At 42.4% G+C, this 72,089-nt stretch overlaps 2 protein-coding genes across 2 annotated transcripts; both read right to left on the reverse strand.

Moving 5' to 3' along the window:
• Positions 1-17,714: 17,714 nt before the first annotated feature.
• GCC2 (GRIP and coiled-coil domain containing 2) lies at positions 17,715-51,314 on the reverse strand. Its single transcript, XM_056862009.1, has 22 exons — positions 51,289-51,314; positions 49,280-49,364; positions 48,454-48,521; positions 47,348-47,452; positions 42,378-44,855; positions 39,939-39,999; positions 38,056-38,156; positions 37,192-37,290; positions 35,809-35,928; positions 34,187-34,351; positions 33,988-34,092; positions 32,954-33,116; positions 31,553-31,653; positions 31,364-31,441; positions 28,825-28,962; positions 27,404-27,519; positions 25,153-25,329; positions 24,271-24,488; positions 23,666-23,860; positions 23,169-23,308; positions 19,249-19,450; positions 17,715-17,890 (listed from the first exon to the last, which is right to left on the reverse strand). The coding sequence occupies exons 2-22, from the start codon at positions 49,314-49,316 to the stop codon at positions 17,820-17,822; spliced, it is 4,938 nt and encodes a 1,645-aa protein (XP_056717987.1). The 5' UTR covers positions 49,317-49,364; positions 51,289-51,314; the 3' UTR covers positions 17,715-17,819.
• A 10,039-nt stretch (positions 51,315-61,353) lies between these two features.
• On the reverse strand, positions 61,354-68,245 carry LOC130488124 (sulfotransferase 1C1-like). Its single transcript, XM_056861714.1, has 7 exons — positions 68,074-68,245; positions 67,264-67,392; positions 65,393-65,490; positions 64,465-64,591; positions 62,925-63,019; positions 61,747-61,927; positions 61,354-61,543 (listed from the first exon to the last, which is right to left on the reverse strand). The coding sequence occupies exons 1-7, from the start codon at positions 68,243-68,245 to the stop codon at positions 61,401-61,403; spliced, it is 945 nt and encodes a 314-aa protein (XP_056717692.1). The 3' UTR covers positions 61,354-61,400.
• Between the last annotated feature and the right edge of the window lie 3,844 nt (positions 68,246-72,089).

The following is a 72,089-nucleotide window of genomic DNA, read 5'->3' on the forward strand; positions in this document are numbered from 1 at the left end:
AATTCTGCATCACCATCCAAACATGCTACAGTATGCAGGAGTAGGACTAGGTAGACATGGTAATGGCAAAACTGGAAACTGAAGGATTCGGCAGCATAGTTAGCATTTCACATTCTCCATCCATGCATTCTGAATTCTCACACTCACCACAAACCTACAGCAGCTGTGTTTATTTTTGCAAGAACAGATGCCATGGGAAAGTGTCTTGACCACATGACATCTGCAGAAGATGACACACCGGTTAAGATCCTGGGAACGCTGGAATCCAGAACTGATTCACAAAGTACGTTATGCCTCAACTAACTTCCAAATGTGGGTACTTTGTGCGAAAAGGATGTCTGATGCCACCCCACCTACCTTCACAATGGGAAAATGTTTAAGAAACTAGGTCAAAATCTGTATTGCTCTAAAGGCCACTTCACATTTTGTGAAGCAGCTGTGTTTCCCAAGACACAACAGTTTTCTGCAGTAAATACAATGTGTGAAGAGCAGACACGTACCCTTAAAATCCTGTGCATGTGAGCCCAGAGCCAGCATGGTGTAGTGGTTAAGAGTGGTGGTTTGGAGCGGTGGACACTGATCTGGAGAACCGGGTTTGATTCCCCACTCCTCCACATGAGTGGTGGAGGCTAATCTGGTGAACTGGATTTGTTTCCCCACTCCTCCACACGAAGCCAGCTGGGTGACCTTGGGCCGGTCACGCTCTCTCAGCCTCACCTACCTCACAGGGTGTCTGTTGTGGGGAGGGGAAGGGAAGGCGATTGTAAGCCGGTTTGATTCTTCCTTATGTGGTAGAGAAAGTCGGCATATAAAAACCAACTCTTCTTCTTCAACTGAATCACGGCTTCTTGATGCGCAGACACAGGGCTTGCCATGACTACTTTCGACGTCTGCTACAGGAATCACCAAGATCGCTTCAGAGCAAGCCATGTTGGTCTACAGTAGAACAGCTGGATTCAAAATATTGTCGAAGGCTTTCACGGTCAGAGTTCATTGGTTCTTGTAGGTTATCCGGGCTGTGTAACCGTGGTCTTGGAATTTTCTTTCCTGACGTTTCGCCAGCAACTGTGGCAGGCATCTTCAGAGTAGTAACACTACAGTGTTACTACTCTGAAGATGCCTGCCACAGTTGCTGGCGAAACGTCAGGAAAGAAAATTCCAAGACCACGGTTACACAGCCCGGATAACCTACAAGAGCTGGATTCAAGTCCAGCAGCACCTTAGAGACCAACAAGATTTCCGAGGTACGAGCTTTCGTGAGTCAAAGCTCCATTCATCAGTGTAACAAGAGTATACCCAGAGCACACATGATGACATACAAAAAAATAATGATGCTCTGAATGGGAGTTTATTATCAGGTTGCCAGAAGTCCCAAGTTCGGAGGTGGGGAGGGGGAAAGGGAAGTTCTTATTTTAGTAGAGTTATTTCTGAACACATCACTGCCATAAGCTCCAACAGATCCCACTTGTTTCAGAACACTTGAGCTCTATGAGAAAGCCCTTTGTGAAGCTTTCATGTTGTTAACAGCACCACTCAGAAATCTAATGGCAAAGAAGATGCCTGCGATGAAGCCATCTTTCAAAGAAGTCACTCTCCTGGCCACCTATGATAAGACTTGCCTCCAGGCAATGGGACAAGGAATATTTACAAAAGTTAGTTATTTCCTTTTAAGCCATAAATGCCCAACGTGTGTACAACTTGCAGGAAGGCTAGTGAATGGTTTTGTGGCCTAGTAGTTTGTGTGCGCTTATTTGCAAGGCTGCTATATGTGTTTGCTTTACACCCAATACTTTTATTATGGACTCTGCATGCACCCAGTGTGTACACGTGCAGTGAACCAGAAGCATGTCACAACAGCCAATACAATACAATACAAACACATGGTGGTTAACTGGCTAAAAGTGAACAAATTAAACTAAACACTGAAAAGACAGAGGTAATGCTGGCTGGGAAGGAGGAGGTCTTGAAGGAGATTGTTTACCCCACTTTTGATGGAGTTCAACTGACCCTTGCGGACTCCGTTAAAAGCCTTGGGGTCATACTGGATCCAGCTTTATTACTGGAGAAGCAAGTTAATGAAGCTGCAAAAAAGGCTTTCTACCAACTCAGCCCAGACCGTAAAATGGCCCCGTACCTTGATACATCTGACCTGGCCACTTGGACTCATGCCACAGTAACATCGAGACTAGACTACTGTAATGCATTGTTCATTGATCCCCTCAAAGTCAACTTGGAAACTCCAATCGGCCCAGAATGCCACGGCGAGACTATTAGCAGGAGCTAGGCAGAGCCCTGACCTGGATAGCCCCAGGCTAGCCTGATCACATAAAATCTCAGAAGCCAAGCAGGGTTGGCCCCGGTTAGTATTTGGATGGGTGACCTCCAAGGAATACCAAGGTCGTGACTAAGAGGCATGACAATGGCAAACAACCTCTAAATGTTTCTTGCCTTGAAAACCATACGGGGGCGCCATGAGTCAGCTGTGACTTGACGGCAAAAAAAACAAGACACAGCATGCACATTATTCCCATTCTGCAGACGCTCTACTGGCTGCCCATCTGTAACTGTCAAGGTATTGGCTATCACACATAAAGCCCTCCATGGTCTTGGTCCTTTATGCTCCACCACAACAGCTTTTTTCATGTCAGCAGGGGCTTCTGCAGGTGTCAACTTGCAAATGGGAAAAATCAATAACTGACCATGCATGTGCTTTCTCTGTTCTGGCTCCCATTTTATGGATCAGCCTGCCCAAGGAGGTCAGTTCTCATGGCCTTTCGCAAACTATGCAAAACTGAACTATTCAAGACAGCTCTTCTGCACAGGTAATAGGGTTGCACTGTACGAAAGGATGCACAAACTTACTTGGATAAATGAGTAAGATTGTGGTCCATACTGGTGTTTACAGCTTACTGTTAAGTAGGAACCTATTATGTAATTTCTGCACAGCTTAATGTGTCATATTAATATTTATGCTCTGCTTCACTTCTTTCTGGTGGTTGTAGACTTCTAAAATCCTACTGGACTGGTTACTGAATGTTCCATTTTTTGACTGAACTGACTCATTATACATAATGCACCTTGAGTCCCTGTGAGAAAGGGGAACTATAACTAATGTAAATAAAATGAATAAGTTTATGCTTTTCACTATATGGAAGTACTATCTACCTAGCACGACAAACTGGTGTGGTGCAGTGGTTACTGTTGAACTAGGATATGGGAGCAGAAAAGAGTAGGAGTCCAGTAGCACCTTAAAAGCGAACAAAATTTCTGGCAGAGTATGAGCTTTTGTGAGCCGCAGCTCACTTCTTCAGATACAGCTAGAATGGATCTGGGAGACCCAGGTTCGAATCCCCACTCTGCCTTGGAACCTCACTTGGGCCAGTTACTCTCTCTCTCAGCCTAACCTACATCACAGGGCATAATATAATCATCAGGAGCTATCACTGGCCGCAGCTCCCTAACAAGCATACATCGGGTCATAAATCCTTGTCTGCTGGCCCATGGGTGGAACGGCCCTGTTGTCCTTTGCTCCGATTATGGCATTTGCAGTCTGCAACTACACAGAATTCAGACGGGAGAGGAAAACCCAGGAGTCACAAAGAGTCCCTTTACTTTCCAGGATACTACCACCCCTGCATGCTTCATTCATTACACACACACACCCCTCCAATGTAAAGTTTTCTCCATGCGACCAAAGTTTAGTTCCTGCCATGAAGGCAAGAACTAACCCAAGCCTCAAGTTGCCCAAAGCTGTACTATCGACATGGCTGGTGCTACCATTAGGCGAACTAGGCAGTCGCCTAGGGCGCAGACCTCAGAGGGGTGCAGAACTGGCCCGAGGGGCGCTGTTTTTAAACCGATTAGTTTCTTGAAGGAGAAAAAATACAACTGGCAATTTATATTGTTTATTTTAAGGTAAGCATCTGAACAGTGTTATAGCAGAATTATAGCATCTTCTAAAATGTTTTGTGCTTTTATTTTTTCTACAAGAAAAAATATTATATATTCATTTTTCAAAATTTTATATATATATATATATATATATATATATATATATATATATATATATATATATATATATATATATATATATATAATCGCCTAGGGCGCCAAAATGACTGGCAGCGGCCCTGACCATCAAGAAACTTCTTTGCAAAGCCTCGCCGTTCCCCGACGGCGCCCCCACTGCAGGTGCGGCTGCAAATCCCGGGGACTCCCGCCCGCCTCTGCGCAAAAGCAATCCCATGATTTCCAGATGCCTCCGTTCTGGGCCACTTCCTTCCCAAGCAGCCACTGTTTTCTTTTTATATATATATATATGTGTGTGTGTGTGTGTGTGTGTGTGTGTATGTAATTTTTTATTGATTTTTACAAAAAAGAAAACATAAGTACAAATCACATAATCAAATGACTAAAAAAAAAGAAAAACAAGAAAAAATACTAAAATACAAAAAGAAATACAAAAAGAGCACTTATACTACAATTGTAGAAAAGGGCAGGAGTCCAGCAGCACCTTCAAGACTCACAAAAATATTTTCTGGTAGGGTACGAGCTTTCGTGAGCCATCTTCAGATACTCATACCCTACCAGAAAATATTTTCGTGAGTCTTGAAGGTGCTACTGGACTCTTTTTCTACTACTGCAGACAGCTTAACACGGCGACCCACTGTGAATTAGACTACAATTGTACATCTTCTGTTGTGAAATTATTGAATAAACAGTGCCCCTATACCCACCACCCACCCTACATGTTCCCCACCAGTGAACCTCCGGGGAAGTGATTTGACAGTATTTGAAACGACCTTATACTATTGGTGTACAAACTACCACTTTATCTACAATTCATGAACTACACTTGTAAAGTTCACTGTTGCCAGTTCATCCCAAAACCGCGGAGGCCCGCGGCCAAGTTTTTTTGAACTCTTGCAAATCTTCACCGTGTAAAGAATCTGAAAGTTTGGCCACCCGCCGTTCTTCTAATCCCCCCCCCTTCGGGCAGGACGCCCCCCCCACGGGTCCCTGCCCTGAAATCACGCCCGCCGCCGCCGCCAGACGCCGCAGAGGGGCGCGGTGGGCCGAGCGCCCTCCTCCTTCCGCCGGGGAGCAGGGGGATGCCGTCTGCGGGGGGAGTTCCCGGGGGGCGACCTCCGGGGGCGGGGGAAGAGAGCCGCGCTCCGAGGCCAACCGGCCCTTGACGCCTTGGGGTTGCCGCTCCCTAGACGCACATTCCCCCCCACCCAAACTCTCCCCAGCCAACCATCAGCCCCCGTGCAGAGGATTGGGATGGGGGGAAAGGCGCGCCTCGAGAGCGGCAAGCCCAAGGCGCAACCCCCCCGGGCGTCCATGGAGGAAGGAGTGGGGCGGGCGGGAAGGGGGAAGGGGGAGGGCCGCGGAGCCCCTTGCAATGAATGGAAGGCGCGGGGGTTCCGTCCCGGGCGGCTTACCTGTGGGGCGTCCCGGCCGCCACCCCCAACATCGCCACGGCGGAGCGGCCCGGCTCCCCCCCGCTCGCTCGCCCGCTGGCTGGCTGGCTGGCTGGCTGCCTTCTCCGGGGAGGCTCCGCGCGGCCGCCCCCGCCAGGCAGCACAGGAAGGCGGGGAGGGACGGAGGCGGGGAGCGAGAGGCGGGGGCCAAGCCGGCCTTGCGCCAGCCCCCTCGCCGCCGCCGCCTCCTGCCACGGAGGGAAGGGAAGGGGGCGAGGGGCCTTCGCTCCGCAGCCTGCCTCTCGGCTGAACGCCCTTCTTGCAAAGCCGGCTTCCTTTTGTCGGGATGGTTTTGAGTGGCCGGCGGAACATCCGCAGCGTCCCGCCTTCCTGCCCTCTCCGGAAAGTTTTATGTCTCTATACACTTTTTTTTTTTTTTTGCGCGCTTGTTCTCTTTTGCTAGCGATCGCTGCATTAGTGGACTGATAGGGTCTGAGCTTTCGTGAGCCACAGCTCACTTCTTCGGATACATGAGCTTTCGTGAGCCACAGCTCGCTTTTTCAGATGCATGAGCTTTCGTGAGCCACAACTCACTTCTTCAGATACATGAGCTTTCGTGAGCCACAACTCACTTCTTCGGATACATGAGCTTTCGTGAGCCACAGCTCGCTTTTTCAGATGCATGAGCTTTCATGAGCCACAACTCACTTCTTCAGATACATGAGCTTTCGTGAGCCACAGCTCGCTTCTTCGGATGCATGAGCTTTCGTGAGCCACAGCTCACTTCTTCGGATACATGAGCTTTCATGAGCCACAGCTCACTTCTTCAGATGCATGAGCTTTCGTGAGCCACAGCTCACTTCTTCAGATACATGAGCTTTCGTGAGCCACAGCTCGCTTCTTCGGATGCAGCTGAAGAAGGGAGCTGTGGCTCACGAAAGCTCCGACCCTGCCAGAAAATATTTTTTGTTAGTCTTTGAGGCGCTACTGGACTCGTGCCCTTTTCCGCTACTGCAGGCAGACTAACGCGGCGACCCACTGTGAATTAACTTAATGAACTGGATATTTGTGGCTAGTATGCCCATAAAGCAGAAAGAAGAAGGGTTTTTATATGCCGATTGGCTGTTACCGCGCTTGTATTCCCAGCGATGGTATTAAGAGTTTGAAAATGTTATAAAAAAATACTGTTCGCACTTTCTATGTATTCCCACCGATGTATTAAGAGTTTGAAAACGTTATAAAAAACACTGTTCACACTTCGTTTGGCCCCTTTAGCTGTGAAGACGTCTTCCAACCATTTATAAGCCGTCTTATTCAAAAACCCTTTTAAAGCAATGGATACACAGTACCCAACCAATCTTTGCTATTGATAGTATAAAACTAATTTCCCCAAAGGGGAGATGTGATGTAACTTGCAAGATCTGTAACTCTAGGCCTTCTGTTTTTCTTAGGCTCTATGATGTACCAAGGAATCCATCCTCTGAAGCTGCCGTTATGTAGTCTGGAGATCAGGAGAACTCTGCATCCCACCTTGGGGTTGGTAGCACCCCCCCCCCAAGTACACTGATGTCTACCTGGCTGTGAAGAACCTCAATACATTTCCATACACAAGGACCTATGATTTAGAGCTATTTTTTGAAGAATTTGTTCACATTAATTGGCCCATAGGATTGCAGCAACAACTTGGTTGCATACAAGTAAATAATAGCTTGTCTTGTGAAACCTCCTGAGCTAGCTGTGTAGCCAGTTCATCCAGCAGCTGACTCCAGGTATTAAACCATTTCTGAATCCCAACATTTTATTCTGTAGTAGAGTATCTGCGTCACTGAACACTGCCGGAGGGGAAAGAAACCAAAGAGCTAATTTAAAAACACACACACATTATAGCAAACAAAACACACAGGAAGAAACTGCCTGAGAAACAAGGCTCCAGAGTTACAATTAAAGCTGTCTCCATTTGCAGGTCCCATTTCCCAGCACCACGAAGAACACTTGAAGGCCCGTTCTTTAGATTCTGTCAAAGATTTGTTGGCAAGATTGTGCTGATTTTTTTGGCCTCCAATGGATTTAGCTTATCTGTCTAAAGACTAGCTCATCTTCTCCAGAAATAAATTATGGTTGATAGCTGACATTTAGGTACAAAGGGTTGTTTTCGTCAAGATGTTATCAACATAGCATACCTTTGGAGGAAATCACCACAAATGTTCCTACCTAGCAAGCAGAAGCTCCAGTCCAAACAGCAGCACCTCACAACTTGGTACACAGTGATATCAGCACCTGAATCTAGACTCAATGCTGAACATACATGAATTTCTGCTGTTCCAGTTGCATAGCTGTACAATTGACCACACTACTACAATAGGAGGCCCCTTTGCTGCTCCCTCCAAGCCTGCATGGTGTAGTGGTTAAGAGAGGTGGTTTGGAGTGGTGGATTCTAACCTGGAAAACTGGCTTTGATTCCCCACTGCTCCACATGAGTGGCAGAGGCTAATCTGGTTGGTTTCCCCACTCCTACACATGAAGCCAGCTGGGTGACCTTGGGCTAGTCACACTCTCTCAGCCCCACTTACCTCACAGGGTGTCTGTTGTGGGGAGGGGAAGGGACAGTGATTGTAAGCTGGTTTGATTCTTCCTAAAGTGGTACAGAAAGTCGGCATATAAAAACCAACTCCTCTTCTTCGTCCACAGGCTAGGCTGGGATGGATCACTCATGTAATTCTTGTGCAAACTACACATAAGAGCCAGAGGGAGACTGACAAGACAAGGGCATTTGGTGGTATGAGGGTAAGGTCTCTAGGCAGGTTGTGGCAGGAGGAAGATGTGCTTGGACGGGGGACAAGGTTTGGAGAGCAGCAGGCAAGCAGGGGAACGCACGCTGCAAGGGGAAATTTGGCACAGCACGGTAGGCATTGGGAGGAGAGAGGAAGGCAAAGTCCCAACTCCCCACCCCATATCCTTCTTGATTGAAATACCTCACACAAGGGATGTTTACATGTAGAACTAAAAGGAGATTGAAGGCAGTTTGCAAGCTGCAACATTATATGGAACAAGCAGCAATTGCCTGCAGGGGATCAGATGCCGCTACCTGTCTCTCCTGACTACACACTGCCTTCCTGCTTCTGGTGCCATCCAGGTGCCTCTCTTGCAAATTAAGATGGAACACTTTAGCAAGTGAACTACTATTGTGATATTTTAGGACATTTCCACAAATATCCTTTTAACCTATCATATCTAGTAGCAGGCTGCTATGAAAAAGTCAGTTCCTTTGGAGTAAACATTATGACAATGTGGAGCAAAAGCCAATTATATAGCAGCCACATCCCCCATGATTGTTAAGGTTTTGGTTCATATGGAAGAAATCACATCTGGTTTCTGCAGCAGCTTATAAAACATTAAAGGCGAAGGCCAGTCTATCCAGCTACTGATATACCGCTTGACCTTCCGAGAATTAGGCATACATGTGATGTTCCATTATTCACACACAGTATAGATAACACGCCATCTTCTATTTGTAGCAACAACTGATTTCTTCAGACTGATTCGTCTCTGTGTTTCTCTATAATAGCTGTTAGGAAAGCTGTGCAACTGTAGAATGATTTATTATCCTGTACTGCACGAAAATAGGGCATGATTGTACTCTGCGTATTGACAGAGTTATGTTAGTGATCAGTTTGACTTCCTTTTTGATTCATTGCCAAGGTTCTGTCTGAGCCTCATTAGCAACCTGCCTTTAGTTTTCGATACCAGCCAGTCAGCGAGGGAAGAAATAGCCAGAACGTAAGAGATGTGTAAGTTGCTGATTATCATGCCTTCTATTGAGAGGGATGCATTTAAAATACCTAGAATTCACTCAGAAAATTGAATCCACAATACGAGCCTGGTAATTAAATATTCTTATTTATATAATATTTTTTTAATAAAAGGATAAACATAAAAAAGAAGGGTTGGGGGATGGAGGTTACAGTGATGTTTCACAAATCTTATCTACTGTTCAATTATATTGACAAAAGTATGCATGTCAACCTTGGGTGTGGGTATGCCTTGGATCCTGATACATTCTAAAGTATACTATATTTGTTGTCTGTTTCTATATTTCTATTAACAGTTTTGATATCCTCCACATAAAACTCCTCTTAACTTATATTGCTCAGTAATTAAATATTCTTATTTTATTTATTTTTCATTCTTATAACCCACTCTACCCCAGCACGCTGGGCTCAGAGAGGCTCACTTAAACCATGAAAAAATACACTAAAACTATAAAATCACATAAAATAGGTTAAAACAGCCCTAACAGATTAAAACAGCATTTCTAAATGGTGCATAGAGTTGCGATATAATGCCACAGTATGGACCTGCAGGCAGTTCAAACAATATATAGCCTGCGCTAAAATAGTCAGTAGCAGTAGGTAAAGTAGGGAGGCCAGCATTTATAGTAAAACCATAGCTGACCTCAACTATAGGCCTGGTGGAGCAGTTCTGTTTTACAGGCCCTGCAGAACTCCATAAGGTCCTGCAGGGCCCTGGTCTCACTAGAAAGACTATTCCACCAGGCCGGGGCCAGGGCAGAAATGGCCCTGACCCTGGTTGAGGGCAGCTGGTCACTCCTCAGGCCGGGGATCACCAGTAAATTAGTATTAGATGATCTTAACCTTCTCTGGGGAACATACCATATTCTTCTTGTGCTTTCCCATCTGTGCTAGCATTAGCAAAACAATTGCTTCAAATACTTGCTTAGTGACTCTCAAACAACATATTAGATCAGTATCTTGATGACTATGCAATTATATTTATGAAGAGCACAGCAATGGTTTTGTACTCCAAACATTTGTTATGGCACAGGAGAATCTTTAGAATATCCAAGGCAGAGAAATTGTAGAGATTACTACAACGAATGACTCTGTTCCTAAAGGCCACTTCTAATTTCTGCGTGTCTAGTGGCAATCTTCTAAGCAAAGCCTTCTGAAAGTACTACTCTGCAAAAGGAAGATCAGCAACTACCTGTTCAAGCACATTCACTGTGATAGCTCCAGCCTGCAGAGCTCAGAAAGCCCCACATGCTTCTATCATTTTGCAAAATGTGTAAGACAAAAATGTTCAGAAGAGCATTTTTATAAAGGGATTAAAAATGTTGCATAATGGAACAGCTCAGGAGGATGTTTTTATAAAATACGATTATAGTCTCTGGCAATGCTTACTATATGTATCACCTTGCTTCTACTGCATTGTCTTCTGCCTTTGTAACATACTTTCTTGTTGGGTCTTCCTCTTTTCCTGCTGCCCTCAACTTTTCCTATCATGATTCCTTCAGTGACTCCTATCTTCTCATAATGTGACCAAAATGCAATAGCCTCAGTTTAGTCATTTTAGCTTCTAGGGTCAGTTCAGGCTTGATTTGATCTATAACCCACTGATTTGTTTTTTTGTTTTTCTGGCCGTCCATGGTATCCGTAACACTCTCCTCCAACACCACATTTCAAAATAATCTACTTTCTTCCTATCAGCTTTCTTCACTGTCCAGCTTTAGCACCCATAGTAATAGGGAATACAATGGCATGAATTAACTTGATCTTGGTGGCCAATGACACATCCTTACACTTAAGAAGCTTGGTATAGGTATGTGTTAATCATTAATTTCAGCCACCTGTTTGTAGCTTACCTGTTTAAAAGAATGTATGCTTCTAACTATATAGAGTGGGTTTTTTTACTCTCCGATGAATAACCGCTAGCAAACTCCTGACTTTATCTCCCTCAAAATCTAGGGTCACGGCTAAACAACTAGGCAGGCTTAATATTTAGACAGTTGAAACTCTAGAACCTCTCACTACAGAAAAGGAAGTATAATGCGTCTCTGCAGAAAGTCAGCTGGCATTCTAGTGAGTGGTGGGTACAGTATCATGCTAGGATCTGGGAAACTCAGGTTTACATCCCCACTCTGCCATGGAATATTGCTGGTGACCTTGACCTCGTAACATGTGTGTGTGTTAAGTGTCGTCAAGTCACTTCCGACTCATGGTGACCCTATGAATCAACGTCCTCCAAAATGTCCTATTTTTGACAGCCTTGCTCAGGTCTTGCAAATTGAGGGCTGTGGCTTCCTTTATAGAGTCAATTTTTTAAACAGCCTTTGCTGTATGATTTTGAGCATCACTTTACTTGTGTGAGAAATTAATGCAATGGTCCGATAGTTGCTGCAATCTTTGATGTCTCCTTTATTGGGAATTGGAATGTAAATGGATCGTTTCCAGTTTGTGGGCCTTTGTTTTGTTTTCCGTATCTGTTGGCATATTCTTGTCAAGATTTTGATGGACTCCGTTTCTGTGGCTTGGAGTAGCTTTATTGATATCCCATCTGCTCCTGGTGATTTCTTTTTCCCAATTGCTCCCAGTGCAGCTTTCACTTCACTTTCTAAAACTGTAAGTTCTTCTTCAAAAGCTTCTTCTTGGACGGAATCTGTCATCCTTTCATCTCTTCTGTATAGTTCTTTAGTGTATTGTTCCCACCTTTTCTTTATTTTCTCCTGTGTCACATACACTCAGCCTAATCTACCTCACAGGATTTTTGTGAGGGAAAAATGGAAGAGAGACCGATGTAAGCTGCTTTGGATCCTTACTGGGGAGAAAGGTGGATCCTTACTGAGCCAGCATGGTGTAGTGGTTAAGAGCGGTGGTTTGGAACAGTGGACTCTGATCTGGAGAACCAGGTTTGATTCCCCACTCCTCCACATGAGCGGCGGACTCTAATCTAGTGAACTGGATTTGTTCCCCCGCTCCTACACATGAAGCCAGCTGGGTGACTTTGGGCTAGTCACAGCTCTCTTAGAGCTCTCTCAGCTCCACCTACCTCACCAGGTGTCTGTTGTGGGGAGAGGGAGGGAAGGTGATTGTAAGCCGGTTTGAGTCTCCCTTAAGTGGTAGAGAATGTCGGCATATAAAAACCAACTCTTCTTCTTGTATAGATGAAGTAAATAAATAAAAATAAAAGTTACACCCTTCTTAAGCAGTAGAAAAGAGAAAGAGTCCAGTAGCAACTCACTTCAGTGAGCTGTGACTCACGTAAGCTCGTGTGTGTGTGTAAAGTGCCTTCAAGTCGCAGCCGACTTATGGTGACCCCTTTTGGGGTTTTCATGGCAAGAGACTAACAGAGGTGGTTTGCCAGTGCCTTCCTCTGCACAGCAACCCTGGTATTCCTTGGTGGTCTCCCATCCAAATACTAACCAGGGCTGACCCTGCTTAGCTTCTGAGATCTGACGAGATCAGGCTAGCCTGGGCCATCCAGGTCAGAGCACGTAAGCTCATACCCTGTCAGAAATGTTTAGTCTTTAAGGTGCTACAAGACTCTTGCTCTTTTCTACAGACAGACAAACACGGCTACCCATTGTGACTCTTCTTAAGCCCACTGAAGTCAGATGGCTGAGAGGGCCTAATACCTAGGAAATCTTAAACCCTAACACCTTTCACTACAGAAAAAGAAGTTATTTGGGAGGACTGAAATAAACCTGAGCCAAGAATAGTTCCTTCTCTGAACACTGACACTGCAAACACTCTGCACATGCACAGGCTCCTTTTACATTACTACGTAGTAACCTCAAACATCTACCCTATCTGATATCAGGGATAATTTCTAGGATGGAGGGAGTAATTAGGAGGCAGGTAATATCATAGGAATCCTCAATTTTAATAATTAAAACAGTGATTAATTACCATCAACACTACCCCCTCAGCTTCATCGACAGTTTTGAATCTTACTCTCCCCCTTCCCTGCAACATCTCTGGATGGAACTAATTAAATCAAAGGAGATTGATAAACAAATTGCTTTTTCCTGGAATGCCATATCACAGATATATGGTTCTTCAAAGTCTTCTATACATGCTGCTTGTAACTACTGCATGTGTGAATTGGAGACAGGAGGCAATAATTTGGCATTAACGGCTCCACTACATTTTACAGAGTTGATTTACATGGAATTTCTGGTTTTTTAAAAAAAGTCTGGTAAAGTTTTTTCACAGGCACATTATTGTGACTACAAATATTCAGATACAATGGAGGTACATTGCCTAGTGATGCGTGGAGGTACTATGTGTGTGTGTGAAGTGCCGTCAAGTTGCTTCTGACTCATGACGACCCTATGAATCAATGTCCTCCAAAACCTATCTTTAACAGCCTTGTTCAGGTCTTGCAAATTGAGGGCCGTGGCTTCCTTTATAGAGTCAATCCATCTCTTGTTGGGTCTTCTTCTTTTCCTGCTGCCTCCAACCTTTCCTAGCATGATTGTCTTTTCCAGTGACTCTTGTCTCCTCATGTGACCAAAGTACGATAACCTCAGTTTAGTCATTTCTACAGTGTCTGAAGAAGTGAACTTTGACTCACTACTATTAGGTACTACTATGAATAATTGCTATCCAACATGACATAATTAGATCCCACCCAATGATCTCAGAGTTTAGGATGATGGGGACTTGGCGACACTACCCCCACATCCCTAGTGTTAATCTAAGTTAAACAGCTCTCTTGTTTTTTTTTACTACAGCATGCCTTTTGTTTTAATTGTGGAACACTACTATATTCCCACCCATCCTATGAAAGCTACTGTTGAAGCCCCTACAAGCATATTTAATGACTACTTCAATTTTAGCATATCATCTTTGTCACCTGTTTGGCTGTGACCACTGTTCCAGCCATAACTACTCTAAGATAAAAATTGGACACAGATGACATTTCAACAGTACACCATAAAAGTGCTTCATTGCCTATTCCTGCACCACCCAATACGCCTGCCTTTGCTGAAGTTGCCTCACCTTGGTAGCTCAGTCATGCTATTATCACCTAGGATCAGCACATGCTATGAAGTTCGTTACATCCCTCATCAGCAAAAATAAAACCAATTGCAAAGATCTCTTTTCTTAAAAGGCCACATATTTAAATAAACACCTGAATCTAAAACATATGCAAAATCTTGTTTAAGCTCCGACTCCTGCAAATTAAATCTGTTGTGTTTCTCTGCCTTTTATTCGCATGGGACAATTTTGTACTCTTTTGAATGTTACCCTTTTTTGGGGAGAGGACACACCCTTATGTAATTGAAGATAACAGCTGTCTCTTTGTGTGTGTGGGAATGGGAGCGCATTCATAGGCTCATTGCCAGCTGACAAATCAGTAGAAGGCTTTAAGGCCTGCCTTGAAATCTATGCAACTGTGCATAACCTGAACGTTACCTTGCATCTGAGCAAATGTTTTGCAGGCTGTATTGCAGAAAGACTTTTCATCACAAGAACAGCTATGCCTGGAAGTCACTTTAAGAGCCCTTCTTCAAAAACTTAAGATTAGCAGAACAAGAAAGAGTAGAAAAGTAGCACTGGTGAACTAGTACATCTCACAAAAAAACAAAAACCTATACCCTAACAAGAATAGAATCAGCTGAGTTTTATGAGGAGAAGCAGACGTCACTGCTGCTCCCTCTAGCTAAAATCAGGGAATGCTTCATAGAGATTTCATAAACGGGTCATTAAATGTTAATTTTAACCCTTCGGAATATGCCAGAAAAGACAATAGAAACATCGCCAGGCCCTATAAGTTACCTCACCAAAATGAACAATTTTCCAGCTCTTTTTCTATATCTGAGGTAAAGCCCTCAAAATTTACATGAAATGCAACTGGGTCAAGGAAAAGGTTGTCTTTCTATAAAGAAGAAAATGCATTTAATTTTAGTTGTTCTATCTTATGTCTACATTGTTTAAAGTACCTTTAAATATAAGATTTTTGAATGCGCCTACATAACTCAGTTACATTAATATACTGCATTTACCAAAAGTTGTGTTTTACAACTGTGGTTTTAATCTGAATTTCTGTCCCAGGACTTCTAATGTTTTTCTTTAGCAAAAGGTATAGTTAGAACATGCATACAGAATGTTACACTTACAATAATAGCATTTGAATGTGTACGGTAAATGAATTGATACAATCAAAATTTAAAAAGTAATAAAAGTAAACTATATGCATAATTTATTCACAGCTTGAAAAAATAAAAAACAGGATTTAAAGTACAACATTAGAAAAGACAAAAAAAGGTTCATTTTGTCACAGTTGTTAACATTGTGCAAATAGGAAACTGTTGTTCAGTTAATAGCAATTATTCAGTGAAACCAATTCTGAAAAACAAAGTACAGAAGACAGTACAAAGACATTTTCCTGGTCAGTTTCAACATGTCAATGTACAGAAAGGCTTAATCAAGATCCTTGACTGCTCTATAGTAGAAAAACAGCAACAAACAAGACATAACAATTACACAGATTGAAGTAAGATAAATTAACAAATGCTGATGCAAAACTCAACATTTATGGCAGGTCTGTTGTCTGAAAAGAGACCTGCAGATACGAACGTCACGGTGGGAGTCTGAACAGCAGCAGCATTATAGATGTTCAAACAAATGGTGTATTTTCCCCCACACTTGCCAGTGTTATCAAGATGCTTCTAACCTGATATGACTAATTAAAATTATGCATCTGATGCTTACCATTGAAAAAATTTTCTTTGCCGCCATCTGACTCACTCTCCAATTGCTTTCAGAATTGAAGACGGCAGCGGTCCTTGCAACAAGGAAACGTCACTGCAAATACTCTAAATCAGTTGCTCGAGACTGTGTCTCATGTCACATCTTAAAAACACAATTGCCTTCTCACATTCTAGCCTGCCAGTTAATGTAAGCTTTGGTCGTAAAACCCATTAACGCTCATGGGTAACCCCTGATATGGCAGGGCCATTCATAAGTCCTCTCTTTGTGAATGGTGGCTCTCTCATATGATGTTTTCACTCACCTTCACTCACTGGACTATTCCAGCTGCCCTAGTCAGTCACATCCCCTGGAACAAGTTGGTAAATCTCACTGAAGGTATCCCGGGGCCACCCCAGATCAGAAGACAGCCCCATAAAGCAGCTTATACCTCATACGCTCTTTTTTAAGTTTATGGAGAACCTTCAACTTTCTCCAGAATTCTAGTGTATCAAGAGGACCGTCTTGTCAACCCAGTTTCACCTATTAGCGTGTTAACAGTGTGGCAGACAGGAACCAGACTTAAAAGCACTGTGGTAGAGGAAACGGTACTGTGCAAACTGTATACATCTGTGTATCTTTTGGGTATCAGAAGGAGATTCAGCAGGGAAGCAGAATGCACATGCTAACAGAATACAGATCGCCAAGACTGGAGTGTATGGTACGTAAAATGATACATTTTGGGGTACCCTTGAAAGCATCACTTCTAGAGAGGCAAAAAAGTTGCAACAAATGTGGAACTGTTTGAAAAGAGAACTATTTGTTTCTAGGAAAACATTACAAAGATGCTAACACATGGCATATCAAGTAGGAACACTTTGAGAACGGTGGTGGAGAAAAGGCATGCTTTTGTGAAAAACACACAGAAATGTAAGTTATATTGACCAGGATGCATCTTGAAGGTTTCCCAGATAGCACTCAACCATGGCAACCATCATTGCCAATTATATTTTTTTATTCATAACCTTTAGCAAACTCTGAGGCAATTTTTGGAATCTCCTCCACTATTATCAGGAAGCCTTATTGGGCGCTCCATTGATAGCACTGACTAATGCTTAGAGTCAAATTAAAATTATTCTTATTTGAATGCTTTTCCCCCTAATGTCAAAGGATATATTAGGAAAGCTTGTTCTCAGCTAATGATTTAATGCTGAGGAAAAAGTATCTGACAAAGCAGTGTCCTAAACACTAGCTAGCACCCTATTCACTTAAGGAATCTCTAAATTAAGTTTTGGACTTGGGCCATACATTCAATTTATTCAAGTAGTGGAATGCTGCCAATATATTTTTTTCACTCCCTTCCCCCTTTTCAGAGGATTAAGGAATTTCTAAGCTTTCTGAAGTGTTTTCCTAGGTTATATATTCAACATTCCTAAGCACTAAACAGGTGATGATCTGAACAAAGAACTAGAACTTGTGTGGTCAGAAATGCCAATTTCATGTTGGCCTTGCTGCTGATAATTATCTCTCACGGGAACTTGTTTCAGATTGAAGACGTCTGCTGAGGTCTAAATCCCAAACTAAAGAGTTCAAGAAGGGGAAGCTGTGGATGCAAAAAGGGATGTGTATACCAAGCTCCCCCAGCCAAGGAGTGAGACAGCCCTTGCTTCAGGCAAGCATACGAATGCTTGCGCTTGTAATGAGTCATCAGAGAGACAAGTAGCTGAAGCCAGAACACACAGTTCACAAGACAACCAAAAAAACCAGATGGTTACTTAAAACGATCAACAGAAGACACAAAAGTTACCCTGGCTATACTTCTATATGGCGCATTCTTCAGTGTTGAGATTCCTCTCAGTGCAATTTGTGAAATATGAATATCTGAAAAGGGAGCGTCCCCACAGTCTTAGCGGAGTCCTGACCAGCTGTGCAAGTATGAAGCCCACGCAGATGGCTGTGATGTGCTCTCCTCCTCACCTTAGGAAAAGACAAAAACATACATCCTTTGAAAATCAAGGAAGAGAATTCAGCCACAAGATCAGAAAGTGTGATTTGACTGTTCTGTATAAAACTGTCCCTTAAAATGCAAGGGTCCAATCCTATTATAAATCAGAGTTATCCCCTACACAAGGCATCCCACAGAATATTTCTGTGGTTGTAACAGTCCTGGTACAAGCAGAAGTGCTAAAATTACTCCTTGCTCTGTCTGTTTGCACTAAGAGAAAGTGATTGTATCCCCACTATCTTTTCCATGAGTGCAAGACGTAGCACAAGGTATTCTGATACAATTCAAAAACCAAATTAAATGAAACCACATGTTGTACATTCCATTGCTCAACATGTACACTGTTGATTTGTTTAAAGTTATATTAAAGCATTGTATGATTCAGTAGCTACGTTCTGCACTATTGCTTGTGCAAGCAGAACTCTGCTAAGTACATTTTCCTTTCCACACATCACTGGATTTCAACCGCATACTTAGAAACAAGAAAGCCAGCTTTTATTTGCTATGGGTACTTTCTTGCATGATCTATGATTATTCAGGCCACGTCATTTTGTACAATGATTTTCAGATCCAAAATAATGCTATGGTAAACATACCTGAACAGCTGCCTACTCCCTTATGAACCTACTCTACACTATGGTCATCCTTGGAGGCCCTGCCTCATGTGCCCCACCTTCTGAGATTAGGCAGATGGCAACCCAGGAGAGGGCCTTCTTGGTCATGACACCCAAACTCTGGAACTTTCTCCCCAAGGAAATTAATCTGTCCCCTTCTGTGGCCATCTTCTGCCAGCAGGTGAAGGCTTCTTTGTTTCGCTTGGCATTCCCTCAGCAATCCCTCCTTTCTAATGTTTTGTTATTTTTATGTCTTTACATGTATTTTAACTGCTTTGAATTGTTTTAATGATGTGTGTTTTTTGAGGGGAGGTTGGTTTTAAAATGTGATTTAGTATGTATGTTTTCATTTGTTAGCTGACTTTGTGGCTCTTGTGGGGGCAGAAAGGAAGGATATGAATTTTGTAAATAAATAATAAATATTAAAATATACCAAAAAAATGCCACTGTGGGCAAAAAAGAAATGGCTCATAGCATCTCCAGTTTAAAGTTTTGATTATTTTTTTAAGTAAACACACAGACTTGCTGTCATTAATGTAAAAAGTTGGAGTAGTAGATTTTGCTTTAAGCATTCAGTATTGTTTTCAGCAGCTATAAATACATGGAGACTTGTTGGTCAAGAGAGAACCAAGTTTTTTGCCATTTTGCTCTCCTTTCCTTTCTCTGATAACACTGGCTGAGAGATAAAACACCGATAGTAAAATAGCTTCACGTACCTTGAGCAATTGCAACAAGCTTTCCTTTTTCTTCTGGACTCAGCTGTAACATGGTATCTATTACAGGAAGAAGCCTCTCTCTTTCACTGCCCGACTTCAGAAATATAAACTGGAGCAGAACATTCTTCAAATATTCCAGATTAGCAACAGATTTCTCTCGTTCCTGGTTCCTTTCTAAACGCCTTATTTCGCTTTTCAGAAGCTGAAAAACACAGAGAATTATAATTTTCCCCACATAGGTGGCTGTGAATAAGTCAAACAAAGCACAGTCAAAATGGGCAGCAGAGAGATTCCTGTTAGACTGAACACAGTATTATACATTAATGGGGTAGAATTTGGGCTTCTCCACACTGCTCACTTCTGCCAACCACGTAAGTGGACATATAGGTGCATGAACAATTGGGCATATTAATGAAGGTGGCACCCCTCTTTTAACTAGGGCTTCTGGCTCACTGGCATGGGATCATGCAATATCATCACCAGAAATTTAGTAGTGTGAGTTGGCTCTCATAAGCAGAAACCATGGGCAGGCTGACAGGAAGAGAAGGCTGGAGGAGAGGATATCTGTTCATCCACCAAAGGAAGGGGTCCTTTCTAAGGTACCACATCCCCTTACCTCAGAGAGATTACCTCCTTCACCAAGGGCTCCATCATCCGTGACTGGCAGAGAGCCGTCACCCTGGGACTGGGACGCAACTATTGCATCCCCGGAGTCTTTGCCCACCTCTCTTTCTGCCTGTCTCAGCTCCTCCAGTTGAGCTACATTGGTCTCAAGGAAATGAACTTACTCCTTGACAGCCAGAAGCTCCTTGCACCGAGCACACACCCATGACTTCTGTCCAGCAGGCAGACAGTAATACATGTGACACTCCATGAAGCACACCGGATAGCGCACCTGACCCCTGCTGGCTTTTTACCTTCATAACTGGTATTTTATTTATTTATGTGTTTACCCTGTAGTTGAAAAGGGATAAGTGCCCTGCGCTTCTCCTGTACTCTGCCCCAATAACCTGATAACCCTGTTGATTTACAATCCTTAAAACCTAGCTTTGTTTAGGATTCTTTCCCCATCCTATAGGGTTCCCAGGCCTGCTCCCCAGGCCAAGAGTCCCAGGGCAAGAGCCCTTTTGCTCCTGCCCTTGGCGAGGAGGAGCCCTACAATGTTTTAAAAAATAATTTTTATTATTTTTCTGAAACAAGTTAACATATATATTTCAACATTTATTAAAAACCATGAAAAATTATGTTGTTATTGAAAGTATATCTAATATATAGGTAAAAAGAAAAAGAACAAAAAAATAAACAGGACTTCCCCTACATCTCCCTCCATCCATTAATAAACCTGTATACTCTTTAATATCAACAATTCTAATCCTAATATTTTTAATTACATTCATTAAACTAAATCTCATACAGTTTTAAAGATATAGCATTAAATATAATCATTAGAAAATAATTAATACTAACACAGAAAAAAAGTTAATAAATCTCATTAATAATAAATGGATTAGATCAATAAGTAACAATTACCCACTACTTTATAAAACAGTTTCTCTGTAAACCCTCCATGTCTCCCAACACCTATTCATTATAAATTGTCTTTCTAATGTATTAATATAGTAAATTATGTCATTATTACCAAAATCAAACCTTTTAACCAGTTCCTTGTCTATTTCAAAAAAACACACTAGACTCTTTTAGCCAGTCCTTTTGTCCGGAATTTCCAGCGTCTTCCACTTTTCCTCATTAACACCAAACACCGAAGAGCATCCTTGGATATTGTTGGTAAAGTTCCCTCTGCAAGCATAGAGTTCTCATAGTAAACCTGCATTGTAATTTCTTCAATTCCAAAATCGTAAAGAAAGATCCCAGTAGCTCCAGTCTTTCCACCCTTCAAGTCCTCCAAGCTAGTATCAAAGAATTCTTCAGGCAAATTGTAAAGACAAAAATCAAAGTCTCTCACATTCATATCTATCGTAAGCAGCTGGTCTGTTGCAATTTCTTGTTGAGAGGATGCAGCGTCTAGTTGTTTATCCTGGCTCTCCACTTCTTTTATGGGGATTTTCTGATCTTCAGCCGTCTTCTCAACTGGAGAATCCACTGCTTCCACGTCTGACTTCGTTGTAGTAGCTTGGTCCTTTATGTCTTTAATTACATCCAGAATAGCATCCAGTTTTTGGTTAATAGTTTGATATAGGGTGTTTGTCATGGCAAGTAGTTGATCCATCTGTTTAATCGAACGTTCCATGCTTGCTGCTTTTAAGGGTTTTGTTGAAACTTAGTTGGTAAAGTCCAGACAAATACACCAAAAAATAAAAAGGTTTGTAGGTAATTTAACAGGATTCTTGTGTTTTGGGTAGTACTTTAATGTTAAAATACCATCAAGTTGGAAACACTCTAGTGCAGAAAACAGGATATACCCAAAAGGTTGCAGGATTGTGGACCTTCCGTTACCTCCTCTTGTCTAGGAACTTGGGAATTATTTGCCAGTTACACAAGAGAGCCACTCTTCCGGTCTCACGATATGATACTCTCGCGACGCATTAGGCACTGAAGACGGAAAGACGACATCTAAAGAGGGGGGGATTCTTCCTCCCTCCCCTTTCAGCGTCGAAGTATCGGATTGGTAGTTGTAACGTCTTTCAAAAAATCCTGTTTGTTATGTCAACCCACTGATCAAATTGATAGGATTCCTGCCGATTTATCTGATTTTTTGTTTAGAGTCATTTATACATCAGGTGGGGAGGCGTGGATTTAATAAATGTATTTGGCAATCCATCAGAACCTCCAGATCCAGGTAAAACAAAAGAGTTTTTGTAACTTACTCAGATTTTGGAAGAGTAGGTATTCTTGCTTCATGTAGTTGCTTAGGTGGTAATAGGTAGAGGAGATCTGAGCCTGATTCCAAAGAAACATTCGCGGCATTGTATTTCCCCTCAATGCCAGCGGGATCATGCCCTATTCCCCGAGAGTCTTCCTTTCTCAAAAAAATGGGGGTCAGACCGCTCTTCAAGGCTGCAGGAGAGTTCCTGATTCCCGGACCACTGTTTAGGAGCCAAGTAGTGGTGCAGGGTGCACCCCAAATTTAAACGTTACTTGGGTCCCTCGGGAGCTCCCGAGGAACGTGGCGCTCAGATCAGCGTCTCTAGTGGAAGTCCTAGGAGCCTTACAATTCAATGGCTCACAGCCCCACCTCTCATCAGCCACAACAACAGCAGAAGGCGGGGCCAGCAACCAACCCCAGGCAAACAGGCCCTCCTCACTCAGCAACAAACTAGACCAAAGAACACACAGGACCAATCAAAAACCCCTCTCCAGCAGGCTACAAGCACCCACTCACCATCAGAGACAGACAGATTAAAGACTTTATTCGTTGACAAGCTTTGCTAGTGAAATATTGGTAGCTCTGCTTTTTAATCCAACTGCCAGTTCCTAAGCCTGTACTCTTAGCTCATCTTCTGCTCCTGAAGCCTTCTATTCACTTTCAGTGACTTATGCACCCTGACTTTGCCTGTTTTCAAAACGATCTTGGTGAGATAGACCTTTGTCCTGCTAAACCTTTGTAGAACTTACAAAATGCAGAACACAACAGCATCTGTGTGGGGTGGGGGAAGCACATACATGGTAACAAGAATGAAATAATTCACATGACAACTAGGATTTGTAGACAGTCATCTGAACTAGAAGTTTGGTAAGTCTGACTGAGGGTTTATAAATTATTTGATTTGACGCCTCTGGATCTGATAATAACTATGGATTTTTACTGGAGATTTTTAATGGTAACTTATATGTATTTTTGTGATTATTTTAAACTGACTTAGTATATGGTTGCTATTATATTGGATGTGAGCCGCCCCGAGCCAGGCCTTGGTTGGGGGTAGAAATTTAATGAATAAATAAATAAGTGCCTGCCTACTGACCTTAATTTGTTCCATTAGAATTACATTGGTTGCTTCTGATTCTCGAAGTAACCCATTTACGTGATCGGCACTCTTTGTTGTGGTGTTCAGCTTCTGGAGCAGCTCTTCTTTTGTGAGCTCCGCTTGCCACTGTGGAGGTTCTGCAGATGTTGAAAAAGTAATGTGAAATTTGCCTCACAAATAAATAAAACAATATTTTCTTTTATGGAGTCACTACTCTTTATGGTTGCCATCCAGAGTTGTGCTCACATTCATGGGCCAGAGCTCTGTTTCAATCCTAGAGCTTTGCTCCCTGTTTCTGATACAGTAATGGCAATGGCTGAACAGGCAGGCTACTTTTTACAGTAACCATCATCACCATGAAGTCTTTTTGAGGGAGCATATGAAGGAAGTATAGCAGAAAGGTCTGGAACAACAAAAAACAACTCTCTTCCAAGAGTGGAAAAACCGCTAAGCAGAAACCACCTCCACCTGGCCTTCGGAGAAGCTTTCCTTACCAAGTTTCACGTCAGGGGTGTTAAGGAGCTGTTCCAAAGATGGTACGTAAGTACTGGCAGAAGATACAGACTCTGTGTCAGTGGTTTCCATCCCTTCTCCTTCCTCTCTAGCTACAGTGTGCACATCAAGAAGAGGAAGGTCAGTGTTCCGTCTTTCTCGCAAGTTCTTTGTTGGTATGTTGGAAGGAGTGGGACCTGAAAAACCAGGAATTTCGCTACAATATAAAGTTGCTACTAGACGGCAATCACATAAAAGCTGGCCAGCAGAAAAGATGCTCTAAAACAATTTTTTGGTGCCCGAGGCAGAAAAAAAATTGCAGCCCCCACCCCACCGATAAACATATAATAACATAACTGAACAACTGACAAGTTTGGTGCCATAAAAATCTGCCACATCAGGAATGTGTAATGGTAAGCCTATCTCTGCCAACAGCACATAATAGAGGAAGAGATCCCGTGGTTCAGTGACAGAGCCAACAATTCACTTTAAGGCAAGTTATAAAGTCTCAGAAGTGTGCGAATGCTGGGGGGAAAGAGCTGATAATATCTGCCAGCTGGTTCCAGCTCAACATTATTTCTCTCCATTGTTAATGAAAGAAACTTACTTTTTGAACTCGGCTCGCTTTTGAGTTGAAACAGCTGGGTTTCCACTTTGGACAGCTGCTGCTGCAACGTCTCCACCGTCTTCCTGTGCTCTTCCTGCAGATGCCTGACTTGGTCTCGGAAACTGTTCCGAAGAGCTTCGTTCTGGGCCGTCAGCTGACTCGTAGTCTGTGTGTGCTCTGACTTCATCACCATGTTTTCAGACTGTATTGTACAGAGCCTGTAAGAGAAGCGAAGCCTCCGTATAAAAGTTTTATTCTTTAAAAAAAATTAATAATAAATAGTACTTGGAGACCAGAAATAAAGTTATCACTACTTTTCAACTTGGAGGGAATCTTAAGAAATGCAGTGTACTATCTTATCTACAACAAATATCCAGGAAATGGTGGAGTTTTAGCTCCAATGACTGAAGTTATTTGTTGGGATGGATCTAATTCCTTTCATGAATCTTGTTCACAGAAGGGATGTCTGCTCCTCAGGATGGCCCCATGGCCTTGGAAAGCCACTCCTGAGGGTGGGAAAACAAAAAAATAATAGTTTGGGACATGGCCGGGTGAGCTCACCAGAAATCCCCACTCCTATATTAGTGCAGGAAGCACCAGGAAATGGAGCAAAACTCTCTCTCTCTCTCTTGTGTGCTTTTGACAACTCCCATTTCTTGAAACAACCCCTCCTATTACTGCTGCATCGCATGCTGTTCCCGATGATGGTTCAACATTCGGATGCAAAGGAAAGATATTAAAATCCCTTCCATGAACATGGGTCTGTTCTCAGACAGACCCTTCCATGAACATGGGTCTGTTCTCGCAGGGGTTGGATCCAGTCCGTGGATTCAAGTACTAAATGCCAGTCACAACAGTACGGTTCACACAGTAGAGGCATACTTTTCTCGGAGCTCTGCTTCCTTCGCTACGGTCTCCTGAAGGATTTTGTTGTGTCGTTCCAGCAGCGTGTCATGTTCGGACTGCAGGGCTTGAAGCTCAGCTACGTTAATTTGTAAGTTGTGTTGAGTGTCTTGCAATTTTATCTTTAATTGATCAATCACCTTTTCTTGGTGTTCTCTGACGGAAAGAAAGAAAAAATGCTTACAGGTGTTAATGCTGCTTCTGAACCTTTATATGTACCATGACCAGATCATGAAAATAATTTCTCCTGTACGACACAGGACTTTGTCATGGCATCAAACAGTTTCAATGGTAGGGATGCGCAATGGAACTGGACAATGTAAAGGAAAATGATGGATGGGCTTGATTTTAGGAAATAGGATCAACACAAATTGGACTTGGGTACTTAGGGGAAGACAAGAGGGATTCTGCGAGAAGTGTACGACTCTTATCTCTGGCTGTTGTGGCTTCATGGAAGAGGAGGGGGAACCACTAAACAGTGGCACACTGGGGACAGGACCACATCCCTTTGTCCAATTCAACACAGGAGCCAACTGTAGTTGAGGGGGAGAGGAGGGTTATTTTGGGATGGTCCCACCCCTTGAGTGAGGAAAAGAGTGTACGTAAAACCTCCGACACCTCCAGCAGCAAGGTATGGGGCAAGATACTACATAGAAAACTTTCCCTGCTTCACTGGAGAAAGGCTGGCTGTTGGTACTTATTTCAGGGTAGGATCAGGGCTCAGTGGTAGAGCACTTCCTCCGCATGCAGAAAGAGTCCGCTGTCGTGGATCTTATCAAGAAGAGTTGGTTTTTATGTGATGACCTTTTCTACCTTTTAAGGAGAATCAAACCGTCTTACGATCTCCTTCCCTTCCTCTCCCCACAAGAGATCCCTTGTAAGGTAGGTGGGGCTGAGAGAGTTCGGAGAGAACTGTGACTAGCCCAAGGTCACCCAGAAGGCTTCATGTGGAGGAGTGGGGAAAATAACCCGGTTCACCACATTAGAGTCCACTGCTCTTAACCACTACACCACACTGGCTCTCAAGACATGTTCAGTTGGCAAAGATCACACCAGATATCACAAGCTAAATACTGGGACTGTTTTACAGTGATATGTTTTACTACAGTTATTTTGCCCTGACCTGGACAGCTCATGCTAGCCCGATCTTGTCAGATCTCGAAAGCTAAGCAGGGTTGGCCCTGGTAAGTATTTGGATGGGAGACCACAATGAAGTCCAGGGCAATGGCCAACCACCTCTAAAAAGTCTCTTGCCTTGAAAACCTCATGGGGTCACCGTAAGTCAGCTATGACTTGATGGCAAAAAATTAACCACCACTTATTTTGGCTCAAATGGCTTTTTGCAGAATGCACTGGCAGAAACAAGGAAGAAAGTATGCCGACCACGCTGAAGGAGAAGAATGTGTTTGTAGCCGAGAGAGAAAAAGGCTCCATAAATCACAGGAAACAGAAGGAACTATGCCCAAGCCTGGCTGCCATCAAAAACCTCAGTCACCTCAGCTACGAAACTGATACCATCCATATGCTTCCACAGATTTCTTATGAGCAAGAGAATTAGAACCTCTTTCTTTAAAAAAAAAAAAGGGGAGGGAGAATTTATCGGGATTCAACAAACACCAGATGTTGATCATACCAACTCTACAGTATGTTGGATGCAGCATGACCACTTCTCAACGCCCCTCAGAATTGTTTGACCACTTCCCAAAGCCCCTCAGAATTGACAGAAGAAAAAGCAGTACTCCCAACGGCGCTTTTGAGAAGCTGCATCAGGATTCAGCCCTCCTGTTTAATGCATCCTGGCCGCATCACTAAATGATCAGCAGCGATTCCCCTAGAAGTCGCCAGTGTAGAACATCACAAGATATTATGGGTCAGTTGAAGAATGAAAGCAACCATCCCTCCTGTAATGAAATATCCTCCTACCTACGCTAGGGTTGCCAGGTCCCTATTTGCCACCGGTGGGAGCTTTTTGGGGCGGAGCCTGAGGAAAACGAGGTTTGGGGAGGGGAGGGACTTTAATGCTTAGAGTCCAATTGTCAAAGTAGCCATTTTTTCCAGGGGAACTGATCTCTATTAGCTGGAGATCAGTTGTAATAGCAGGAGATCGCCTACTGGTACCTGGAGGTTGGCAACCCTAACTTACACCTCTTTGGGGGACTCTGAACTCCACGGGTAACAAATGTCCTGGGCATCAAACGCGAATAAACTAAAGTCAACCAGCTACAGTTACCTTTCCTGTTTGCTTCCATCCGTTTCAGCTTGAGAAGATTTATTCTTCTGCCTTAAAACATTATGAACACGGACTTTGTAGCTTTCAAATTCAGACGACACAGCAGCGTGCTCTGCCTGCAACGATATGGGAGGGCTGATGATATTTCACTCGAACACAGCTAAACTTCTGATGCAACTGTGTTGCAGCTCTATCACACACACAAGCTTTTTGAAACAGAGCAAGAGTACATGCTTTCTCTTGAGGTTTGCAAAGGCAAACTGCTATTAAATGACCTGTTAAAGTTAGACTCTCTTGAGAACGGCGGTAAAAAGTGTTCAACATTAACCATGCCCTCCAGTTTACCTTTAAAAATGTATCAACAGATGCAACGTTATTTTGCCATCAAGGTTTACTCAGCTACTACAAACACCACAAGCCAGGGGCTGAATCACCACAAGCAGTCATTTTGCTGTGACACACGCAGCTGTCGTTAGCCATTTATTCCTACAAACGCATCAATCAAATGCTGACTTGTAATTAAACTAACTGCTGAGTCATTCTGTTTCACCCAAGCCAAGAAGATAGATACTTCTACATTCAATTTGGGGAATCTGTTGAAGATCATATGTATGTACATGGTGCATTGTCAACAAATTCCATCTTTAAACACGATAGCCTTAAAAATATTCCCAGAATACAAATGTACTTATCAGTTGATTAAAAACTCCTCATAATTTGATCACTGACACAGCAAAAAGCTAACCCTTATGGGAAATGCAGATGTGTCTTTATTAAGTATAAGTTCTTTGGAAAACTTCACTTAGTTCTCCTGAGCCCACGGCTGATAACGCACACTTGCGTAAGGTCATGCTTTCACTTGCTCTGTTTAAAATCTGCTACCTTTCACCTCATCCTATGAAGAGCTACATCACCAAAATCTTCACATTTTTGTTAAAAGATGCTCATCTAATGTTAGCCACCGCAATGCTTAGACACTATTCCTGCAACATCCTTAATAATGTCATCATCAGGGTCTTCATTTTTTAAAATATAAACACCGAAACCTTTCAGACTTTGTAGATGTGGCATAACCATGGCTAGATGGGGAAACCAAAAAGCGAGCGGAATGCCAATTGGCACAACAGCCACCAGAGGCACAGATGGCAAGCTGAGCAAAGTCTCCTAGAAGTGGTCGACATGGATGAGCATTCCGGCTTTTGGAATAGCAATTCCCTTTATTGTCATAATCTTTCCCTCTCTACATAAAGTGGAATTAATTTGCGAGGTGCATTACTCCCAACACCTCCTCCACCTAAATAGTACTCTCGATTCAAAAATACTGCTTTCGGTTAGCCTTTTCCCAATCGTAAGCTGCTAATTATAAACACTCTCAGCGATAAGCCATTTGTTAAAAATTGAACCCCCCCCCCCGAAAATACCTTTGTTGCACTGCACTCTTCTTGGAGAGTTGCGAGTTTCTGTTGGTAATTGCTCAAAACCCGCTGGTGTTGCTCCATGGAAGTCCTCAGTTGTTCCTGAAGTTTGTGTTTTTCTGAGGTGAGATCAGCCAACTGAATCTGGAGGAGGAGAATTACTCCCGTTAGAAGGTCGCCTTCTTGGACAAGGACTCTTCTGTTCAATACCGAATTTTCCTACAGAATTTCTCTCCACGAATCAACCAGACGTAGCAAGATGACTGGATCCAAGGGGCCAACAAATATTTTGGACATTGATCATAGGGATGATTCAGGCATATTGCTTTTTCTTACATCTATTGCCTTCCTCTTCCATTTATTTACCCGAGAACTCTGACCTTTGTGGTGACAAAAGACTTATTATACTTATTATTCCACAGGTAACCACATCAAAGCTCAAAAGCCAACTGCACATTTGGCTTGATGTGCTGAGTTTAACTAAAGCCACGACAAACAACAGCATAAGCTGCTAAATGATCATCATAATGAACATCCTTCTTATGATGTTCATTTAGCAGCTTATGCTGTTGTTTGTTGTGGTATGGTTTGTCGGCATAGGTCCCTCTTTTGTTTGAATTTAACTAGAGGCCAGTTGAGATGCTTGGCTTTCCAGGTACAGAAAAAGGAATGCCACCAATATATTGGAGGTACACAACATGTATAGTTCCAATTGGACCCTGCTGCAGCTTCCCAACCATACTTGCACATGACAGGGATTGTCATACCTAATTGTACATGTTTCCCTTCATTCACAGTTCTAAGTATAGTACCACAGAATGGAGATACATCTTCTCTGCGGCAATACGTTTTGGGAGCTGTCTTTGTTCGTATTCAGAGAAATGATTCAGCAGCGTTAAGCATGTTTTAGACAGCTTCGCTCATCTGAGCAAAGCCTTCCGATGTGCCAACCTGAAACTGGGTAAGATTGGCAATTGCCCATTTACACACATTCTCTGTTGTGGCTCCCACCTTGTGGAATGGTCCACCTGGGGAGATCAGAAAGGGCCCTCACACTTCTATCACTCCAGAGAATGTGTAAAACAGAAATGTGCAGGACAGCATTTGTATAAGGCGACTGGAACTGCTGTGTAATGGAACAGTCCAGGAGGGCCTTTTAATAAGGGAGTAGGAACACAGTCTATTGTAGTTATTTAGTGTATCTTGCTTTTTTGGCACAGTCTTCTACCTTTGTAATTCACTTTCTGCATTGTTTTCGGTAAGTCATGTCTTAGGCAGTTTTTCATTTGCCCTGCTTTCTAATTCTGTAATCCAAGTCCTATGGCATTGCTTATTGGATATCTGATGTTATCTGATTGAACTGCTTTTATATTTTGTACTCCGGGTTTCATCTCAGTGAGAAAGGCAAACCATAAATGTTGCAAACAAGACAATAGTAAATACTGATTTTAATAAGAACCTTAAGCATATGCTTAAACTGTATTCCATGGAACATAATTAGACTGAAAAGTGGCTTAACTTTCATTTTGCCCATTAAGTGGGATCATCACTTTATATAGCACTTCATTTATGAAGTGATCACATGACTTCCATGGTGCTCTGCTTGCTTGTGTATGCCCTTATTTTACTTAATCAGGGCACCAGTAGCCTGCACCAAGATGCAAACTGCAGTACAAATATTTTAGCCCATTCAATACACAGCGAACTGCCTGCCTGTGAAGGGAATTAAAAGCAAGGTTAGTCTCCACCTATTTTATTCTCACAGCTGAACTTACTGAGCACATCAGGAAAAGAGCTGTGTTAACAACTGCAAAGGAAGCCAGATCCTAAATGCACTAACTTGAAGGTTTCGTTATTTTCAATATAAGCTATTTAATAGGTAAGTAGTTAAGAGAAGAATGGCAGCTTACAAAATGGAGAAGAGTTGGTTTTTATATGGCGAATTTCTCTACCACTTAAGACTCAAACCAGCTTACAATCACCTTCCCTTCCCCTCCCCACAACAGACACCCTGTGAGATAGGTGAGGCTGAGAGAGTTCTAAGAGATCTGTGACTAGCCCAAGGTCAGCCAGCTAGCTTCATGTGGAGGAGTGGGGAAACAAATCCAGTTCTCTAGATCAGATTCCACTGCTCTTAAGCACTACATCACACTGGCTCTCAAGACATGTTCAGTTGGCAAAGATCATACCAGATATCACAAGTTAAATATTGGGACTGTTTTACAGTGATATGTTTTTACTACAGTTATTTTGCCCTGACCTGGACAGCTCATGCTAGCCCAATCTTGTCAGATCTCGGAAGCTAAGCAGGGTTGGCCCTGGTTAGTATTTGGATGGGTGACCACAATGAAGTCCAGGGCAATGGCCAACCACTTCTAAACCACCGCTCTTAACCAATACACCACGCTGGCACTCCACTACGCTGGAGGAGGAGTTCGAGAAGATGGCACCAAGGGTAAACCACAGATTATGGAGATGGCTTAAAATAAAAACTTCGTTTGTACCACCCTTTTTCACGACTCCCAAAAAATATTATTTCCCTTACCTTGTAAACTTCCACTTGCTGCTGACTGGCTTCCAACTCTCCTTTTAAAGATGCCTGAATTCTCAGAAGTTCATTTTCCTACAAAACATAAGCATATTAACAGTGACACTTCAAAAGACAAGACATGTAGGGGCAGCATTCCTTCATTATAAGAAAACCAGGCTGAACAAACAGCAAGAAAAGACTCACCGTTTGTTTTGAATCTGCCAGCTCTTTTTTTGTTTTTACCAGCAGCTGTTTTATCTTGGAGTTCTTATCCTCAAACTGCTGTACAGTGGCCTGAAATGATTCTAATAAATTAAAAAGGTATTGTAAATAACACATTCCAGAACATTTTGTAAAGTGTTTTTGTGTGTGTGCATAGTTTCCTGTTTTCTGAAAATTTCAGAGATGGCTGTTAATGGTGCTTGCTTCTCACATCTTCATTTCAACACAAGTTAAAACTATACCAAAAGTGTCAGATTAAAAAAATAAAAGTAAAAGGCTTTTTCTGGGGGAAAGTGTCTTAAACAACATTAAAAATACTTTTTAAAAACAGCCACAAAGTAGGCTTATTATAACCCACATCCAGTGGCCCATCAGCACAAGGACAACAGCTCTTTGCCACGTTTCCTCTTCCCAGCAGTCACTTCTGACACCAGGATTCCCAATGTCACAGGATACGTGTGGACCAACAGCCACACAATGAGGCGGGGATGGTGGTAAAATCTCTCTTCCTCCCTCTTCAGCAGAAGCAGATGCACTTACAGAAGATGATCTATTTTGCCCCCTCTTCAGTGCTGCTTCTGACCTGCACGGCTGGACTATGTGGCCATTTATGCAGGGTCAATTTTGATGCTCGCTCAAAGTTCTTTTTTTAAACGCGAACTTTAAAATGTCTGTTCACGGTCCCAACGCAAAAGAAGAAATTCCACTTCCCCCCACTCGCCTGCTCCTTCGTTCCTGTTTGCATATCCATTAGCAACTGCTGTATGCATAGCTAACGCGCAGCAGTGATTTTGCATGCTTCCTTGAAGAGATTCTTCGCGGCGAGGGCGGAGCAAACACAAAAGGTCGCGTTAAAGGGGCTCTTAAGAAATGCGAAGCAGGCTTTGCAGTCACCTTCTGCGTGACGGTCCAGTGTGAAAACTTCAAAAAAATATGCACGGCAATTCAACCTGGAACATGCTGCTAATTACCAAGCATAAATGGCCCGTGAGTCCCACGACCCCGGGAATCAACTTTCCTGAGGTTGGAAGGGTCTGGCAGGTGGGAGAAACCTCGCAAAGACTTGCATGTACCAGTGACAGTGGTAGATGCAACTTTTTGCCATGTTTAACATCTGAGAAATGGTGTCTGTCCAACAGGATACCAAATTCATACATGTTATAGCACATGCTTAATCTTTCTAACAAAATGTTTCAGCATCTACTTAAAGCAATTTCTGGGATGTTATTTGCATCTACTGAACTGGTGCTATCTGTGTGATACTATAAATGTCCCTACTTCTTTACGAATACTGGGGTAAACACATAAAATCCCCTTGCTACATTAAAATATAGACAGAACTTTCTTTAGATGAAAGAAATTTAGAGATAATGTAATGCTCACTCATTTCATCTTGCAGCGTTTCTTGCTTTTGCTTTTGAATTTTAATCTCTTGCTCAAGATCCTCAATTCTGCTGTCTCTGTCACTCAGCTTTTGATTCAGTTCTTTAACCAAACGCTCATAATCAGCTATTTCCATGTCCATCAATGTACTCTTCTGTGCATCCTGGATGTTATCATTTAAGTGGACAACATTTTAAAAATCAAAATTTAGAATTCCGCTGGTCAAACCTTTTCTATTTGGTTACCCTATGCCCAAAGTTATCTCCTTTACCTCAACCAAATTACAGTTTAGCATGCCATGGATTACCAAAGTAAAAACAAAAAACCCTGAAGTTCTGCCCCCTCAAACCCAAAATAAATACATTTAAAAAAAATTCTAGATAAATGTTCTGAAGTACTTCCAAGAACATTCAAACGACTCAGTTCTAAGCAGCTTTGAGAGAGATTTCCATCTCTACTTCCAGAAACAGTATACAGCTTTTAATGCAATGTTTGCCTGAAAACTTTAAACCGGTTACTACAAAGAAATTTTGTTAATGTCAATAGGAACTGTGTGGAGCAGCTTGCAAATGATAATCCACTGAGGGAATCCACCTTTCATTACCCCCCGTCCCACCAAATATCTGACACAAACTGGAAAGAGGGCAAATTTAAATCCATTTGACAGTGTAGCCTGATCCACTACATTTCTTAAGTTTCATCATCCTCCAGCCAGTTTTAATACTCCCTCTGTCCAAAGTATGGTGAAATAACTGAACATAGTCTGTATTATGTAGAGAAAGGGGCAAGACTATGCAGACAGGAAACAGTTCACCCATCAATGGCTCCCACTGAGTTCTGCGTGACCAAGGAACCAAGATGCAGTCGCTGACTCTGCAAAGGGGGTTTGTTTGTTTGCTCCTCTGGTCCTGACATGCCTCAGCACTTTCCCTGACGGTAAGCCTGTGAGATCAGCCAGCCCAGAGCACAGACACTCGCTGCCTGCCCACTCGCTCAGCCCATCACCATGGTGGTCATCAGGCCCCACAATCTACCTTCTTTGCCATCTCCAATTCTTCCAAGACTTTTTGGAGATGCTTTCTTTCTTTCTGAAGTTGGGCCTGCAGTTCTTCGACCTTTTTTGCAGTAACGCTGTGGTCCTGCAAAAACAATGTGTAAGTGCTACTCGCGGAGGGGGGAAATATATAACTATTTTGTGTTTATTTCTGGGAGTTTTAAAAGACTCTGGCTTACCTTTATCTTTTGTTCTTTTAGAAGTTTTTCAGTTTCGAGTTCTTTGTCTGTTTTTGCTTTGGCTTTTTGCATTTCTAACAGCTGGGTTTCCAACAGCTTGGCGTTAGTCTGCAGGGTTTCTATCCGAGCCGAGAGATCTTCGTTAGCAGAGCACCACTTGTCTTGCTAAAAGGGGCATAAGCAACAAGCATGATAGCAAATATTTAGTCGAGATCTCATCTGCAAATAATGTCTTCTGGGCTTTGGAAAGAATGTGTTCTGAGCCTCTGCATGGGATGTTTCCCTAAGAATGTTTTCGTTTTTGCTGTCAAGTCACAGCTGACTTATGGTGACCCTGTAGGGTTTTCAAGGCAAGAGGTGGTTTGCCATTGCCTGCCTCTGCATCATTACCTAGGTATTCCTTGGTGGTCTCCCAACCAAATACTAGCCAGGGAAAACCCTGCTTAGCTTCCAAGATCTGACAAGATCAGGCTAGCCTGGGCTATCCAGGTCAGGGCAAGAACATACACAGGTGTTTAAAAAAAGAAGTGGAAAAAAAGAAAGAAATCCATGCACACCTACTGTGTGATTTGCTGACAAGAGTCCTACTTTCCCAGGTATATAGTCATTAGGAAACCATGACTAGGTTCTCAACCAGTATTCAATGGCATTATCTTGACAGGGATTACATAAATTGCACCACTGCAGGAAACATGTTTTATATTAAATGACCCTTTGCTGGCAATGCTAGAACCTAATCAGCAGCAGCCAGCAGGTCTTTGGTAAAACAGCAACTTGTTTCTAGCTCAATGCTTGGGGGGAAAAAATCCAAGAATGACCACGAAATGCAAAAAATTGTTCAGTTATACCAAAATACCACAAAAACAGAACATTAACAGCCCATTCCTCAGAAATGGGCTAGAAGTGCATAGAAGGTGGCGTAACCCCGCCACCAGCATAAGTGTTCTCTTATTCTGTGATAAGAAGCACGTACGCTGGTGGCGGGGGCAGTTCCATCAGCACCTGGGTGCCTCTCCAGCCTGGGAATGCCCCTTGCTGCAACAGCATTGTTGCGCCGGGTTTTTCCTGGCGCAGCCTCACTGTTCTCTATGGGGAAGAATGCCCCATTTTCCTAAAAAGCCTTTTTTAAAGTAGAAAAAAAAGCTTTTTAAAAGGCTTTTTTAGGCCTTTTGGCGGCTGCTGAACCTCTCTGGAGGTGCAGCGGTGGCACCTTAGTCACGCTATCCCCAGCCGCTGACAGGCTCAGGAATGAGCTGTAAGTGTTTCTGAAGCAAAGTAGAATATGAGTTTCTGGAATGTAAATCATAACAATGGCATCAGAAATGCTTTTAATTTGCTAGACCACAATTTAACATTTAATATATTTTAATATTTAGTCCCCTATCAAGTCTGTTTACTTATGGGGAAAAACTCTGGTTAACTATTGATTTGGGAAATTTAATTGGGAAATGCCTTTAACCCAAATACATTAGAACATGTTAAATTTGTTCCCCATACACAAAATGAACCCCAATATAATCAGGGATGGAATGACATGAGGAGAGTGGCTTTAACACTCTGTGTTGGGGGAATTCTGGATGAGAATGATGCTGAAGTACCACATGTAGTTATAAAAGCGGTACCTGCTGAATCGACGTGTCCAGTTGTCTCGAAAGGTCCTCCATCTGACGTTCAAAGTTCCGAGTTCGCTCTTTTTCAAAATCCAGCTGTTCTGCTTGCTTGTCAAACTCTATTAAGAGATTCTTGGAATACATACAAACATCTTTTAAACTTTTGTTAAACAAACAGAAGCCAATAATGTGCTATGCATGTAAGCATCAGTTTGTACATCTCTTTTTATTTATCATAACACCAGAAGTACCCTGGAGGGGAAAAAGAGAAGATAACTACTTCCTGGTATGGAAATAGCAATGAAATTTTTGTTTTCTGGCAACTCATCTGCAAGATCTACGTGGATGCATCCAATTGCAACTTCGTGGTCATATCCCTTCAAGGATGGTTCAAAATGTGTTTGGCATTTATTTGCTGAATGTTTCAGTGTAAATTCAAGTAACAACAACCAGCTATTTAGTGGCTCATTCCATAGGCGATGGAAAAAGCAAAGGAGATAGAGTTAAAGGGCAGTTCTCTTTTTTTAATTAGATCACTTTCAGAAGAAAAAAATCCTAATCCTCTACATTATTTGTGCAATATCCCAGAAGACTGCAATAAATTGGTTCTTGTAGGTTATCCGTGAAAGCCTTCAACAATATTTTACTGCAATAAATATTAAAAGTGAGAGACAGTGGTGATCTACGTAGCTGAAGCCCTGACCTGGATAGTCCAGGCTAGCCCAATCTCAGCAGATCTTGGAAGCTAAGCAAGGTCAGCCCTGGTTAGTACTGGAAAGGCAACTGCCAAGGCAGTCCAGGGTCGTGATGTAGAGGCGGGCAATGGCAAACCACCTCTGAATGCCTCTTGCCTTGAAAATCCGATGGGGTCACCACAAATCAGCTGTGACCTGACAGCAAAAAAGAAAAGCCGAAGAGCAGAACAGTCCATTTCACAGTTGGGGTAAGAAAATCCACACCAACAAAGTAACTGGCAGTTTTTGCCGTGGTACAGTCCTGCAGCAGGAAAAGAGGAAGACCCAACAAGAGATGGATAGACTCAATAAAGGAAGCCACAGCCTTCAATTTGCAAGATCTGAGCAAGGCTGTCAAAGATAGGACATTTTGGAGGACTTTCATTCATAGGGTCGCCATGAGTCGGAAGCGACTTGACGGCACTTAACACACACACACACAGTCTGTTGTAAATAAGGCATCTACTTATAATTCCACAGCAGCTTTAACAGATGCAAAGTTGGTGCAAGCCCTGATTTGACTAAGAAAGCAATCCTAAACTGGTCTACTCAGAATCCTACTTAGGTCTATTCAATGGGGCTTACTTCCGGAAAGTGTCCTTAGGACTCCACTGTTTTAAGCACATAAAGCATATATGAAAATAAAGCACCTGCATTTTACCTTATAGCCCTCTGCTCCCTGAATGACGTCTCCCATCGAAGAAGATAGCTTTTCTCTCTCTGACCGTGTCTGCTCCAGCTCTTCTCTAAGTGACTGCATCTAAGGGCAAAGTCAGATACCGCTCTGTTAATTACAATATTCATTTATGTACATTTGTATACACCATTCTGTTCAGAAAACTCACACAGACATGGTTCAAATCAAGATAAAATACTAGCCAGAGCAGGAATCAAAATCACCAAACTCCAGGCCAAGCAACCGCTAGTTGCCATTCTAAAGAGAAGGAACATATTACTGCCCCTGAAAAATGCTAAGACAGAAGGAAATCCCAGGGTCAGAAAGTAGCCACAGATCCACATTGCCTTGATTTCTGGATGTATAGCATGGATTGTACAACAACGCTGGCACTCTTGATAGCTCTCAGTAATGAGAAAGAGAGTTAAGGAACATCTAAGTTATGTGCAAAGCTTGCTAATCACCATGACCCCTACCTTCTCAGGCTCACCTACATCCAGTCATCCAATACGACCAAACCATTTGTCAAAACTGAGACTATGTGACTAGGGTCAGATGAGAAGAGAGCTGCCAATACACTGATAGCATCAGATTTCTGGGGCTCCCAGTACAAGTTAGACAGGAAACAGGACAAAACAGAACCCTTCGGAACTTGATATTCTAATCGGAGAACTGCCTACTAGAAAGCTCTAGAATCATCCTGAGAAGAACAAACGGAACAATCTAAAAGCAGGCCTCAAAAGGCTTGTTTGGTTCCACCATCATATTACAAATTCCTCATTGTGTGTGGAATTACCATTTAATTTTTGATTTATTTAAAAATTATCTGATCCATCAGATGCAAATTACCTCTTTTTTGCTAGAATCCAACTCCTTTCTTAATTTCAAGGCAACTGCTTTAATTTTATTTGATTTTTCTTCCTTCTCTTTCAGCTGTTTTTCTAAATTCACTGAAGCAAAAACAAAAAGTCACTTTAAAATGTGAGAGAAAATTAATACACAGTTATTTCACAGTGGATAAATGGTAAGTTTCTTCATTAAAGCTGTCATCTGAAACTATGAGACACACAGACATATACCATTTTATACCATTCCATATTTTATTACCCCATTACAACATATAATTTCAAGTTCAGGTGAACTAACTCTGTTCGTTGTTATTCATTTAACATGATATGGTATACTGCTGAATAAATGTCCACAAGATTGTTGTCCTACAACAGATTTATTTTGTTGCTTCTACAGTAGAATTAATCAGGAAGAACCTTTCTCCCTGACAAGCAGCCACATAAATCAATCACAGCAAGATGATCAAAGGGATACCTTGAAGGCTAACAATACAATCCTAAACAGTTACACCTTTCTAAACCCACTTAACCCAATGGATTTAGCTAAATGTGACCCCTGGATTGCATTTTAATGATTTGTTGTGGCACAACATTTCATGTGTTAATGATCTGCTTCACAAGATTCAAATTAATCCTACAGTGTACCACAAAGAGAACATTGTGGCTCCAATGCCCTACAGATTAACCAAACAGGATCAAGATAAGCCAGGACAAAATAAATCAAAAATCTCTACATGAATGGGTCTATGCAGAAAAGTCCCCCATCACCTCAAAACCAAGCTCATTGTGAGCTTGCTCTGCAAAGAAAAGATTTTGTAATTCAAACTTGATCAATGTACACATTATAGAACGACCGCACGTTGTTCTGTTTTTCAGATCTTGCTGAACTCAGGTAGCACAGAAGGAAAGGTATGTCCAGACAGTGGTAACAATTTACAAAACTATATTGAACAATGTGAAACAATCATATCAAAACTATATACAAAAAGTCAATCTTTTGCACAGTAGAGGAAGATGGCAAGATGCCTTAAGAAAGGGCTTTAACTATTAACAAGAAATACAAAATGGATATGAAGAGGGACTGATGAAGCACTGGAAACGGGCGTCTTCCTCTTCCTCCTTGGACACGGAGATATATTGAATATACCAGAATATACTTACCTGAGTACCCTGGATCTGCACCAGCAAAACAACTATAATTCAGAAGTGTGTCAGATGGACTGTACAAAGGATTGACTTTTTGTATATAGTTTTGATATGATTGTTTCACATTGTTCAATATAGTTTTGTAAATTGTTACAACCGTCTGAACATACCTTTCCTTCTGTGTCAGGTTTTGGACAATGTGCTTATTCACACAGAGGTGGCTTTTTGCATAAAACGCAGGTAGCAGGCAACCTTTCTGATACCAGAGATGACACTGGAAATTTTGAACCCTAGATTTTCAAACCGTAATGAGGATGAGATGAACTTTTTTAAAAACTGTGCTTCGGGTTTCTTACGCAAGCCTAAGAAGCACATACGAGTATGGGCCGAGCTCTGTGTGGATTGTACATCATATTCTGCCATTCTCTTTATGACAGCAGTGTATTCCCATGAGCTGCTGCTTATTTATGCTACAGGGTTTTGTGCTGACTAGAAGCAAGTGCATTCTCTGTTTCCCAGAGCCTATAGTGGCATTCAGTCATGCATAAGGAGCATATAAAAATTAACAAGAACATGTGGAGAGTTGAAGCCTTTTGTATAATCCCGTAAGAGATTGCAGAAGTACGTTTTGGTTGTATTTACATATTCTCCATATTTCAGAACTATGACAGTGCTTTGGAAGAAACACTAAACACAACAATTTACAAAGTAACACAGATAATTAAGGTTTAAGGTTACCTATTTTTTGTGATTCCAATGCTTCTTTGTCACTCTTAGCAGAAGATTCTGCCATGGAATTCTGCATTGTAAACAAAATCAGTTAGATGGGCGGCCCACTGCTACCCCTGGTCTGGAGCTCTTGCAAGGTAAATCGGGCAGAGCTGCCTCTGAAAACGTATTACTTCCTTGCTGCTTAGGGCCACCTCTCTGACAGCGACAGGAATGGATGCTGCCATTGTGTTACCAAAACTGGAGTGCCAAATCCACAGCAAAGGGATGAGTGCCGCCAGCCTGAGCCTACATTCTGCTCTGCTGTGTAGCTAAGAGTAGGACTGGGCTCACAGTAGTCACCACATTGCTTTGTTAAAACTGTTATCTGTATGCATACCACACAGAGATCAGATAAAAGAAATGGCATGGATAATGGCACTTTTTTGGGGGGGGGGAACCAGCATTGTTCATGAAGGTGGTGGCCTTATTGAAAACAAACATTGTTCGTATGGCAACAAGTTCCATCAAGCAATGGCCTGACTATTTTAAGTCATCAAGAAATTAATACCCATCCCCTCCACACCCAATTAAGAAGACAAAGGAACCTTGGAGCCTCTAAGTTTTCCATTTTTTCCATTTAAAATATGTTTTAGTACAGTCTTTAAAGACAGTCTGTCAGACAGAGATCATCTCCTACCACTTTGCTCAGCTGAGGGCGGGCCCATTCTGCAGCAGGAAAGGCCCGTTCTCCTCTGGCAGAAGGCGCCATACGCAGCTGACCAGAGTGGTGAGGACACAACCCACAGGCTATTTGTTAAAAGTTATACTGAACTGAAGGCTGATTAACTCCCAGATCACACACCTGACCTCTGATTCAAGCACCAATCCTTTACTTGCTTTCTCGGGATTAAAGGCTGATTGATGTGTTTGCCCAACAGAAATGTTTGCCTTGGTGAAAACCAATCATGAAGGAAAGACATACTCAGGTCTAGTTATCTCAAACAGCAGATAAGCAGATGAACTGTTTATGGACTGTACTGCTTCAGACTTTAGGAAAGCAGCAATAATAGCAATAACAATAATAGTGCCATCAAGTTGCAACTGACTTCTGGCAACCCGTCATCGAGTTTTCAAGTCAAGAGACTAACAGAGTTGGGTTGCCATTGCCTTTTTCTGCACAGCAACCCTTGACTTCCTTGGAGGTCTCCCATCCAAGAACTAACGATAGCCAACACTGCTTAGCTTCCAAGCTCTGACGTGGCTGGGCTAGTCAGGGCTATTCAAATAACTAAATTGATTGAATACCTCATTAAAAAAAAAACCCTCTACACACGGAAAACTAGCACGCCAAAGAAAAAGAACCCACCTCTCTGCCTCAGGGACATCCTTGGAAAGTACTACTAGCCTCAGTTCCTCAGTGCACGATTGTAACATCTATAAAGGCTTTCGCACACACTGTGCCCACCACAGTAAATTCCACTACACATGCAGCATACGCAACTGCTGTGTGAATCATACGAGTTGGAAGGGACCACCAGGGTCATCTAGTCCAACCCCCTGCACAATGCAGGAAATTTACACTACCCTCCCCCCCACTATATGCCCAGAAGTTGACCAAGATGCGTTCCCTCTCATCATCTGCTTAAGGTCATAGAATCAGTACTCCTGACAAATCTAACCTCTACTTAAAAACCTCCAGGGAAGGAGAGCTTACCACCTCCCGAGGAAGCCTGTTCTACTGAGGAACCTATCTGTTAGAAAATTCTTCCTAATGTCTAGATGGAAACTCTTTTGATTTAATTTCAACCCGTTGTTTCTGGTCCGACCTTCTGGGGCAACACAAAACAACTCAGCACCATCCTCTATATGACAGCCCTTCAAGTACTTGAAGATGGTTATCATATCCCCTCTCAGCCTTCTCCTCTCTTCAGGCTAAACATACCCAGCTCCTTCAACCTATCCTCATATGATTTGGTGAACAAGTCCCACTGAACTCACAAGGGATTGCAGGGTGTCAAAATGATACAGGAATCCTCCACCAGCACTTTTAAGGATTTAACAAAATTTATTCCAGCATAAACTTTCATGAGGCAGGGTTTACTTCATCAGACGCATTGGAGTGTGTACTCATTAGGTAGATGCATTTATAAAGGCTGCAAACAGAAGGGGGGTGTGAATGTTACAAAGAGAGGCCAGATTTAAAAAAAAAAAAAAAAAACAGCCCAAAGAGTAACCAATCTAAGCTTATGATGGAATTAATTTTTTTAGTCCTTAAAGAAGCCACAAGACTCCAGTTTTATTCTTATTTTACTAAAGTGAAATTATCATCATGGTGGATGTCAAGTTATGTTTTCTTTTACACATCAGGGCCCAAGATATAACAAGTAATTGCTAACATATGCCTGGCTTCAACTGGAAAGGGTCTTGGAGGATGAATTTTGAGTACATCGCTAATAAAAGACTAACCTTTAGGAAAGAAAGCTCGGCTTGCAGATTTCTCAGTTCAGACTCTTTTTGATCAAGAATTAACTTCAGATTTTTCTTCTCTTCTTCTAAAGTTTTCTCTTGCTCTTTCAGGTGACTTTCATGATCTGCAAGCTTTTCAGAAATATCCTCAACACAAGCCAGAAGACTGTGGTTCTCAGCCTTGACTTTTTCGCTGGCATGGTTCAGCTCTTGGATATCTTGCTGCAGAGCTTCTTTTTCTGACAAAGCCCCTTCTAGCTCTTCTCTCAAAAGTCGTTTTTCTTTCTCAGAGTCATCCAGCCGAGATAGCAGCTCTAAACAAGCTACATTTTCTTCCTGGAGCCTCCTGAGCTCCTCCTGCAAGAGCACATTGTCATCCTTCTGCCGAGTCAGATCCTGTTTCTCTTGCTTTATTCTTGCCAAGGATTCTCTTGCAGCTTGCAGGAGAGCAACAACATCACACCCTTCATTTTCATCTGGATATCTAGAGTCCATTTGTTCCAGAAGGCTGCACAGCTGACTGGTCACAAGGGACTTGAAGGCCTTTTCCTCGTCAAGGAGCTTCTCTAGGTGGTCTTTTTCATCACTGGCCATATTTAGTTTCATCTTTAAGTCGGCCGCTTTCTCTTTAAACCCTAGCCATTCCTCTTTTTCAGACATCACGCTCTGCAGCTTCTTATCAACTCCACCTCTTTCTTCCTTTAGTTTGTTGCTTTCATCACAAAGCCTCTTGACTTCAGACGACAGATGCTCCCTATCCTGCTGAAGAACTTCAACTTGTTGCTCCAATTCCCCTAGTTTCTGCTGACTCTCTTCTTTTTCCAATGAAGTGACTCTCAGTTTCTCTTTTAATTCCTCCACCTGCTGCTCTAATTTGTGGTTGCAAAGGCAGACAGCCTCAGCCTGTTGCTGAAGGCCCATGACCTTCTCATGCTCCACTTTGCACTGTTCCTGGAGGTTTTCGATTGTCTCCTTGGAGCATTTAACCTCATCGGACATGCTGATGTTTTGAGAGCAAAGCTCTTGCTCCTTCTCTTCCAGCTCCTTTACGGCAGCATCTCTCTGATGGAGAGAAGCAACAAGTTTCTCATTTTCCTCCTGAAGCACCCTGGCTTTAAGCCTGAGCTCTTCCGCCTCCTCTCCTTTGCAAGAAAGCTGTTCCACCTCTTCCCGAAGACAATTCACCGTCTCCAGAAGAGCGTCCTTATCGCTGAAAGCCGCTCTAAGTTTCTTCTGCAGTTCATCGACATCTGAAGCCTGCTGCTGCTTCATTGATGCAAATTCTCGGCTTATCTTGCCAGCCGATTCCCCCAATTCAGCTTGTAGGGTTTCCATCGTATCTCTCAGGCTTTCATAGCTTTCAACTGCTTCTTCTTTTTCCAGGGCATACTTCTGACATTGTTCCTTAAGATCCTGTATTTCCTGAGCCAGTGACCTGCTTTCTTTCTGTAAACTTGATGACAACTTTTGTTGAAGCTCACACATTTCTCTCTCATGTTTTACCAGTAGATCTTGAATTTCTAGGCTGTGCTCTTGAGCAGTCTTCTCACACTGCCCTCTCATGCCCTGAAGCTCCGATTTTAGTTTTTCAATTACACAGCAATGTTCTTCTTTTGCAAGCTGCAGTTCATTAATTTTGAACTCCAAGTCTTCCCGTTCATGAAAATATTCATCCTTCATATGCTGGACTTCCATTTCTAGTTTCACCTTAACATTATTCATATAGGTTAATTCATTTTGCAGCATACTGTGCTGAGATTCCAGTTCTTTTAGAGCACTCTCTAACTGCCTTGTCTTTTCCGTTTGTTCTGTCTCCAATGGTTCAATTCTATTCTCCATTTGGTTTTCTTCATTTTTAGTTAAAGCTTGTCTTAAGTGTTCCAGTTCACATTCATACTTCTCTTTGCAAGCATGTAATTCATTCTGCAGGATTTTCACTTGTACCTCACTCTGCTCTCTCAGGTCCTGCTTTAATTGCTCTAACTTATTTTGCTCTTTTTCCCGCACATTAGCAGAAGCTTCATGCTGATGCATCAAACTGGAAATCTCTTCTTGGTGCGAAGTCTTCAGTTTCACCAGTTCTTCATTTAACTTATCAATTTCATTTTGGTAACCCTGAGATTTGCTTTCAATAACATTTTGCAGACTGGAAATTTTTTTCTTCTTGGCTTCATGGCAGGCTTTCAACTCCTTCTCCAGGTCTGAGATTTGTTGCTCATACACAGTCTTTGTTTGGTGGACCTCTTCCTCTTGTGTTTTTACTTTTTCTTGCCAATTACTATTAAATTTAAGTTGATCTACGAGCTCTTCCTGTTTCTTCTTTTCTGCATGCAGTTCCTTCTGCAGTGCGCTTAAAGTTTCATCATATCTGGACTGTGCTGTTAACATTTCATTTTTAAGACTTTCAATTTCTTTCAAGTTGTCAGCGCTCAATTGTGAAAGCCTTTTCTGCAATTCTTCATCCTTGACAATAGCAGCCTAATTGGGAAAAAGAAGAAAAATACTCAGCACAAGTTCAGAGCCGTTAAAGTATAGAATCAAACCAATGAAGTCAACATCTTCCCCAAAATAAGCCCATTTTACAGATCTGCCAGTCAAGGAACAGAGAAGATAAAGAAATATCTATTTATGTCATTTCTAGCCTGCCTTTCTCCCATCAGGAACTCAAAGTGGAGGAAGGAGAGAACAGAACGGAAAGAGGGAAAAGGGGTCATAATCCCACATCAGCCAGAGAAAAAAATGAAACAGAGATAGAGTTAGTAATATAGAAAGAACAAAAGCAGAGAGGGAAGGGAAGATAAAGAATAAGGAGGAAATGGAGAAGGTGTGACAATCCATGACGGAAGCCATCTGAAAAAGATCAAAACAAGTTTGGCAGATTAACTTGCCTATTGCATATAACTATGACCATGAACTCTTATACTGAGTTTCAACCCATCAAGAGTTGGAAAGTATCAGGGCCTTTAACACTAGAGTGTTTGGTATGTGGTTACAGTTATCAACCTCAGGAAATGCCATTGTGCTATTTTAATGCTTTTAAATAATTCTAACTTTTACATAGCACTTCTAATAAATTATACTTTCAGTATTTATACATGGACTTATATATATTGTCTTTTCACCCAACCTTGGGTACCCAGCTTTTGTTTTAGGTTGTGTTTTATTCCCCTCCTTTTTTTTCCTGAAAAAACTAGGCTAACACATCATTCAAACTTGTGCTAGAAGACTGTAATCTAAACCATCCAGAACACATGTATAAGATTTGCACACAACCAGCATTACAATTCCAGCACCTACTGGGAGTCAAGGCATGAGTGAATACACATGAACCTGCTTTACACCAAGTCAGATCTTTGATCTCTCAAGGTCAGTACTGTACTCTGACTGGCAGCAGCTTTCCAGGGTCTCAGGCAGAAGTCTTTCATATCACCTACTACCTGATCCTTGTAAGTGGAGATGCTGGGGATTGAACATGAAAAGCAGATGTTCTTCCACTAAGCCACACTCCTTCTCAGACAATGTGGAAGGATGACTTCTGCCAATTCCTCCTTCTTGCCACAGCTTCCGTTGCAGCATGGTTCACTGTCTTACAGCCTTTCAGAGTGGTTTCTCAGGGGGTGCAGGAGTGAAGTGGGAAGAAGCAAAGATCCACTCCACTAATGTGAAATGCCTCCTGTTGAATAATCAGGTGGCAACAGTGGCCAGGGGTGCCTTCACTAGCTGCAGCCCCTCCTGGGCAGGAAAGATTTTGACACTGTGGTGCATGCCGTGGTAACATCCAGATTAGATTACTCCAGTGGACTCTACACGGGGCTGCCTTTGAAGACTGTCTGGAAGCTATAGTTGGTACAGAATGTTGTGGCCAGAAGGTTGACTGGAGTGATTCATAGCGACCATGTCACTCCAGTCTTGGTTCATCTACATGGCCTCCCAATTTGCTTCCGGACCCAGCTCAGGGTGCTTGGGGCCACCATGCCTTAAGGACTGCCTACTCCCATATCAACCTGCCCGACCACTCCAGTCATCTTCAGAGGCCCTGCTTTGGGTGCCCCTGCCATCTGAGGCTAGATGGGTGACAACTCAAGATGGGGACTTCTCAGTTGTGGCATCAAATATTTGGAATTCCCTCCCTAGGGAAATTCATCTGTTTCCCTCTATCATTGTCTTCTGTGAGCGGCTGAAAACCTTTTTGTTTTACTCAACATTCCATCACTAACTTTTATTAGCCCTCCTCCCTTTTTGTGAGCTTATATGCGTTTATGTGTTCATTGCCTTGGGGACCCTGAGTTGGGTAGAAAGGCAGTATAGGAATGTTTTAAATATATTAATTGAATAATGTGCTCTGTTTGCAGAGCTTCGGATACAGCACTGTAATCTGAATTGGTGTATGCCTTGTGTCCAAAAGTTGTTTCCTAAATGACACAAATACTAGCAAAGGAAACAAAACATTGAACAATACAGAAGGCAAGTATACACTTTCAATTCTAAATTATTTTTGAAGACAAGGCATCAGAGATTTATTTAAATTGGAAAACTGAGAGGACAGAACATACGGACACGTATAACAAAGTTGGCAGGGGCAAATTAAGGGTATTTCATTCTTTGAATGTTTGTGCAACATCTGAACATACTGTTTGTTCTAGATCAGACTTGTGCTATTATGCATCGGTTAGAAAGTTTACTGTTTAAAAGAAAAAAAGTTGTTTGCAATTTTGAGACATTACAAATCCTACTGTGATAAGACTGCTGACCCAAGGGTATGTTCTCTGGATGGCAAAGCCCATATGAAGTCAGAAGTAGGTTTATTAGTTTTATGGGAAAAATCAACTGAATAGCCTCTTCCCACAGGACTCACTCATATGCACATCTGTCTAGTCAGGGAAAGAGCAGTTCATGGAACTAGCCACAGTGAAAATAAGCCATGTTTTCACATTACATCTAAACTGAGCCTTATGGAACTTGTTGAGTACCTCTGCTTCTTGCTGCCTTTTCACATTTTCTTTTTTCAGAGTTAGACACTGCTGGTGGATTTCCGCTTTTTCCAGAAGAACAGCATCCAGCCTCTCCGTGAGGGCCTAGTTTTGACAGGAACCGAGATTAGAAAGTGACTCACTGGAAAGAAACACGAGTGCCGGCGACTCCTTGCAGGCATCTCATTTCCTCCCCTAAGCATTTCCATTCTCCCATGCCACAGAAACAGCAGCAATATCAAGTCATATTCACCCACTTCAGCACCCAAGCCTGGGGTTATTAATTCAGAACCATGGATTCTCTCTGATCCTGTTCCACTTACACTAAATCAGCAGAGAGATATTCATCGCATAGTTAACTACAATTATTTCCTCCCACGCAGATCGTTCTTGATTAGACAGCGCTGACAAAGAGAACTCGGCTGCAACCATGCCTTTGGTTCTGGGCAAAGAGGCTGGGAGCATTATAATGAACCCTGGAAAACTGAGTAAAAACTCAGTCCGTAGAAATTAGACTCTGAATAACCTGGAACAGCCATGCATAATGAGATCGCCTTCGTTGGAAATTTCACAAATGAACTTCAGACTTAGTCTAGGACCGCAGAAAGGGCAAGATCAAGAGTTATTATTAAGATTACTATAACACTAGGGTGGATGAACTAGCAGTGAAGCCTTCCTCCAAATTCAAGGGACCTTGCTCCAACAGTGGAAGGCTCCTCTACCGGTGGAACGGAACCTCTGGATCTAACTCCTTGTGAGAACTCATTGTCTAAAGCAGACAGCACAATCCTGCTCTCTGTGCCATACTTTTCAGATCATCAGCTTTCTACACCAAAACCCAGCAAATATTTAAAAATCAAATAAGAAGCCTGAACAGCACTTGCAAGTTTTAGCACGTCTTGTTCTATTCTTATGAACGTAAGCAGTCTCCAATATAAAAGAAAGTTCTTTACATTTCTGCTGATAGATTAACGACCTGCCAAGCAGCTAAGAGGAGGCGTCAGAGCTATACAACCCAAGCATGGCTCCCATTATACTGATCATCTTTCTTGACAGATGAAGCACCTTTGCACACTACATGAAACATAAAAGGACCATGTTCCCACCTGAATAATATCATCAGTCCCTCCAGCAGCAGGTTTTGACTTCAGTTCTTCAATCTCCTTTTCCAGTTCTGGGGGGGGGGGGGGCAGAAAGTATACGATCTGTAGATCTATTACATTTCAATAACTGCACATTTAGATGTAAATAACCACCAGAAATTAAGAGCTGCTCCAAAGTTTGCCCAGAAGCCCCACTGTTGTTTTCAATGGCAAACACATAAAATGCAAAAGCGAGGAGAGACGGGAAAGAACTGAGAGCTGCATCCCATCAGACAAGGTACCAAGGACAGAAGGATGTGACATTTCCAGACTGGACTGCAATCCCAGTGTTCAGTATGCAGCTATTTAAGCATCACCATTTTCACCAGGAGCATGTGCAGGTCAGACAGTCACAACAGCTGCATTCTGACATTGTGACTCCATTCAAACCCCAAGTGGGTGAAAACACAGCACTTCCCTGTGCTCATGCACACTACTAGCTTCTGTGTGTGTGTGTGTGTGTGTGTGTGGTCCCACTTCACTGGGGCATCTGCATTCAGACATCATGGTGAACTGGATCAAGCTGGGATGTTGATCCCAGGGAAGAGGTTGTTGGGGGAAGGAAAGGACATGCACAAGGTAAGAAACTGTGCTTGCCCACACACACAGCTTTTAACTGGCATTTAAATGATGCTTGTTATGACATCAGAAAACAGGAAATTCCCAGTAAGTCTGAAAGCTATTTTCTCAGCACTCTTCTTATTTGCTGCAGTTAATGGCAGCCTATCAGGGCATTTCTGCTTCTTCTCCCATTCACTCTGCCATGCTGCTTTAAGGTTCAATAAGTTACCTGCAGATCGAGACTTCACTTTCTGTAAAACTACCATCTGCTTCTTTGCAAATTTGATGAGCTCTTCTTTGGGCAATGTATCTAGCTGTAAAATTCATAAACATATATTGTCGTTTAAGAGTACGAACTTCATTACATCAAATATATCAAGTGCTTATTTCCATTTTGGTCTCTAACATCTACCAAGGAGTCCCTGTTCGGAACACCATCTCAGATGGATACAAGTTTGGCATTCTCCTGGCACAAGGACCAAACACCAACACCCTTGGAGGCCAAAGAAGATTTTTTTACTCCATCAGGCCTTGGACACTGGACAGCTTTTAAAAGTTTCCCATTTGTTTGTTTGTTTGTATATGCTTCAAATAACAATTCAGTTTTCAGATAATAGTATTTAGAGCATTTAATGAATATTGCTCTTCAACTATATTCATGTTTGTTCATCTAGAAACTGCCTTGTGAGCTACATCACTGAAAGGCATCATGTTTTAAATAAACAGGGCACATATGGAACTTTTCTGGCTTTGCTCAACTACTTCCACCCACGGAAACCTCATTCACTTCAAAATAGTTTGTGTCAACAAGGATGTCTGAGAAATATGCTAAAGTTCACAAGCACCGTGCAAATTTTCAGTTCCGCGACAGGGGTTTGCAAATGCTGCCCCCACTAGACCATCAAGACTTTCAGAACCTGTGAAGAAGGAAAACTGAGGAGTTCTGTTCTCAAGGGATCTGGTCAAGGCAGCCTGCTTTACCATACGTCCGGGTGGGGGGGGGGTTGCCCTGGATTGGGTACTGAAGGAGTGAGTTTTCTACTCTGCTTTCCCACATCACTGTGGTGTTTCTATGTACCTCCTGGGTTTTCCCTAACTTGCTTTGCTGCAACATTTTGGAAAAGATCACAGAAAAGCTGAGATTGCACCTACGTGGATGGGAAAGTCCAGATCTTCCCAGTTCTGTCCACATCTATGCTATTTTCCCTGCCCCAGTCCCCTGCAGCAGCCATTCCACCTTACCAAAGGGCCTCACAAAATCAGTAACTGACTATCACCACAGCATTATAACAATCTGTTATCACCTTCTCAAAATTCCTAGCATTCATTTTTTTTAAAAAAAAAAACTACCATAAGTCTCCAGCTCCTGTAGTTGCAGAGATATCCATTTCTTTTTATACAACGGAAAGGGCTAGAAACCTATTTAAAAAAATGAAAGCTGAGAACTCAGGAAATCTGGTAGACAATTTTGTATAATGCTACAATGATAACCAACTGCTGATTAAAAAAAACGAAAAAGATTATGGGGTGTGTGTGGGTATAGAAATTGTCGCCAATAGGGGACTGGAACAGGGAAAATGCAGGGAATCCCCACAGATACAGCAAATGCCCAGTTGCCCTTCAACGGAAGAGAGGCAGCGAAGACAGCCCCAGTTCCAGAAAGAAAGGCACAGTGCAGCCCAGAGAGGGCAGCTATTCCACATAGACCCTGATCCTGACACAGGAGTTGATCGCTGCACAACAATGGTTACAAACGGCATCTCAAATTAGTTTTTTTAACAGTCATGCTGAAAGGATTAACAAATCAGAGAAACTGGCCAAATGTCCTCAGAAGTAACTGAGGCATGCCAAACAGATAAAGGCTTAGGAGAACCTTTAGGTTAAATTGCTGGATGCTGTAAAAACTGCACTGTGACTTAACAAGACTGTAGCATGAATGAGTAATAAGGAAATGAAAAGCAAAATATTTGAGCCAGATCTTGCCAACTGCTCTTTCAGAAGTAGGGGTTGGCCTATCTGCTTCCGGCAACAGCTGCTAACTGTACTTGCCAAATAAACTCGGGAAGCATCCAAACATGCGTTTTTCCATGACTGTCGTGACTTCTCTTCCTGTTAATAAAGCAAAGCCAGCACATCCATCCTAATTTAAAAAAAAAAACAAAGTCACCCTACAAATGGAGGCTACCATGTTCTATTGCCGATCTGTATCATTTCTTTAAGAAGAAAACAAAAACTTACTTTTGACTTTCCTGTTCCGAGGGCAGAAGCTGCAGTCTCTGGTCCACTATCTTGCACCTGTAGCAAAAATAACATCCTATTATGTCAGAAATGAAACTTTATACTTATATCTTCACTCCTGTCTTTCTGACTAAATGTCCTTAGACACTTACAACAGTCAAAATGTAATATAGCAGATAAAACAAAATAAAGGAGTGCAGTCCACAACAGATGTCAAGCTGGCATCTTCATTCTACAGAATATCTGACAGAATACCTGCGTAATCCTAAAACCGTTCTGTAAACTGCTTAGGATAGCAACTAAGTTTCATTCCAAACGATGCCATGACACTATAAACATCTGCAGGGACAAGTACTCATCTGGTTGCTCTACTGCATGGTTGCCAACTTTCTTGGTCCAACTTGGCTTCTCCGCCACTGAAAGCTTCTTGACAGACAGCCATTTGATCAGCACAATGGAACTTAGCATGGGAATGCTGCAAAAGAGAACTGTGACCCTGCTGCCAAAGCAAATTTCAAAGGCCCAGAAGCCTTGCTAGAACAAGAGAGCTGACAACTCATTCCCCTGACTTACCTAAGGGACTCCATTCATGATGCTTCCAATAAACATTTGGATTGTTTCACAGCTCGTCCTGTTTTAGTGAGGTTATGAAGGTATGGGTCTGCACGTACTCCTGGTTCATTACCAGCTGCAGCCAACTTCAGTACAGGACTCATACTGGGGGCGGGGAAACTGAGAGGGTCCTCTATTGTCTGCACAGCTGAGGGGAGAGGACAGCCTCCTTTAGGCTCACTACTTCCCCACCCCACCCCGCAGTCATTACTGGTGTGAGAGAAACCATACTGACAATCCAGCCAGGAAAGGGACAAGTCTTGCAGGGATGATTAGCAGTAGGCAGCAGGGTGAATAAAAATCCATCATTATTATTTTTTAAATCAAAACATTGGATTTTTAAACATTTAAATCAGTTTTTTAAAATTTAAATGCTTTTTGAGGAAAAAGCTATAGTTTAAATAGTTTTCAGTTTAAGATACATTGTATTCCAAGGGTTATTCATCATGAAATAAGGATTAGTTTTTAATTATGTAGCATAAGACTGTATAGTCATGCAATGTTTATTTTTTTGGTAAATGAATTCCATTAATCCATTCACAATTTCATGCTCTTCCAGAGGTTTCTGCAAGATTATTTGGGGCAATTTTTCCATCAAGAAAATATTATCACAGATGCTTGGTTTTGCAGTTCTCAAAACTGAATTTTGTGTTTGCAGAGATAACATGCCTCTTCTTCACAGCAAAAACGTTTTCTCAACAGAGTTGAGAAAAAGACCTTAATCCCATTGTTCCTTTGCAAATCTATGTACACAGTATCAACCCCTTACCTCTTATGCTAAGTTTCAAGAAGTTCAATTAATAGAAGATTTGTTAGGAATGGAATATATCTGCACAAGGAGCTAAGTGTGAGGAGGGAAGGGCAAGCAGTAAAATGGAAAGTGAAACCTTTTGAGCAGAATACCCCACAATTCTTGGGATCTTTGTGTGTACAGCCTGAGGTTTATCATATTATTCTCTCCCTGGAGGAAAAAATCTATAATGGCAGCAGGCCGTAAAAGAGACCCAGTTTGGGAATATTTTCATGAAGTTCCAATGAAAAAGTAAAATTGTTATTACCTTGAAAATCACAAATAGTACTGAATCCAGGAGAACAAGTAAAATGTGTACCTAATCCTTAAGGAGATTGGGACACTGTCTATCAGTCAGTGGGACAACCCATCACCAATAATTTACATCTTGTCTGGATTGAATTGAAGGCTAATTCTCCCTTTAGCCCAGTACAGATTACAAGTATCTGTCCAGGCAGTCAGTCCACTGAAGAAGCAGAGCTGGAAGTAATCAACACACTGATGAAAGCTCACCCCATATCTCCAAATGACAGTAGTCAGTGGCTTCACATAGCAAGTAAATAGACTAAGAAACAAAATCTAACCTTATGGAAATCTAAAGGATAAATGCCATGAAAGCAAATAAAGATCTCGCTGAAGAAGACTTTTAATCTGACACTAAGGAGGCGTACTCTAAAGTTCACTTGATGACTCAGTGAGATTTGCAACCTTTGAGTGTGTGCCATCTTACAATAAAACTTTCAGTCCAAACTCCCTCCCCCCCCCCCGCATTCCAATCTCTTAAACCTTTTGTGTGTTTAGGTTTTTATTTTTATCAAATTACACTAAACACTGTTTTACAAGATAGTCCAGCATGACTTCACTCACATCTCCCCCCCCCCAAAAAAAAGGTATGACCAGGTAAGTCTACAGATCAGAAAACAAGGTTTTATAGTCTGATAAGACAACAGCACTTTGACATCATTTTTAGACACCGCAGGCTGTTAGTATGAGCTCTCAATTTATACACAGGCAGGGCCTACATCCATTGCACTGAAAGCTCTGGGCACTGGACCTAGACACATTTTGTACACCAATTTGTCTCTAAGATTTCTCCCAGAGTAATTATGTTATTGCCATGTCACTTAATGAAGAGACTGTGTGGTTTTGGTTGCTTTCCAGTAATCGTTGAGCACATGCTGGGAGGTATGTAACATTTCGTAAGTCATCACAAGGCAGAGCCTTGATAATCAAAATATATTTCCAGCATCAAGACTTGGCAAGTAGCACAGCAACTATACTGTTCCCTTTGCAAGAAGTGGAGGTGATGTGTTCACCAATTTTTAGCCCAGAGTTCCAATTCCAGACTCATGTGAGCAGTGCCCCAGGAACAACCAAATCTAGTGTTCTTTTAACAGTGTTCTGACACACTCAGCACATAAAGATCTAGCAAAGAGATAAAATGATGAGAATAACACATCTATGAGCATTGTATAGTATTAAAAAGGCTTCACACCCCATTGCACTGACTGTGTAATGGTAGGATTATTATACCCACAATGCAGAGGGCCTGGGTCTCAGAGTCAGTGAAACATCTCAAAACTAGCTAAATTTCAAAGGCAAAACTTGAGCAAAGGATTACAGGAGCATCCTAAGCAGAATCACACCTTTTCAAGCCCAGTGAAGTAAATGGTATAATTCTGTTTAGGATGGTACTGTTGGTCACTCTTAATGGTGCACATGAAGGTGCCTTTACTGGTCCATCAAGGTCAGTAATATCTGCGCATACAGGCAGCGGCTCTCCAGAGTGTCAGGTGAAGCTCTTTCGCATCACTAGTCATGATGCATACCTATTCTCTCCAGGACCAGAAGAGCACTCCTATTATATTAGATGCTGTGGAACACAGGCAGAATAATGTGGCTGCAGTTGTCTTGTTTGTGGCCTTCCTAGAGGCACCTGGTTGGCTGTGTGACCAGATTGCTGGACTTGATGGACCTTGGTCTGATCCAGCATGGCCTTTCTTATGTTCTTATCACCTACTACCCAATACTTTCAAAGCTGGAGGTGCCATGAATTGAACCTGAGACCAAGCAGATGCTCTACCACTGAGCCATGGCCCTTCCCTACATTAAGCTGCTTTAGAACAACAGTTTGACTGATACATTAAGGTCAGTACAGTCTACCCTGCCTGGAAGCGGTTCTCCAGGGTCTCAGATGGGGAGGTCTTTCATATCATCTACTACCTGCTCCCTTTAACTGGAGTTGCCAGGGATTGAAACTGGGACCAATCTGCATGCAAAGCGGAGGCCCGAGCCCCTCACACTCGACATTTTATCTGTAGCTTCAACTGTAGCATGGCTGGTTGCCTTTTTACCCCCTCCATGTGGTCTGCCTGCCTATACATACTATCTGACAACTCCTCATCTCTGTAGAGCTTTTTGCTTGGCTAGATTGAATGCTAACCCTTCTATGGTAATGAAGGGCAGAATTCTGAATATACCCTACTCAGATAGGATCTGCCCTTGCTCTTCTGGCTCTATTGACTCATTAACCCATGCCCTTTCGGAATGCTGCTTTTACGAGGAACTTCATTAGCACAATATTTCCCCCCCTTTTAACATACAAATCCAATGCCTCTGTGGCTGACATAATGCCTTTTTTACTAAGCGATAGGGACCCCAAGGCTACAATGTCAGTGGCAAGATTTGTTTCAGTCCATATATCCCTCCAACACTAGATATATGCTGCTCAAGATCAATTGATCAAGGAGCTTCTAAGGGATAAAAGGAAAGGAAAAGGTCGCCTTTTTAAAAGAAGCAGAAATTGGCAAGCCCTGAACATATCACATGAGAGAAGTCAGCATCATAGTCTTAACGGTGAGAGAAAGAAAGGAGTGTTAATAATTACTGAGATTTCTGGAATTTCTTTCCTTGGAAGGGTGGGTTATAAGGAAGGGAAGTCAGTGTTTGTGATTTCTGTGGGGCAGGAGATCACCCCAACCCGGCTAACCTCCATAAACAGCGTCCACTCTTGGGTTGGGGACTGTGCACAAGGCATAAGAACATAAGAAAAGCCCTGCTGGATCAGACCAAGGCCCATCAGGTCCAGGGTCTCAGATGGGGAGCATCCTAAGCAGAATCACACCTTTTCAAGCCCAGTGAAGTAAATGGTATAATTCTGTTTAAGATGGTACTGTTGGTCACTCTTAATGGTGCACATGAAGGTGCCTTTACTGGAGCATCAAGGTCAGTAACGTCTGCTCATCATCTACTACCTGCTCCCTTTAACTGGAGTTGCCAGGGATTGAAACTGGGACCAATCTGCATGCAAAGCGGAGCCCCGAGCCCCTCACACTCGACATTTTATCCGTAGCTGGATCAGACCAAGGCCCATCAGGTCCAGCAGTCTGTTCAAACAGGGGCCAACCAGGTGCCTCTAACAAGATGACTGCCGCAGCACCACCCTGCCTGTGTCCCACAGCCCCTAAGATAATGGGCACGCTCCTCTGATCCTGGAGATAATAATAGGTATGCATCATGACTATTACCCATTTTAATTAGTAGCCATGAATACCCCTTTCCTCCATGAACCTGTCCACTCCCCTGGCACGGCGGGGCCAGAATGGAAGCCCCCACACCGTCGAGGCAGCAGGCAATGGGGTGAGGGGTCACAAGGGTTCCTACTGAGACCACCTCCCCCCATGTTCCTCCCCCCCCTCTCTCCCCCCATGTTCCTCCTCCCCCCTCTCCCCCCATGTTCCTCCTCTCCCCTCCCCCCGTTTACCTCCATGGCGGAGCTGGGTCTGTCGCGGGGAAGGGGAAAAAGCAACGTCAGCCTCCCTCAGCGCCGCATCCCGCAAGCTCCGGTTCGCGCGACGCTTCCGCCTTCGTCGCGCGCGCTCCTATGACGTCAGCGAAACCTGCCCGAGGGAGACTTCTGCCAAGACTTCCGGCGCTGGTCCCCGAACTGTTGCCACGGCAACGCATCGCTGAGAGGGAGCGGGGGGAGCGCTGGGCTTGCATCCGTACCCTTCTCTCCATTAGAAGGATTCTGTGGCTGGTGTTGCCATGTTAGGGGGGGGGGCACAAGAATCGCCCCCAAGAGTGCTTCTTAGGAAATACATATTGAGCTTTTAAGCGCCTCTTCAAGAACTGAATATGTTTAGCTTTGAAATCCACTCCCTTGGGGAAGAGAATTCAGTTTGTGGCCCCAGTAGTCTACCCACGCAAAACGCTTATGCGGCTCTTTTTGCGGCACGTGTGGTTTCGAGACCAAGATCCAGATCAAGGGATGAAGGAGATACTTTCACACAGCCCAAATCACGCACTTTTCAATCCACTTCCAATGCATTCTGAATGCAAGATCCAGATCAAGGGATGAAGGAGATACTTTCGCACAGCCCAAATCACGCACTTTTCAATCCACTTTCAAAGCATTTTGAATGCAAGATCCAGATCAAGGGATGAAGGAGATACTTTCACACAGCCCAAATCACGCACTTTTCAATCCACTTTCAATGCATTCTGAATGCAAGATCCAGATCAAGGGATGAAGGAGATACTTTCGCACAGCCCAAATCACGCACTTTTCAATCCACTTTCAAAGCATTTTGAATGCACGATCCAGATCAAGGGATGAAGGAGATACTTTCACACAGCCCAAATCACGCACTTTTCAATCCACTTCCAATGCATTCTGAATGCAAGATCCAGATCAAGGGATGAAGGAGATACTTTCGCACAGCCCAAATCACGCACTTTTCAATCCACTTTCAAAGCATTTTGAATGCAAGATCCAGATCAAGGGATGAAGGAGATACTTTCGCACAGCCCAAATCACGCACTTTTCAATCCACTTTCAAAGCATTTTGAATGCACGATCCAGATCAAGGGATGAAGGAGATACTTTCACACAGCCCAAATCACGCACTTTTCAATCCACTTTCAATGCATTCTGAATGCAAGATCCAGATCAAGGGATGAAGGAGATACTTTCGCACAGCCCAAATCACGCACTTTTCAATCCACTTTCAAAGCATTTTGAATGCACGATCCAGATCAAGGGATGAAGGAGATACTTTCACACAGCCCAAATCACGCACTTTTCAATCCACTTTCAATGCATTCTGAATGCACGATCCAGATCAAGGGATGAAGGAGATACTTTCACACAGCCCAAATCACGCACTTTTCAATCCACTTTCAATGCATTCTGAATGCAAGATCCAGATCAAGGGATGAAGGAGATACTTTCACACAGCCCAAATCACGCACTTTTCAATCCACTTTCAAAGCATTTTGAATGCAAGATCCAGATCAAGGGATGAAGGAGATACTTTCGCACAGCCCAAATCACGCACTTTTCAATCCACTTTCAAAGCATTTTGAATGCACGATCCAGATCAAGGGATGAAGGAGATACTTTCACACAGCCCAAATCACGCACTTTTCAATCCACTTTCAATGCATTCTGAATGCAAGATCCAGATCAAGGGATGAAGGAGATACTTTCGCACAGCCCAAATCACGCACTTTTCAATCCACTTTCAAAGCATTTTGAATGCACGATCCAGATCAAGGGATGAAGGAGATACTTTCACACAGCCCAAATCACGCACTTTTCAATCCACTTCCAATGCATTCTGAATGCAAGATCCAGATCAAGGGATGAAGGAGATACTTTTGCACAGCCCAAATCACGCACTTTTCAATCCACTTTCAAAGCATTTTGAATGCAAGATCCAGATCAAGGGATGAAGGAGATACTTTCGCACAGCCCAAATCACGCACTTTTCAATCCACTTTCAAAGCATTTTGAATGCACGATCCAGATCAAGGGATGAAGGAGATACTTTCACACAGCCCAAATCACGCACTTTTCAATCCACTTTCAATGCATTCTGAATGCAAGATCCAGATCAAGGGATGAAGGAGATACTTTCGCACAGCCCAAATCACGCACTTTTCAATCCACTTTCAAAGCATTTTGAATGCACGATCCAGATCAAGGGATGAAGGAGATACTTTCACACAGCCCAAATCACGCACTTTTCAATCCACTTTCAATGCATTCTGAATGCACGATCCAGATCAAGGGATGAAGGAGATACTTTCACACAGCCCAAATCACGCACTTTTCAATCCACTTTCAATGCATTCTGAATGCAAGATCCAGATCAAGGGATGAAGGAGATACTTTCGCACAGCCCAAATCACGCACTTTTCAATCCACTTTCAAAGCATTTTGAATGCAAGATCCAGATCAAGGGATGAAGGAGATACTTTCGCACAGCCCAAATCACGCACTTTTCAATCCACTTTCAAAGCATTTTGAATGCACGATCCAGATCAAGGGATGAAGGAGATACTTTCACACAGCCCAAATCACGCACTTTTCAATCCACTTTCAATGCATTCTGAATGCAAGATCCAGATCAAGGGATGAAGGAGATACTTTCGCACAGCCCAAATCACGCACTTTTCAATCCACTTTCAAAGCATTTTGAATGCACGATCCAGATCAAGGGATGAAGGAGATACTTTCACACAGCCCAAATCACGCACTTTTCAATCCACTTTCAATGCATTCTGAATGCACGATCCAGATCAAGGGATGAAGGAGATACTTTCACACAGCCCAAATCACGCACTTTTCAATCCACTTTCAATGCATTCTGAATGCAAGATCCAGATCAAGGGATGAAGGAGATACTTTCGCACAGCCCAAATCACGCACTTTTCAATCCACTTCCAATGCATTCTGAATGCAAGATCCAGATCAAGGGATGAAGGAGATACTTTCGCACAGCCCAAATCACGCACTTTTCAATCCACTTCCAATGCATTCTGAATGCAAGATCCAGATCAAGGGATGAAGGAGATACTTTCGCACAGCCCAAATCACGCACTTTTCAATCCACTTCCAATGCATTCTGAATGCAAGATCCAGATCACGGGATGAAGGAGATACTTTCACACAGCCCAAATCACGCACTTTTCAATCCACTTTCAATGCATTCTGAATGCAAGATCCAGATCAAGGGATGAAGGAGATACTTTCGCACAGCTCAAATCACGCACTTTTCAATCCACTTTCAATGCATTCTGAATGCAAGATCCAGATCAAGGGATGAAGGAGATACTTTCACACAGCCCAAATCACGCACTTTTCAATCCACTTCCAATGCATTTTGAATGCAAGATCCAGATCAAGGGATGAAGGAGATACTTTCGCACAGCCCAAATCACGCACTTTTCAATCCACTTCCAATGCATTTTGAATGCAAGATCCAGATCAAGGGATGAAGGAGATACTTTCGCACAGCCCAAATAACGCACTTTTCAATCCACTTCCAATGCATTTTGAAGGTGGATTTGACTGTGTGAACTGGCAAAATCCACTTGCAAACGATCGTTCAGATGCGCTGAAAGTGGATTGAAAGTGCGTTGTTTGGGCTGTGTGAAAGTACCCATTTTGTATGCATGTTTGTGACTGAACTAATTTCTTAATTTTTTTAAAAATTAAAGTACACTTTCTACAACGCTTTTTCAAAATCTCAGGTCCATATATATAAAACGACTATGTGCAATCTCTACCTATAACTAGCATTTGTTCATTTCTTGTCAGAAGAACATTAAAAAAAGAAAAGCAAGGGTTTAGGATTATGAAGGAAGCAGCAACAAATGCCCACAATGTAAAGGAGTGCAAAGGGATGTGCAAAACCTAGGGACAGCAAGGTTTTCTGGAGTTCGGTGGCATGTCTGTGACTTAGCGTTGCCAACCTCCAGACGGTTGCAAAATAACAGTAACACGCTCACACAACGTATCAAAAGAGCGACCGTTCATGCCGAAATTTAAGGCTACGGAGTGAAGTACATATTTCTCACCCGTGAAGGGCTTTATGGTCTATGCTTATCCTGGAGTTTGTTACTGCAGAATTCTCTGTATTATCAGAACGTGATCCTAGCATCAGCTGTTGCTAGGCTGTTATTGTGAGGCTGTTGTTGATGTATGCTTGTTTGTATATTGTCATTAGTACTATTTGCACTTGTTTTGTATTTCACTATTAGTTTGCATTTTTGATATGTTGTGTGATTTTACCTGTTACTGTTATTTTGCAAGTACTTCTATTTACAGTACTGGTGAATTTTTGTTACTTATTAACCTCCAGATGGTGCCTGGAGACCTTCCGCAATTCCAACTGATCTCCAGAAAAGGATCAGTTCTCCTGGGGCGAAAACGCATGGTCGCTTTAGCCTCCTTTATTCCCTGTTTCAGCCAGGATTCAGCCAGGATCGTTCGACGAAACGCATGCATTCAATCCTGGCTGAATCCTGGCTGAAACAGAATAAAGGAGGCTAAAGCGACTGTGCGTTTTCGCCCCTGGAGAAAGTGGCTGCTTTGGAGGGTGGACTCAGTGGCATTATACCCTGCTGAAGTCCCTCCCCAAGTTCTGCCCCCCAAATCTCCAGGAATTTTCCAACACAGACTTGACAATCCTACACTAAATAGTCATTGGGAATACAGTCTTAAAATATTTGTGATGCTTGTCTGCATAAAATCTTAACAGAAAATCATGACCAAAAGTGTGGAACTATAGTTGGAATATGATGTACAGGAAAGGCAGGATAGAAATGTTGTAAATTAAATTATAATACTAGAAATATACAATTTGTGTATGATAACAAGATTCTGCAGAGAATTCATGGTGGCTTGTAATAATGGGAAGTGTTAATGGTATAATGGAGAATCGGTTCCTCCTGAAAGCTCCTTGCGGAAAGTCAGAGAAGTTCCTGCCATTTTCTTCTTATAGTCTTCATCAAATCTCTCATTTTGTGCAACAGTAAAATAGTTCTTCCAGTCTCCAACAGCACCTAAAGCAGGAAGAAACAGATAAAAACAGTTACAATCTGCAGAAATTCTTCAGTTTCACTTCAGAAAATAACATTTATTTTCCCTGTTCTACTAACTTGGATAATGTTAATAGTACAAATGATTGTTCTATCTGCATTTGTAAAGAGAAGGTTTATTACTGAAGTGAGGAAAGAACGAACAAAGAAACACAACCAATCAGCACCTTTTCTCATGAATGGGGAGATTTTATGGTTCATTATCTCTGGAGGCACCATGGTGTAGTTTGCCATGGGATTTTCTTTCATGATCTCAAATTGTGTATGATGGACAATCTTATCTAGAATTTCCTTTTCCAGGTCCTTTTCCAAGAACTGCGATATTTTCTGGATTTCATGCCTGGGATTCTATAGAGAAAGTGAAATCAGGCAAATAATTAGGGAGAGAAGGAAAAAACATTCATTAAATAGACTGAATTAATTGAATTCACTGTCTAAGCAACTCAAATATTACTGCTTCTGCTTAGAAATGTAGTAGGGCAGGTTTTCTCCCTGTCTCATAATACTAGAACTCTGATTCATCCGGTGCAGCTGATGGAAGATAGATTCAGGACAGACAAAAAAGCCCCTACTTTTACATTAGGGTTGCCAGCTCTGGGTTGGAAAATGCCTTGAGATTTAGGGGGGAGTTTGAGGACGACAGGGTTTGGACAGGTGAGGGACTTCAATGCCATAGAGTCCAATTGCCAAAGCAGCCATTTTCTCTAGGGGAATTGATTTCTATTGCTGGGAGATCAGTTGTAATAGTGGAAGGTCTCCAGCCTCCACCTAGAGGTTAGCAACCTTATTTTTCATAGAGTGAAAAATGTGACATGTTATTCACTATAAGAAGATGTGATGGTTACTGGCTAAGATGGCACTGAAAATTCACGGAGGGCAAGTCTAGTAGTGCTTTTAAACTAGGATAGCTAAACGGAGCCTCCAAGTCTTCCTGCTTTGGAGTTGTTGGAAACCAGAATAATTTATTTTACTGTTGCACAAAATGAAAGATTTGATGAAGACAATAAGAAGATGGCAGATGCTGTGTTTAAATAAAAATTCTTCTTCATTCCATTGTTATGAGTACCCAGATACCCAGTCAGATACAGCAAGGTGGCCCTTATATTCTAATGTTGTTATTGGGAAGACTGCTAAGCTAACATTCAGCTTGCCATTAACAAAATATATCTATTGAGAAGCATCTAGATATGCTCCTTCACAAAGGGGAATACTAAGTATATGGACGTTAGGAAACCATTAGTTTTGTTTAAATGGTGTGTTTGAATTTAAGCTAGTTGTGTCACACAGAGTTCAGTGGGACATGGTCTAATCAGATTTGACGTAAGCCTGAAAAAATAATGCTCACCTCCTTAATATCTTCATAGAAGAGGTAGAGAATACGGTGATGATCTTTTGCCTTCCACCATCCTTTTACATGATCATACCAGGAGCCCCAGACCACTGAAAGACAAATCTAAACTCATTCAGTCTACTTTCTGAAGAAAATTAACATAAAGGAATTTATTGCTAAAAACTGCATTTCTAACACATGTCTAGTCTTGACACCCATAAGCGTTTGCCCAAACACTTGTATGGACAAGGATTATAAGAAATGCAAATATTGGAGTTTTTTTTTTTAAGTCTAGAATGGGTTAGTCTGCTGTAATTATTTCAGGTCATTTTTCAGGATCTGGAATAGATGCATGAGTTCAGATGATTAAGCTTAGTAACTGCTATGAATCAGAATTACTTATATCGGAGTTATTGATAATTCAGCTTGGCACTTTTTCCTAAAGAGGTAGTTATCTCAGAGTTAAGAGTATAACAAAGTAAGGAAACAAGTAGGGCTCCCATTTGCTTGGTTATGGCAGGCAATTGCCCGACAATTAACCAGGCTGCCTGCCAACCCTCAGCTGGTTGGCGGGTGGAAGCAGGCCTGCTGAAGGGTTGCAATGACATCATTGCACAGGTTGCAATAACATCACTTCCATGTTAACCCCAGAAGCTCCAGCATTGCGACAGGGACGCTCTAGCATTCTCCCACCAAAACTCTAAGGTTTCCCTAGAGTTTTTGGAGAACATTGGTAGAGCATCCCGTGAAATACCAGTGCATCTGTGGTAAACCCAGAAGTGACATCATTGTGCCGCATGCACAGATCTTTGGCCCAACCAAGAGACATTTATGTTATAACTGGCCCTCCTCACAAATGAGTTCGACACCCCTGGGCTAGAGTGTCTGGTGCTTTTCAGTTTAGAAACAAGGGGGAATATTACAGAGGTCTATACAATTATGCAGTGGTTGGAGAAAGTAGATAAAAGAGAACTTTTGCTCTCTGTCCTATAATATTAGCACTCGGGTACTCAATGAAATTCAAGGGCAATAGGATGGACAAAAGGCAGTACTTCTTTACTCAGTGAGTAATTCAATGGTGGAACAGACTGCTGGGCTTGTTATACCTTGGTCTGATCCAGCATGGTCTTTCTTATGTTCTTAAGAACTTAGCGATGACCACTAGCATAAATATCTTCAAGAGGATAGAAAGATTAATGGAGCACAAATCCATCAATGGCTACTAGCTTCACACTGAGGGGAAGTAAACCTCTGAATACCAGTGGTAGGAGGCAACATAAAGGAAGGCTGTGGCCTCTATGTCTGCTTCTAGTCATCCAGGGCAACTGGCTGGCTGGTGTGTGACTAGATGGGCCATGGGACTGATCCAGCGAGGATCTTCTTATATTCATATGAGTTCCCTCAAAATAATTGTCAAAGAGACTATCTTCATGTGGCTGTGTAATGCTCAGAATAGAGTTTAGTCCTATAATCAGAACAAAGGTTGATGACTGGAATTTATATTAAAGAGACAGATTACAAGTTTTTAATTAAAAAAAATAACTAACTTGTTCACCTTTTCCAGCCATGTATTTCTCCAGAAATTCCTCCCACGTTCCTGGCTCAGGCATAATTTGATTCATCCTGTGGAAGTGGTAGGATGATACTACATTATCTTTGGCATTTCTTGCCACATAGATGATCTGGATTGGGTGTAGAAGTGAAGAGGATTCCAAAATTATTTATTATGTATCAACATTAAGTAGATAATAATTAAAAAGAAGAAGAAGAGTTGGTTTTATACCTCACTTTTCTCTATCTTTAAGGAGTCTCAAAGTGGCTTACAATCACCTTTCCTTCCTCTCCCCTTGTGAGGTAGGTAGAGCTGAGAGAGTTCGGAGAGGACTGTGACTAGCCCAAGTTCACCCAGCAGGCTTTATGTGGAAGAGTGGAGAATCAAACTTGGTTCTCCAGATTAGAGTCTGCCACTCTTAACCACTACACCATGCTAGCTAACTAGGCAAGCTGTAGATTATTAACAAATCCTCAGCATTTTCTGATTAGAAAGTCTGTGTTTGAATGAAGTTTCTTCGCTCTTTTGCTGACAGTAGTGGAGGATCAGTGGAGTTCATAAAATTCATCTAAGAGGAATATCTTTCACAGATTTTACATTCATGCAAAATGGGAGCCTGCCAACAGTGCTTATTAGGAGTGTGTGGTTACCGCTATGCTCCACTTTGCACAATCACTGTATCATGTGAATTGGGCAACACATAGATTTTCCATGGGTGTACCAGGGTTCTGGTTCACATGAATGGCGTCAGTGCGCACACAGAAAATCGACATGTTGCCCAATTCATACAATTCATAATGCGTATCTGGAACATAATGGAAATGCTTATTCCAGATACACATGTTTAGCAGGCTCCCAGTCTACAAAGGGACATTACATTTCAGAAATCTGGTAGTGTTGTAGAGATCCAAGTCTCTGTTCACCATATTACCTTACAGTTTTGCTCCCAAAAGGATGGGGGTACCAGCTGTACAGGAAGATGTGTTTTCAGTGTCCTTGGTGAGGGCATTGCTTCAGCTTTTTCCCACCCTGTGGATAAACCCACTGTTATTCACCAGTGTTCTTTTAGCTTCTATAATACTATTTTCAGCCCATTCCTGAGAGCTGCAGTGGCCAGGGACAGCGTGGCCTGATGGCACCACAGCACCTCCAAAGAGATTAGGTCACTGCAGCAGGGGGAGAAATTTTAAAAAATAAAATAAGAAAAGAGGGGAGAAAGCCCCATTGAAAACAGTGATGCTGTGCCAACAAAAAGCTGGTGCAGCACTGCTGTTGCTAAATGGGGCGTTCCCGGGCTGAAAGGTGTTAGGAAGCTGCCTACTGGCAGTTCCACCCCTGAAATGTCCCGGGACGCCGGCACAAGGACTTGTGGTGGGAGGCCGAGCCGGCGTCTGAGGGCCATGCTGCCATGGCAGTCCAGGGGGGCTGGTGCGAGTGGCACTGCGCCGGCATCTGTGCCAGTTTGCCTGGTGCAAGTGGCATGGAAGCCGGCGTAGGGGTTACAGCGTCTCCTAAGCCCATCCAGCCCCCAAGCTCAGGAATGGGCTGTTAATGTGCTCATGAACCTGACTTTCCAAGACATATTAACAATGTTAATGTTCTGCAATAGTTTACCTGCAGTGAAAACTCAGATGTTTGTCTCCTTTCAGTGTCCTTTGAGATTAGTTTAAAGATCAGTTATAAAGACTGTCACATGCCTTCATCTAATCTGGGAATTTTGCCTGGAACATTGCAGTTAATTCTAGCTACTGATTAATTTGTGACTAATCACTTCTTCTCAAGACAATTTGCAAAGTATTTTATTTACAGGAAATTTGTGTTCTGTTATGATGATAGAAAATGTACAGAATTAAAAACTTACAGCGCATGCCTTACCGGAATGCCTGCACTGGGTTTAGGAGGCAACGCAGCGGTGCTGCCTCCTAAGGAGGTTTCGGCCCGTCCAAAACCTCTGCCTGGTGCCAAAAATCCGTGCAACCCTCAGGCCAAAATAAAAAGGGCGTTCCCGAGCCAAAACGGCTCAGGAGGCTGCCTAACGGTGTGCCGTGCCCCCTAGCTGGTGCCGGGTCGCCACCGTGGCCTTTGCCAGCGTCCGGACGCCGGCGGCAGGCTCCGTCAGTGTCTGGGCCCGGCACTGCCGCAGCAGCGGCCAGAGACCAGCGTCCGGCTTTGCACGCCAGCGCTGGGGCCACAAACGGCAGCCGTTGCCAGCCTCCAAAGGCCTTTGGGCCCGGCCGCCAGCACAGGTCAGGAATGCGTTGTAAATATTTTGGGGGAAAGGCAGAATGATGTTCTGCTTTCAGCAGCTAGGAGTGATATAGAATAAATTTTTCATTTATTTCTCTGAATTTTCAAAGAGAATCTTCTTTCAGAACAAAACATGGTACTTCAGGAAATAGTTATTGACTACAGAAACATCTCTGTAAAATTTATGTCTTTATTTTCAAATAATCTTTAAAAAGGCAGTAGAATTTTTTAAATCATATACTGTTCTCGTCTGGTTCTATGTCCCATCCAGTGAGATAAAGATATACATTGCTATATGTATATTAATGTATGTACATTTTGGGCAGATGTGATCCCTGTCTAGATATAAAAAGGAGAGTTGTTTTACTTTTTATTTTATCAAGGAGTACTTTCATAAATAATTTCATGAATAAATAAATAAATGAGGCTTTTAAAATTTCTTAGCAATATTGTTCAGAATTATTTTCAGAATTATGTTTATGTTAATTATTTTCAGAATTATTTTCAGAATTCAGAATTATTTTTAACCTACACATCTGGTTGCATGTTGCTTACCTGGGGTTAAAGTTTCATGCAGAACCCATTCAATAAAAGGCTGACGTTCAGAAGTGGAAGCACGTTTACATTTCTCAGTGTCTCCATCATGTTGGATCATGTCTACAATCTCCTGAGTCCATGTTGTACCTGAAAGCCACTGGATTAGAGGAGGAGGCAGGTTCGACTAGAAATGCAACAGTGACGCTGGATTGCAAGGTTACAAGGGCAGTGTAGAACCCTTCCTGACAGTGACGAAGCAGAGCGGGACTGAAGCAGACCACATGGCTGAGAATGTGAGAGCAGCTTAATTGGCAACAGCAGGCTGTGCTACAGCAGCGAGATAAGGCCCCATTTAAGCCATCAGTTATGCTTGGTTGTTGTGGAAGCAGCTTGTTTGTAATAACCTTGTGTGCCTGGGAGTCTCTGAATTTCTGTTTCCCTGATCTTGAAACTGAACCTGCTCCTGGATTTGAGTACTGCCTCCAGTACTGCCTCTGGTACTGCCACCTAGGGATTGGATTTAAACATCATGGTGCCTGACCATGATTGGTTTCCTGATTATGTCGTTTGCCTCTGGCCCTTACATCTGCCAGCATTCCGGTCAGAATCTTTCCCAAAACCTTGAGCAAAGCAGGTTTGGGTAAAGCCCTAGGAAGTATACAACTACACCATGACACTGTGGAGAAGTAGGAACTTGTAGTAATATACCGGTAGCTATTACCATTTTAGCTCATTCCAGAGTAGATAAATTGAAGGTAACAAAGTATGGGGTTCAGGCCAGGAAGGGAGCACATACTTACTTCATTACTTTTCTGCCCACTCACTTACCGGCCTTTACGTAAGTTGCTATGAGAAGATCATCAGGTTTGGCTTGGAAACCCCAGATTTTATCCCACCTGTCACACATTTTCTTTGTAAGAGGAATCCCTTCCACTTCTGCAAGTTCATGTCGGGTCACCTCCCAGTCTATTTTAATTCCTTTAATCTTTGCTGCAGACATGAAGAACCTATGTTGCATATGAACGGTTCAATAAAATTTAAATTATTGAAGCCATTCAAGCTAATACACAGTTTAAGTCCATGAAAAAAGAAGAATTTGAACATCCCTTTTTGACCCACATCAGGCAATAGATTGCCTGCACTTGATTAAGGGATTTGGATTTTAAAAACACAAGGTGCTTGTCTTAGTCATTTTGATAGAAGAAATGTAAAATGAAATATTGGGATCATTTTATTTGTTTGATTTTGTGCTATGCTAGCTCAGCATTTGGGATCTAGTATTCACCAAATAATACAGTAAGTTTACAAGGTGTAGGGGTAAGCTCCCAAACGTTCCCTAGGACATTTAAAACATAACACAGTCTTAAAAAGTCAACAACTATTCTTCCTTAACTATACAGGAAACCTGAATGACACTTGGTTATTCATCTAGTTCTTAAATGTGGTCTTATGGAAGAGTAACCAGTTATGTATTTTTCCCCTCCAAAAAGACCAGAATGAAGACATTTTATGACTGTCAAGGTTGGATATGGCTTACTAATTACTATTCACAACCCCCAAAGGCATCAGTAGAACAGCATCTTTGCTACAAAAGGACACTTACGGCACAAGGTGAAGGGTGGTCTTCTGGATTCCTTTCCCACTTTTAAAAAAAATCGAACGTCCTTGCTCTGCGGGGGGATTGTTGTCTTCTTCCCAAGGTCTTGGTCCCTGACTTACAAGGCTGTGTGAGGTTCAGGTCCTTAGAAATCTTCCCCGAGTGAGCAATCAGGATAGTGCACACTAATGCTACATCCAGCCAGGAATTTTAGAGACAGGAGTGTTGCGAGGAATTGGTCAGAGTTATCACATAAGGACACTGAAACAGGAGGAAGCAGAGGGTGGTTCAGCAGGAGCCAATGACAAGAGATATGTTAATAATATCGCATTTGTTTTGTTTAAAATTTGCTGGTGGCTCCCCCTACCCCACTTCTCCTTTTTTTTCCTTTTTTTTTTGTGATGCTGAAGTTTCAACTGAGAACTTTATAAATATTATAAGCTACTCTGGGAGCCTTAGGACACAAGAGCAGAACAGAAATCTTTTGATGTACATAAAGAATGGTACCTAGCTCTTTACATCTCGCTGTTATTTTCTTCTGATTTCCCCGTGTTAGGCAAAAAGGATCGAACCCAGCCAATGTTAGTACTGTGCTGCACAATCTTTTAAAATATTTATTTGTTTATTTGTTTGCAGCATTTGTTTAACACTTTTCACTTTTCCGAAGGAACCCAAAGCAGCTTACAGAAGCAACAGTGTAATACAAGTTACAAATTGAAACAGACATGCAATAAACAAGCAAAACAAACACATTGTGGGCTGGTCCTGACTAGTAAAGCTGTCTAATGAAGGCCTCAGTCATGGGCCAAGAACCCTTCAGCTCTTGCTCTTTACCTCTTGTCTTGCCCAGGCTTTAATACCTGCAAGGAGGGGAGAACAATATAAATAAATAAATAAGTATATATATATCCTAAGTGTGCACAACTACTAATCCTATGCATACATATACTGTATATGTATGTATAGGATTAGTAGTTGTGCACATTTAGGATAACAGATGTAGATTGTATGTTGAATGTATTTTTTGTTATTGTAAAGTGTTGCATTGTGGCCATTTCTAGGCGACTTTAGTCACGCTGGTTCTATTGCATGGTGTTTTGTTTAGCTTTATAGGAGGGGAGAAAATATATAACTCAAATGTAACTTAGCTGCTGCTAGTATCGCTTGCTACCAGCAAGAACTTCTTCACTTCTCCCCTGTTAGAGCTGCTAACCTCCAGGTAGTAGCTGGAGATCTCCTGGGATTACAACTGATCTCCAGCTGACAGAGATCAATTCACCTGGAGAAAATGGCCACTTTGGCAACTGGACTCTATGGCATTGAAGTCCCTCCCTTGTACAAACCCTGCCCTCCTCAGGCTCCAACCCCAACATCTCCAGGTATTTCCCAACCCAGAGCTGGCAACCCTATCTGAGATATTTTAATGTTGAAGTTTTATGGTTTTATGTCATTTTAGATGTTGTTACCCGCCCTGAACCCAGTCTGACCGGGAATGAGGGCGGGCTATAAATTAAACAAACAAACAAACAAACAAACAAATATGGGTGTCCCGCTGAGGTTTACATTATGCTTAGGTGTGCTGTTGAGGACATTGTTGGCATCCTAAACTGTTCTGCAGTGTTGTAGATATGGTAGAAGGGGGGATTATGCTTGCCCCAGAAGCAAGACCTGGGCAAAATAGGCTTTAGGATGCAACTAAGTCCCAATTCAAACTTGTTTCCCCTTCCCCTGCATTGCTCATTTCTTCCAGCATTAGGTTTATGCTAGAACTTGAGCAGTGTATCTTTGCATTATGCCCGCTATCCTAAGCAGTTCTAGGATGGTTTTGGGATTGTGCCCTTGAGCATAGTCTACATTTTTTTCTTTGAAACTGATATTAATAATGGTATTGACAATTACTTATTTTTAGCTGGATTGTATGGTTAAAGCCATTGTACACAGTAAAGATTTCATTCTATCAGAATGTTCAGACTGGGCTAAAAATGTGATCTCCATGAACTTTCAGGTAAACATGCTTATGATCAGAGAATTAACTTCAGAAGCATTTGCCTAATTTTTTATCATAAAGTGAAATTCATACCATCATGTGGCATGGGAACAGGCCAGCATTAATTTGCAAGAAGATTTCTCCCCTTCCATTTGTTCTTTTAAGAACTGGGAAGGGGCCAGGCTGGGTTAATGATTTATGGCTTCCTTGCTGACAGTTAATATCCAACCCATGTCCAAATTTAATATGAAAGCCGCATTAAAGTCAGTGGGTTTAGAAGGGTGTGATTCTGTTTCATGTTGCACTATCAATCTATTTAAAATAATATTTTACCTCACAGTGTACACTCCACAGCTACTGACGTGGCTTAATTCATGATACCTCCGCCACAAAGCCAACCCTAGGGATGCCAGCCTCCAGGTGGGACCTGGGGATCTCCCTGAATCACAGCTCATCTCTAGAATACAGAGATCAGTTTCCCTGGAGAAAATGGATATTTGGGAGGGTTGACTCTATGGCATTGCACCCCACTGAGGTCTCTGTCCTCCCCAGGCTCCATCCCCAAATCTCCAGGAGTTTCTCAGCCTGCATCTGGCTTGGCTACCTTGCCCCCCATCCTCTGTCAGTGGCCAGGGGGAACCTGACAACCCCACCCAACTCCCAGCATCAGAACGATAACTTTTTTCTTTCAATTCCTAGTTATCATAAAGCATCTTTCCCCTGCCCCCAAGCTCCCAGGGGTTGCCAGCCTCTTTCCTGTCCCACATGGTTTATGCAGGGCCCACGACCCCCAGCATAACATTTTTGGTTGGTCAAAGGGGACCTCATTTTTTTCATCAGCAGAAAAGATGGTTTGATCCAATCCACTGTCTGAATCTCAACCATAGTAGCTTCTGCACACCAGCTACAGCTATTGCTGCCTGTTGTTTAGCTAATGCCTGAAATTTCTGGTTTTCCTTTCCTAATCCTCGATGTTGGGAACAACTCAGAGAACAATAGATGTGCTTAATCCTTTTTTGAACTCAACAGTTTCAGTACACCTGCCTAAATTGCACTGATTTGTGTGTATGTGTGTGTATAAATATATATATATATATTACCAGAGCTGCTTTTGCAGCCACATCCCCTTTATCTGAATTAATACTTGCTACAGGTCAAATTTCCCAGCCATATATCATTCTTCATCTTTTAAAATTAACTCTTTTTTTCTTTCAAGAAGTCGTTGATACTAACCAAAGGCACCCTGCACTACCTGTTGGT

This window comes from Euleptes europaea, chromosome 16 (assembly GCF_029931775.1).
Source record: "Euleptes europaea isolate rEulEur1 chromosome 16, rEulEur1.hap1, whole genome shotgun sequence".
NCBI classification, from domain to species: Eukaryota; Metazoa; Chordata; class Lepidosauria; order Squamata; family Sphaerodactylidae; genus Euleptes; species Euleptes europaea.

Bases quoted from the DNA above. Each gene is read 5' to 3' on its own strand.
- LOC130488124 (XM_056861714.1), bottom strand. From the start codon at position 68,245: ATGTCTGCAGCAAAGATTAAAGGAATTAAAATAGACTGGGAGGTGACC. The intron at 67,393-68,073 runs GTAAGTGAGTGG...AGTGGCTTTCAG, and splicing joins AGCAACTTACGTAAAGGCCG to GTACAACATGGACTCAGGAG. The intron at 65,491-67,263 runs GTAAGCAACATG...GTTTATCCACAG, and splicing joins GCATGAAACTTTAACCCCAG to GGTGGGAAAAAGCTGAAGCA.
- GCC2 (XM_056862009.1), bottom strand. From the start codon at position 49,316: ATGGTAGTTTTACAGAAAGTGAAGTCTCGATCTGCAG. The intron at 37,291-38,055 runs GTAATTTGCATC...CTTTGCCCTTAG, and splicing joins TGGATTCTAGCAAAAAAGAG to ATGCAGTCACTTAGAGAAGA. The intron at 28,963-31,363 runs GTAAGGGAAATA...CTCCTCCTCCAG, and splicing joins AGCAAGTGGAAGTTTACAAG to ATTCAGTTGGCTGATCTCAC.